Consider the following 72,089-nt stretch of genomic DNA (forward strand, 5'->3'; position numbering starts at 1 on the left):
GAGAGCCAAAGAGGTTTTGGGGTCTCACTTTGTCCTTTTTGTTCATTCATAGATGAGGGGTTATTAAAAGTGGTTTACAAGAAATGGAGAATTTGTCAGCCTCACCATTACTGGAATGACCGAACGTCCAGGCACAAATTTGGAACCATTGTGAAAGAATATTTTGTGCTCTCCACAAATACTGGAGATCCCCTTTTTCTGGACAGGTAAGAAGCCTCTTCAGCGTATTTTTCATGTCGTAGTAACAACCAACAGTGTAAGACCAGATCTTACTTTGATGGTTTTCAAGAAGGATCTGCTCACCCTGTGCAGGGGAGCAGGATGCCCTGATAGACTGGGTAAGATTGTCCATGTCTGAAACAAAGGTACTTACCAACTCAGAGGTCTCAGGGTCAACCATAAGGTCTCTGATCTCACCTATCCTAGGAGTTGAACAAGATGATGTAGTGCCAGAACAACATGATGTACAACCCCTGAATCTTTTAACGATCTCCCAGATCGATTCAGTGGCCTTGGTCTGAAACTCCTAGTGTTTAGTCTGTCCATACTTTGTGTTGACAGGACTAGGTGGCACCTTTGATATTGTGGTTGCTTTTTCCTTGTTTTAGCATCTCCTCAGGACTTTTACAAGCTTCAAGCATCTTCATATGGTCAGCAACAACACAAAGCAGTTCCCTCTTGGGAACTTCATTTTCTCCTTTTTGCTGAAGTTCAAAACAGTGCCACTGAGGGCTGTCATGACCTGTCCTCTTAAATGTGTCATGTCCACCTCAACACCATCCTCTCTGAGACCAACACTCTGCTCAACACTCTTCCCATTAATGACTCTCCTTCAATACATCTGAAGTATGTTGGATACACCAGACACCATCTCCTCAACCACCTTGACCTTCTTTGACACTTCTCCAACAATAACCCGGGATAGACTTTGAGTGTCTACCTGGCCCTCTCTTTGGATACAGAGGACATTGTTTGTGACTCTTTGAAGGAATCCTGGACACCAGTGAGGAGACTGTCCTCAGTGATCCCAAAAAAGTCACTGAGAGGCTTAGATATATCGACTCACCATCTCCCTGAGTATTTGGCAACACTGTCTGAGACCTTTGAGAAAACAAAGCAAACAATACAGCATTCCATATTCAATAGTAGACACTGTAGTCACATTAATGCATAATTCAATAATCAGTTAAACTGGTCATTAAGAGTAAACTGTTACACAGATAAACAAAACATATTTTCACAAAATGGGTTATGAATAGTTAGGTGAAACCGGTTTCTTTAGGAATGACTGAACATACCCATTATGAGAGGAGCTTGATTTGGCCGTGCAAGACCTTGAGAATTTGCTGCTGCCTCTCTTGCGAACCTTCAGGTTTGTGCTAGAGGATCTCTCTGATTCTGTCAGAGTTTTGCCGGATACTGGAGACACATGGCTGTATATCCGTACAAAACGGAAAATTGCAGGGAATGACCTCCAAGATGGCCTCAGATACAAACCGCACAATGGAGAGCACATCTCTGCAAGCAATGCCCTCATCACCTGTAGGACCGAAACAGATTAGGTAGATTATTAGCCAGGCTCTGAAACCAAGCTCCTGAAGCCATTCTAACAATCTCACATATGTTTGAGAATTTTGAAAGTGGCATTCCATTGGAAAGCATTTTGCTTTAGGTGTTTTGGATCGAAATATATTATGTTTATTCTTCATTTATTCGGTCAGTCCAGGGTTTGACAGGTTCCATGTGGTGTTTTTTGTCTTGGGGTTTTGTGGGATGTTGGCGTTAGTCCATGGCTGCCCAGGCGGTTCTTAATCTGAAGAAAAGGGGCCCAAACCATGATGCTGCCACCACCAGAGTCAGGTGATTATCGTTGTCTCTGATTGGGAACCATATTTAGGCAGCCAAATTCTTTGTGTGTTTCGTGGGTGATTGTCCTTAGTGTCTTTGTTCCTGTCGCTGTGTTAGTTTTCACTAGTATAGGCTGTTTCGGTTTTTCATTACGTTCAAAAAGTTCTTTGTTTTGTATTGACCACGTGTTTACGTTTGTTGATTAAACATGGATCGCAATCTACAGGTGGCATTTTGGTCAAACTCTCCTTCAAAAAAACCGTTATAGTAGGCTACTAAAAAGCTCTTTGAATGTAACTGTTTGTGATAATGTGGATGATACTGTAGATAGATAATCGAGAATCTGTGGAAAGAACTGAGAACTGCTGTTCTTCAAATGCTCTCCATCCAACCTCACTGAGCTCAGAGCTGTTTTGCAAGGAGGAATGTGATTAAAAGGTTCAGTCTCTCATGTGCAAAACTGATAGAGACATCAGAGATCTTACAGCTGAATCGCAGCAAAGTTGCGCACAAAGTATTAACTTAAGGGGGCTGAATAATTTTGCACGCCCAATTTTTCAGTTTTTGATTTGTTAAAAAAGTTTGAAATATCCAATAAATGTCGTTCCACTTCATGATTGTGTCCCACTTGTTGTTGATTCTTCACAAAAAATACAGTTTATATCTTTATGTTTGAAGCGTGAAATGTGGCAAAAGGTCACAAAGTTCAAGGGGGCCGAATACTTTCGCAAGGCACTGTATCTATGAATAATGTTCAAGGTTAAGGGACTTACAGGGTCCATCCTGCCAATGCTTAACCTGTTGATGCTCTGGGGGCGCAATTTCATTTTTGGATGAAAAACGTTCCCGTTTTAAACAAGATATTTTGTCACAAAAAGATGCTCGACTATGCATATAATTGCTACCGTTCGAAAGAAAACACTCTGACGTGTCCAGAACTGCCAAGATATTTTCTGTGCGTGCCCTAGAACGTGAGCTTCAGGCAAAACCAAGATGAGACGGCATCCAGCCTGGAGACGCAAACCAGATGGGATGGCGTATCACTGCAGAATACTATGGTAGCCATGCTGGTTAAGTGTGCCTTGAATTCTAAATAAATCACAGACAGTGTCACCAACAAAGCACCCCCACATTATCACACCTCCTCCATGCTTCATGGTGGGAACCACACATGCGGAGATCATGTGTACACCTACTCTCACAAAGACATTGTTGGAATTTGGACTTATCAGACCAAAGGACAGATTTCCACCGGTCTAATGTCCATTGCTCGTGTTTCTTGGCCCAAGCAAGTCTCTTCTTCTTATTGGTGTCCTTTAGTAGTGTTTTCATCACAGCAATTTGACCATGAAGGCCTGATTCACGCAGTCTCTTCTGAACAGTTGATGTTGAGATGTGTCTGTGACTTGAACTCTGTGAAGCATTTATTTGGGCTGCAATGTGAGGTGCAGTTAACTCTAATGAACTTATCCTCTGCAGCCAAGTTAACTCTGTCTTCCTTTCCTGTGGCGGTCCTCATGAGAGCCAGTTTCATCATAGCGTTTGATGGTTTTTGGACTTGATGGTTTTTGCACTTGATGAAAAGTTCAAAGTTCTTGAAATTTTCTGTATTGACTGACCTTCATGTCTTAAAGTAATGACGGACTGTTGTTTATCTTTGCTTATTTGACCTGTTCTTGCCATAATATGGACTTGGTTTTTTACCAAATAGGGCTATCTTCTGTATACCAGCCCTACCTTGTCACAACACAACTGATTGGCTCAAATGCATTAAGAAGGAAAGAAATTCCTTTACTTAATTTTTAACAAGGCACACATGTTAATTTATGAAATGCATTCCAGGTGACTACCTCATGAAGCTGGTTGAGAGAATGCCAAGAGTGTGCAAAGCTGTCATCAAGGCAAAAGGTGACTACTTTGAAGAACCCTTTTGACTGGTAATATATATATGGATGATTTACAAAGCCAGGCACATTTAACAATTAGGCTATTGAATATAGACCTAATTTAGTTGGGTTTTGTCAGGATTTGGCCAGGGTTGTTCCGGGTTTTGGTCAGTAGATGCCCCCATTGTGCTTTTTGTCCCTATGTTTTTCCCTTGATCTCCATTATTATTTGCACCTGTGTCTCGTTTCCCCTGATTGTATTTAAACCCTTTGTTTCCCTCAGTTCTGTGCTCTGTGTTTGTATGTTAGCACCCTGCCCTAGTGTTCTGTGTGCTCTTGTCGATTCCGGGTGACGTTCTTGTGGTATTCTGTTTTTTGTTTTTGTTTATTTTTGGTGAGTTTCTTTTGAGGTCTTTTTGTGTTTTTTCCTACCACCTTTTGGATTTGCCATTTTTTGTATTTTAGGATTTTTTCTTTATTAAATACACCGTCTTAAGTACTGCTGTGTCTGCCTCATCTTCTGGGTTCTGCTGTCTATTCGTGGCTCAGTTGGTTAAGTGACTGTTTCTCACTCCGGAGACCCAGGTTCGAAACCGGGTCCTGACAGAAACACAGAGCCAAAAATGAACCCAGAGGCAGCCAGTTCCCAGGACCTTTTTGCCACGCTGTCCCACCACCAGGAGACTGTCCAACGCCACGAAGCCGCCCTGGTTCAGCAAGAGGCCTTAATGGCTAGACATTCTCATCTTCTGTCGGAGATGCTGACTTCCATTAAGCAAATATCTGATCGACTTACCCCGGCAACAGTTCCCGTCCCAGTACCTCAGGTTCACGTACCCATGGCAGTTAACCCCCTGGCTGAACCTCGTCTTCCACCTCCCCAACGGTTCTCAGGTGATCCAAGTGCTTGTAAAGGCTTTCTCACTCAATGTTCTCTCTCCTTTGAGCTGCAACCCTCGTCGTTTCCCACCGACCGGTCTAAGATCGCATATATCATCACCCTGCTGTCGGAAAAAGCCCTGGCCTGGGCTACTGCTGTGTGGGATGCCCATAGTTCCTGCTGTGCCAGCTACTCTGCCTTTGCTGAGGAATTCAAACGAGTGTTTCAAGGCCCAAGCAGTGGTTCTGACTCAGCCAAACAGCTCCTGACTCTCCATCAAGGTTGGCGCAGCGTGACGGACTATGCCATCCAGTTCCGCACGGTGGCAGCAGCGAGTGGCTGGAACAACGAGGCGCTCACGGTGTGCTTTCTGAAAGGCCTTTCCGACACTATCCAAGATGAACTGGCCACTCGGGAACCACCGGACAATCTCGAGTCCCTGATCAAGTTGGCCTCACGCATTGACCAGCGTCTGAGAGAGAGAGAACTCAACCGTAGACCTCTAGCCCCTATCAGTCCCAGCTCCGAGTCCCCACCTTTATCATCGCTGGCTCCACCGGAACCCATGCAGATTGGACGCATCTCCCAGGCTGAGAGAGACCGCCGGATGAGGGAGCGACGCTGTCTATATTGCGGCAAACCGGGCCATTTCCGTTCCACGTGTCCCGGGCTCCAGGGAAACGCTCTGTCCCGTACAGACCGGGGGAACTGTAACGGGAAACATAACCTCCTCCCATCCGTCCAACTCCCGTCTGCTCATTCCAGTCACCCTCTCCTGGGACAACCACAAGCTTCACCTTCAAGCCTTGGTAGACTCTGGAGCCGCAGGTAACTTCATGGATGGTGTCTGGGCGAAGGAGAATGGCGTTCCCTCTGAACCTCTAAGTGACCCCATGAGGGTTACTACATTGGATGGAAGCCCTTTGGGATCTGGACTTGTCACTCATGTCACTACCTCCTTGAGACTTTCAGTTTCACAACACCAGGAATTGATGAACTTTCATTTGATCTCCTGTTCTGAGTTCCCTCTCGTCCTTGGATACCCCTGGCTTCACAGCCATAACCCTCACATCGACTGGTCTGTGGGCACTATCAAGCAGTGGGGTCCTACGTGCCAAGCTACTTGTATTTTCCAGAATTCCCGAGTTCTACTCCCGAGTCTTTAGAATCCATCGACCTGACCCGAGTTCCCGAGTGTTACCATGACCTCAAACTGGTGTTTAGCAAACAGAGGGCCACCATGCTACCACCCCATAGACCTTACGATTGCCCCATCGACCTGTTTCCGGGCACTTGCCCCCAGGGGTCGGATATTTTCCCTATCTCCACCCGAACGAGCTGCTATGGATACCTACATCAAGGACGCTCTGGAAGCAGGCCTCATGCGTCCATCCACCTCCCCGGCGGGAGCAGGGTTTTTCTTTGTGGCCAAGAAAGACGGTGGATTACGTCCTTGCATCGACTACCGGGGACTCAATGACATAACCGTCCGTAACCGTTACCCACTACCCCTTATGGCCACAGCCTTCGAGCTGCTCCAGGAAGCAGTTGTTTTCACTAAGCTTGACCTGCGGAACGCATACCATCTTGTGCGGATCAGACCTGGTGACGAGTGGAAGACCGCTTTCAACACGCCTACTGGTCACTATGAATACTTGGTGATGCCCTTCGGCCTGACCAACGCCCCCAGCGGTGTTCCAAGCGCTCATAAACGATGTGCTTAGGGATATGCTTAACATATTTGTGTTCGTTTACTTGGATGACATCCTCATCTTTTCGAGCTCCCTTCAAGAACACACTAAGCATGTCAGACAAGTACTCAAACGCCTCCTGGACAGCCATCTGTACGTTAAGCCGGAAAAATGTGAATTCCATTCATCCCGAGTACAATTCCTGGGATTTGTAGTGGAACCCGGTCGAGTCCAAATGGACCCTAGGAAGGTAGGGGCGGTAGCGGATTGGCCCACCCCCAAATCCGTTAAGGATGTTCAGCGTTTCCTGGGCTTCACAAACTTTTACCGCAAGTTCATCAAGAACTTCAGTTTGGTGGCAGCTCCTCTCTCAGCTTTAACCAAAGGTGGCAATGCAAGGTTTTTGTGGGGAAGAGAAGCTGAGACGGCCTTTCAAGGACTCAAGCAGCGCGTCCTCTCTGCTCCCATCCTGATACTACCGACTACGGATGAACCATTTGTGGTGGAGGTAGACGCATCAGAGGTTGGTGTTGGAGCTGTCCTGTCTCAGAGGGGTGAAGACAAGAAGCTTCATCCGTGCGCTTTCTTCTCACACCGGCTTACCCCGACTGAGAGGAACTACGATGTGGGGGATCGTGAACTCCTAGCGGTTAAGATGGCATTGAAGGAATGGAGACACTGGCTCGAGGGGGCTTCTCACCCGTTTCAAGTGCTTACGGACCACAAAAATCTGGAGTATATCCAGCAGGCGAAGCGATTGAACTCTAGACAAGCTAGATGGTCTCTTTTCTTCAATCGATTCCAGTTTATCCTCACCTATCGGCCCGGGTCGAAGAATCTCAAACCGGAAGCCCTGTCCCGAGTCCACGCTCCTGCCATTCGAGATGACACGGACATGCCTGTCCTTCCTGCTGCTAAGATTGTGGCTCCGATCTCGTGGCAAGTTGAGGATACCGTGAGACGTGCTCAAGCTAGCAAACCGGACCCTAAAGGAGGCCCTGCCAATCGGTTGTTTGTCCCCAAGGCAGTGAGGACTCAGGTCCTTCTGTGGGGGCACTCCTCTCACCTCACCTGTCATCCGGGCGTAGGTCGCACCTTGGAGTTCATCCAGCGTAAGTTCTGGTGGCCTACCATAAGAGAAGACGTTGCCACTTTCGTCAATGCCTGCCCCGTGTGCTGCCAGGGCAAATCTTCTCACCTCCGCCCTCAAGGACTCCTTCACCCTTTACCTGTTCCCCACAGACCCTGGTCCCATATCTCATTGGACTTTATTACTGGACTTCCTCCATCCCATGGCAATACTACTATCCTAGTCATAATCGACAGGTTTTCAAAGGCGGCCAGGTTCGTCCCTCTGACTAAGTTACCTTCTGCCAAGGAAACGGCTGAGTTGGTAATTAATCATGTGTTCCGAGTCTTCGGCATTCCTCAAGATGTGGTTTCTGACAGAGGTCCCCAGTTCGCCTCAAGGTTTTGGAAGGCCTTCTGCCAACTCATGGGGGCTTCTGCCAGTCTATCTTCAGGGTACCATCCGGAGTCCAACGGCCAAACAGAGAGGATGAATCAAGAGCTGGAAACCACCCTCCGATGTATGACTCGTGACAACCCGTCCACATGGTCATCCTTTATTGTTTGGGCCGAATACGCGCACAACACCTTGCGCTCCTCCTCCACTGGTATGTCCCCGCACGAGTGTCAGTTTGGCTATGCTCCTCCATTGTTCCCGGACCAGGAGGCAGAAGTCAGAGTGCCTTCAGCCTTGAGGTTCGTCAGACGCTGTCGGCTTATGTGGAGGAAGACCCGTCTTAATCTGATGCGTTCCTCACAGAGGTATCAACAACAAGCCAACAGACGTCGCCGTCCCGGGCCTACCCTGCGCCCCGGCCAGAGAGTCTGGCTTTCCACAAGAGACTTACCTCTACGGGTGGAGTCTCGCAAGCTGTCCCAAAAATACATCGGTCCCTTCAAGGTTGCCAGGAGAGTTAACCCAGTTTCTTATCGCCTACACTTACCCAGATCCCTTAAGATTAATCCCACATTTCATGTGTCATTGTTAAAACCTGTTGTTTTTTCTCCCCTTGTCCCGGCAGACAGACCTCCCCCTCCGCCTCGTGTCATTGGAGGCCAGCCGGCTTATACCGTCCACCGGATACTGGATTCCCGCCGGGTGCAGCGGTCCTGGCAGTATCTGGTGGACTGGGAAGGCTACGGTCCTGAGGAGCGCTCCTGGGTTCCTGCCAAAGACATCCTGGACCCTGACCTCATTCGTCAGTTCAGGGTCCTCCACCCTGAGAGAGCTGGTAGGAACGTCAGGAGCCGTTCCTAGGGGGGATTCTGTCAGGATTTGGCCAGGGTTGTTCCGGGTTTTGGTCAGTAGATGCCCCCATTGTGCTTTTTGTCCCTATGTTTTTCCCTTGATCCCCATTATTATTTGCACCTGTGTCTCGTTTCCCCTGATTGTATTTAAACCCTTTGTTTCCCTCAGTTCTGTGCTCTGTGTTTGTATGTTAGCACCCTGCCCTAGTGTTCTGTGTGCTCTTGTCGATTCCGGGTGACGTTCTTGTGGTATTCTGTTTTTTGTTTTTGTTTATTTTTGGTGAGTTTCTTTTGAGGTCTTTTTGTGTTTTTTCCTACCACCTTTTGGATTTGCCATTTTTTGTATTTTAGGATTTTTTCTTTATTAAATACACCGTCTTAAGGACTGCTGTGTCTGCCTCATTTTCTGGGTTCTGCTGTCTATTCGTGGCTCAGTTGGTTAAGTGACTGTTTCTCACTCCGGAGACCCAGGTTCAAAACCGGGTCCTGACAGGTTTTCCTCTCTCCTCAAATTTATTAGACAATTAGGCTAAGGAAAGGGCTGTTTCCCCGTTTCTGCTGCTGCTGCTGCCTCTGCAGCATTGTTCTCAATCCCAATATGCTGGTTAACTTTGTTATTATGCACATAGCAACATAGGAAAGGGCGGCAATTCTACGGAGCACTGAAGATTATGTTTCAGAACCACGGACAGCGACCGTATCCAATGCAGGAGATAGCGCATTTGTTATAAAATAATATTTGATTTATTAGTGTTGCACCATTATTTTAACATAAGATAACCATATACAATTTCAGTATCACGGATGGACTGTGCCATCCCTGTGGCCTCGGCAATGGATTAGTCAACTGAGACAGGCGCGAATCAGACAGTGTCCATGTGGACAATGAAGAAAAAAAACTTTTGCGACTGCTCGACTTAAGAAATCCCAGTCAACCAACAGCCTATCGACCAAACTGTCGACCAAATGGGGTCAGCCCTAGATTTACTATTAGGAGATAAAAGGGTATTGCATGGGCAATTTACCTTCCTCGGAAAAACATGCTGTAGGGGCAGGTTATAGATATGAAAGATATCACAAATATCCACATCTCTGCTCAATCTATTCCCTTACCTTGACTTTATTTCTCTTCACGGCATCCTGCTCCATCTGAGGCAGAGGATCCTTCTTCACCTCATCCTCTTCTTCATCATTCTGATTATCAACAAAATCTCTCTCAGCTGCATCAGTATCAGTGCTCTGTTCAACTGTGGACCTGTTGGCACTGGTCTTCCTCTTGGTCTAAAAAGACAATACAGTCAATGACATACTGTATGTTGCCGTTGGTATACAGGCCTTTGAGAAGAGCTACAGTAAACAATTGGTGATTGAATATTAAAAGATGGAAGTCTGTTGTAAGGACAATTTATCCTCCAACCTCACAACAACATGTTATATGGCGTATTGGACAGGTTTAAAGTGTGGACAGGTAAGACCCCAGATTTCCCTTTCTCTCCTCAGTCTAGTCTCCCACCTTAACTTTTCTCCTTGTCACAGCCTTGAGCTCGATCTGAGGCAGGGGATCCTTCACTTCACTATCTTCTGGATAGTTTAAACCCAGGATATCATTCTTCATTTTCTGGACTTGACCTTCCAAACTTTGATGATCATGTGGATCATATTCGTTTAAACTCTGGAAGAAATTAGACCATTCTTTAAATGCTCATGGATATGGACAATATACCACAGCTAAGAGCTGTTCTTACACATGACACAACGCACAGTTATTATAAACTGGTTACCAACTTAATTAGAAAAGTAAAAATAAATGATTTGTCATACCCGTGGTATACGCTCTGATATACCATAGCTTTCAGCCAATCAGCATTCAAGGCTCAAAACACCCAGTTTATAATGGCCAATTATATACATTTTTTTACAGAACAGGTTTTCACTATAAATACACATAGATCCTATTGCCTGATATCAAGATTCGTAATTAATGCGTTATGGAGTCACCTATTATTATTATAGTTTAGGTATAATTATGATAAATAGCCTACTGCTCTTATCTTTGCAAGGATCATATTTAAAATCAAATTAATTTATATATCCCTTCGTACATCAGCTGATATCTCAAAGTGATGTACAGAAACCCAGCCTAAAACCCCAAACAGCAAGCAATGCAGGTGTAGAAGCACGGTTTGATGTATAACAAGTCCCATAGGTTATTATAATGCATACATTTTTTTACAATATTAAAAATGATAATATTAGCGCCACATTAACGTTAGCCCACACCTCCACCCAGCTGCCACTACTTGCGGCTCCCCTATCGGCATGGACTGTGTACCCTGTGGTTCCTGCCGCAACATAAAAAAAGACGGTGCAGCGGTTCCTGCACCACTGCATGGGGCTTCTCTGTTTGCAATTCATAGGCTTACCTTATTATCATCCATGGTTAAAGTCTATGGTTGGAGCCTATGTTCCCATCATGTAAAACTTTACCAAGTGATTACCAAAGAGATAAACTATCGCATTTTATAGGTAACTCAGCCAACGTCATAATGTGAATGTACTTTGACGTAATAAAACAACTTCAGGGATGATCAGCGACACAATACTGGATCCCCATACCACTAAAAAGACCACTCGAAACAATAAATACTGGTGTATTAGCTCTGATTCCGTTTTTTTGTACAATAATGTGATGAGACAACAAATAAATAAGCAAACAACAGCCGACACCAATGATGAGCAATACATAACATTGTAAATAAGAATGTATTCTTAACCGACTTGCCTATTTAAATAGGGTTAAATCATTTTTTTTAAATCACCCCAAAATAAATCTAATGCAGTAATTTGAGAAGAACGCTTGAGGGCGACTACGAACCATTTTTTAATAAACGAGGACAGAAACTTGCCATGTGTTGTTGGGTCAGAGGCAAAGATTCATAGTTGAAATGAGAAAAGATGGTGGCGCACGCAAAAATACACGTGGTTCACGGTAGTGGCAGCAAAATAAACTTCAGAGAGACAGTTATTACAAATGACATGAGCTAAACCTGAATTAACTGTATGACACAAGTATGTCATGGATGCAAACTGTAGCCCTGGCTTGCTACTGTGTCTAGCACGTTAGCTAATGTGTTACTGTATAGCTACAACAAGTATTCTAATCTTGAGAGAAACGTAACGTTGGCTCTTGTTGTCTGTAGTCCTGTAGCTCAGTTGGTACAGCAAGGCGCTTGCAACGCAATAATTGTGGGTTTGATTCCCGGGAGCACCCATATGTAATATGTGTACGTGCATGGCCATTGCTTCGTCCCACAACGAACTATTGTTTATACAGACGACTCGTTGCAGAAGCTTCCATACGTATTCTTGCGTCCTTTATCAAACAACTCAAACGAAAATAAAGTTTCCACTGAACAGCGGCATATTCAGTATCTCTAGGAACAATACTTTGCGGGACGAAGCAAGCATGATCGTAGCTAAGTCACTTTGGGTAAAAGTTATTACTAAATCGCTTATACACAGAACCAGTGCAGTGGTGGAAAAAGTATCCAATTGTCATACATGACTGAGTCATTTTCTATTAAGGTATCATTACTTTTACTCAAGTTAAAGTCACCCAGTAAAATACTAGAGTAATAGTCTAAAAGTATTTGGTTATAAAATACTTAAGTATCAATAAGTATCAAAAATGTACTTGAATGAAATATACTTATAAACCTATAAATAATTTCAAATTCCTTATATTAATAAGCAAACCAGACGGCATCATATTCTTGTTTTTTTTCCATTTATGGATAGCCAGGGGCTCCAACACTGACATCATTTACAAATTAAGCAGATATAGATTAGAATGTTAGATTAGAACATTGTGCAAGGTTATTGTCCATTGTGCCAATGAAGCTGTTATGCTACACCCTTGGGAGTGTGGTGTCAGGAAAATAACCTCACGTTCAACGTCAACAAAACAAAGGAGATGATCGTGGACTTCAGGAAACAGCAGAGGGAGAACCCCCCCTCCCCCGTCCCCGTCCCCCATCCACATCAACAGGACAGTAGTGGAGAAGTGGAAAGTTTTAAGTTCCTCGGAATACACATCACGGACAAATTGAAATCAAATCAAATTTATATAACCCTTCATACATCAGCTGATATCTCAAAGTGCTGTACAGAAACCCAGCCTAAAACCCCAAACAGCAAGCAATGCAGGTGTTAAGCACGTTGGCTAGGAAAAACTCCCTAGAATGGCCCAAACCTCAGAAGAAACATAGAGAGGAACCAGGCTATGAGGGGTGGCCTCCTCTTCTGGCTGTGCCGGGTGGAGATTATAACAGAACATGGCCAAGATGTTCAAATGTTCATAAATGACCAGCATGGTCAAATAATAGGTCTGGGACAGGTAGCACGTCCAGTGAACAGGTCAGGATTCCATAGCCGCAGGCAGAACAGTTGAAACTGGAGCAGCAGCACAGCCAGGTGGACTGGGGACAGCAAGGAGTCATCATGCCAGGTAGTCCTGAGGCCTGGTCCTCCGAGAGAGAGAAAGAAAGAGAGAATTAGAGAGAGCATACTTAAATTCACACAGGACACCGGATAAGACAGGAGAAGTACTCCAGATATAACAAACTGCCCCTAGCCCCCCGACACAAACTACTGCAGCATAAATACTAGAGGCTGAGACAGGAGGGGTCAGGAGACACTGTGGCCCCATCCGATGATACCCCCGGACAGGGCCAAACAGGAAGGAAATGGTCCACCCACACAGACCGCATGGTGAAGAAGGCACAACAGAGACTCTTCAACCTCAGGAGGATGAAGAAATTTGGCTTGTCACCAAAAACGGTCACAAACTTTTACAGATGCACAATCGAGAGCATCCTGTCAGGATGAATCACCGCCTGGTACAGCAACTGCACAACGCATCACTGGGGGAAAACGACCTGCCCTCCAGGACATCACCCGATGTCACAGGAAGGCAAATAAGACCATCAAGGACAACAACCACCCAAGCCACTACATACTACATACTACATTACTCATCTCATATGTATATACTGTACTCTATACCATCTACTGCATCTTGCCTATGACGTTTGGCCATCGCTCATCCATATATTTATGTCACGTAGAGTAGGCCAGAAGGCTAAACTGGATAACCTAACCTCTATCAAAATAAAAAAGATGGCGGAACCGCAAAAGTTCTTCTGTGCAAAGGTGTTTATTTACAAGTGATTCCAGAACAAAAAACAACAGTACTGCCATCAACGTCTACCTTATGGGACAGCTTAAAAACAATGCTACCCCATCCACAACTCAATCCAAACTGCCTCTTCATGACTGAAAGAGAGGCTCCTTTTGTAGGGCTAGCCCCTCCCCTCAGAACAATTAACCCTAATTAATCAATCAATTTACAATACAAACCTACATTTTCCATGAACTAAACATACTAAAGGATATACATTGCAACACGGTTTTAAACAATATCACAACATAACATTTACAACATTACATCACTACTGACAATATCTTTCAATATGCCCATATGCATTAATGAGCCATTTGGGACAGGCACTATAAAGCCAACCCAATTCCCTTAGCTCGGGTCCTTTTCCAGCATACCCGGAAGCTACAGAGAAGGAGAGAGAGGAACAGAACAAACAAACAATGCGCTCATCCACAACATTGATAAGTATAATAATTATTGTATCTCTCAAATATGAACATTGACAAGTGTGAAATGCATGCACCAAGACAGAAGTTAATTTGTGTGTCGACCCACATTGTTATCTTACCCACAACTTATCTTATAATGGCGCAGGGAGGAGTGATGAATATGTGTGTGCGTTAAAGAACCAAATGCTGCCCGCGGCCAGTGACGGACTTCTACGTCACAATTTATATGTACATATTCCTATTAATTCCTTTACACTTGTGTGTATAAGTTAGTTGTTGTGAATTTGTTAAATTAATTGTTAGATATTACTGCAAGGTCAGAACTAGAAGCACAAGCATTTCGCTACACTGGCATTAACATCTGCTAACCATGTGTATGTGGATTGAATGTTTTCCCCATAAAACCTACCACTGCTTTGATTTCTAATTTGATCAGTATTGGTTTATGCTGTGTTAAAATTTGTGTTTAAGCAATAAACAAATGTAAAAAATAAAATCTCTGGTTGTAAACTGACTGCAGTAGCTATGTTTTTGGTATCGCTCATGTCATACTGCGTGTCATTCCTCAACTGTCTGGATTTTACATTCATTTTGGACCTACACCAAACTGACACAACAAACTGTTTTTGTACATATTCAAGTAGCGATTCATAACATACAAATGCAATCAGTACATGGCTTTCCATTGGAAATTAAATGGAATTCAACTATACTATAATCCCACTGAATCATGAATAAGCCTCATTCAGATGATTTTATATGGTCCTTTACACACCAGCTCCGTGGGAAAATTGGATCCTGGCGAAAGGCACAAGTTCATTCAAAGAGTGTGAGACATCTAAGATGAGTTTTTGACAATATTAATGTCAACTACCATATGTTGATGTCCAACTGGTTTCCTCCTATTTTCAAAGTACAATAAAATGAAAGCTAAAGGGCATATGCAGTAGGGTTGATAAGGGTCAAGATAAGTTTGACTGGGACTAGTGTAAGTGTAGGATGTTTGGTAACATTTGGCATCCTAAACTTGTTTACATGGGACAAAGTAGGCTACAGGACCATATAGTGCTTCTACCCAAGTGGTGGCCCATCATGTCTTTAGGAGCTACAGTCTATTTCATTTTGTTCAACCAGGCATTAACCAAGACATATAGCTAGAATGTTATGGAGTGATATTAGTGCCAACATAAACTGAATTTCAAATTCAACATCATATCACTCCATAGACTCTAGTGTGCCTGGTTTGGCCAAAGATTACTCCACATTGTGGCCCTCCAGGAAAAATAGGTCTGACTTCCTGAGGGGTCCCCGTGTTGAGGGTCAGCATGGCGGATATGATATGGCCCACCCTCATTAGGAAATGACAGGATCCAGACGCAACTGGTTTCAAGTGGCCAAGAGAACTCATGTGATCTCCTACTGCTAACTAGTGGACGAACTGGGAATCAGACAGGGGAATATTTACATCAATGGATAGCTAGACTTCAGCTTTCTTCTCATGTGTATGTAAAATTAAAAACGAGCCCGTATCTCGGGCTCTGTAATAGTCACATTGTTTCTGACGCTTATCAGAATCCCACAGTTCTTAGCTTTCTAACAGCACTTAACTGGCGTTCTGCCCCTGAGCAAGGGAGTTAACCCACTGTTCCCCGGGCCCCGATGACGTGAATGTCGATTAAGGCAGACCACGCCCCGCACATCTCTGATTCAGAGGGGTTGGGTTAAATGCGTAAGACACATTTTAGTTGAATGCATTCAGTTGTACAACTGACTAGGTATTCCTCTTTCCCTAAGCATGTTTCTGTAAGGACCTAAATGTACTTTATGAGGGCAGTATACAATATTATGCATCGTTTATAAAATGTCACCAGAGGGTGTCAGAGTTGAACAGGTTAAGAACAGCTATGGCTACAGACAAACAGGTATTCATTGGTAATAGTACTTTAAGGAATGCGCAGCAAGAGAGCATGATTTCAACAAGCACTTCACCTGTCATTGCAATACAATTCTAATCAGGCCTCTACACAGACAGCAGTAGAGCTAAGTATTGCTTTTCCCCCCAAAAAAACACCCAGTGTTTTTAATCCAAACCATGAAATAGTGTCTTTACTATGATGAGAAAACAACCTTTTGAGTCGAAGACACCAAAACCAGTATGACTTAGGGTAATATATTAACATTACAGTTTGATCCGGTTAAGATCTGAAGAGTTTGAATGTTAAGTGCGATGATGTACATTCTCAATAAGTTAACACTGTAGGCTGCTGGTGTGTATAGCATATTAGATTAGGAGGGCTATAGTTGTTTTCTCCAAGGCACAGGTATGGAACAAAACATGCAAGGAGGAGGACTAAAATGAACTTTTAAAAAATCAAGGAAGTGGGATTCAAACACATGCAAAAATATGCATGCCAGGGGGACCATTTGAAACAAAATAGTAAAATAATTTCCTTGTGGGAAGCATTACATACATTTTTGTGTGAAATCATAAATATCTGCCATTTCAATTAAAATACAGTACTGCATTCAAAAACCCATATTGTAGAATTTTATTGGGGTTATTAGTCACAATTTTCAGGAGAGTAGAAAGGTTCATGTTCCCTTAAAGAGTTCAAGTAAGCCCCATAACTTCCTCCAGTAGCCTCTAACATCAACCTAACTCCAAACTGCAGTAGTGAGTGAAACTCATCTATAGTTGATGCGTGATAGTCGTGCTGGTTTGCAGCCTATGCATTCTCCATATTGTGTCAACATGAGACAGACTGTAGAAAACCCACGTAGCAGCAGAGAAGAAAAAAAGAGATCAAATTACAGTACAAATAAATAGGATCGATTGAGCACGTCACACCTGAAGAAAGGACTCTCACGATGGCCGTCTTCGCCACTCTGCCAGCTGACATCCAAGAAGGTGAGTAACACTTAGAGAGCACACTGACAGGTGCCATTTGTCATGACATCTTAGCAGAACCTTTCAACTGGCCAGTGTTAAGACGCTACGGTTTGCATTTGTTTACATTCTGTTCCTCTTTTTTCCCTTTCCAGAGGATGTTGCTGTGTTCATCCCGGATGTCACCCCATACGTCACCAAGGACGTGACACTGGATGTTCCATGCAGAGCTAGGAAAGGGGCAGTCCGGCGATAATTTTGCAGGCTTCGGAGGGCAGTGTGCTGCTGCGCCTGCCACAAGGAAGAGGAGGAACAATATGAATTATTCATCGGACCTTCAGAAATGGGACTGAACCATTGACCATTCAATTATTGGCATTATAATTGGACTCAATTCTGCTTTTCTTCTGTTTTCTACTTAAGTTCAGAACTTTTCTATAAACTTTCACTTTGCAAGAGTGGAGTAGGTTGTGTAAATAAGTGGGAAACATCCCAATTTTAATGCTTTGAATTATTTACTTTGTACATTCAAAAAAAGGAGGGCGCGCAACCCAAAATTTTATCATCATCATAGAAAAGGAAAAAGCGCAACTCTTGCTCACTATAAAAAATGCATTGTTTATTCAGGCAAGGTTAAAACATTAACGTTTTGGCCTAGTCTATGATGATATGCAAGTTGTGTTTGCCCAGTAAAAGGGTGACCCAGACTCACCCTGGTTCTTGAAGGTTGAAGACAGTGAAAAATGATCATTAAGTAAACCTCTTGAAACTCCCCATCCCGGATCCGGGATCGTGAATAAAGCCTCAGGCTCATTAGCATAACGCAACTTTAACGATTTCTGAAAATCGCAAATAAAATGAAAATAATGCGCCTACCCTCAAGCTTAGCCTTTTCTTAACAACACTGTCATCTCAGATTTTCAAAATATGCTTTTGAACCATAGCAATTCACTAATTTGTGTAAGAGTATGCTAAGCTAGCTTAACATTTTGAGTAGCATTTAGCACGCAACATTTTCACAAAAACCAGATAACCAAATAAATAAAATCATTTACCTTTGAAGAGCTTCGGATGTTTTCAATGAGGAGACTCTCAGTTACATAGCAAATGTCCAGTTTTTCCTGAAAGCATCTTTGTGTAGGAGAAATCGCTCCGTTTTGTACATCACATTTGGCTACCGAAACTAACCGAAAATTCAGTCACCAACAACGTCAAACTTTTTCCGAATTAACTCCATAATATCGACCGAAACATGGCAAACGTTGTTTAGAATCAATCCTCAAGTTGTTTTTTCACATATCTCTTCATTGATATATCATTCGTGGAAGCATGCTTTCTTCTCTGAATTCCATGGAAAAATACTTGCAGCTGAGTTTTGCGCACCAATTTCGCCGAGGACACCGGGCGGACACCTGGTAACTGTGGTCTCTTATGGTCAATCTTCCAATGATATGCCTACAAATACGTCACAATGCTGCAGACACCTTGGGGAAACGACAGAAAGAGCAGACTCATTCCTCTCGCATTCACAGCCATATAAGGAGACAATGGAAAACGGAGCCTCAAAAATCCTGCTCATTTCCTGGATGCCGTCTCATCTTGGTTTTGCCTGTAGCTCACGTTCTAGGGCACGCACAGAGAATATCTTTGCAGTTCTGGACACGTCAGAGTGTTTTCTTTCCAAAGCTACCAATTATATGCATAGTCGAGCATCTTTTTGTGACAAAATATTGTGCTTAAAACGGGCACGTCTTTTTATCCAAAAATGATATAGCGCCCCTAGAGTTTCAAGAGGTTAAGTAAATGGGACTTTTCAATTCTTGAATAAATATATTTAATGAACATTAATTTAAACACAATTGACTTGAGGATCACTTCCTGTTTGGAAAGTGAGACAGGTGTTGGTGATTAAGTCGTGAGTGAATGTTTGTTTGCATTTGAACAAGTTTAAGTTTGGTTCGTTTTTTTCCCCCTTTGCAGTTTTGCTGCTTGGGGGAGAGTTTTTGGGTCTAATTTTTGTTTACTATGACGGACAACATGGCAATGACTAACGGAATGGACAAGGACAAAGAAACATGGAGATGAAGGAGGACTGAAAAATGGCAAAGAATTTACGGTGGCAGTGGAGTTGATGGGAGAAGATAAAGTTACAAAGATGGAGATACTACGTTCGATTAAAGAGGTGTGTGGGGAGGTGGTGGGATGTAGAATGAAAGGAGAAAGCAAGTACGAAATTACAATGAGAAATGGAAAAGGAAAGGATCGGTTAATGGATGGTTTAATAATTACAGATTCAAGGATCATGGCGAGAGATATGATTGCCAATGAGCTAGTTGTATCTTTCATGAATCTTCCGTTATACATCGAAGACAAAGTTATACTGGATAAGCTGAGTAGCTGGGGTGTAACTGCTGACTCAGAAATAAGGAGGAGAGTTTGGCCAGGTACAGGGATCGTGGACGGGACGATATTCTGTAAAGTAAAATTCACTGAAACAGTGCAATCGTTGCCATATTCAACAAAATTTGAGACACTGGAGGGAGGAGAGTATTTTAGAGTAATACATGATAAGCAGGTCAGGGTTTGTCGACTGTGTATCCAGTCTGGGCACATCGTCAAGGACTGCCCTGAGTTTCAATGTTTCAAGTGTGGTTAACAGGGTCATTATGTGAGGGAATGTGTTGGAGGGAAGGCAAGGTCTTTTTGTGGTGGATGCCGAAAGAGTCTAGATGAGTGCAACTGTGGAGAGGTATTGGCTGAAGTGGGGAGTCAGGAACTTTTTGAGGAAGCAATTGTATCACCACAAGAAGGAGAAGAAGATGGAGGAAAGGACGTGGTGGAGGGTGGAGAGACGGAGAAAGCAAGATGGGAGAAGATGGAACAGAAGACAAATGAAATAGGGAGCAGTATGGATTCAGAAATAAGAAGAGGGAGTTTTCAGGAGGAGGGGGAGTGAGCTGGGTGGAGGCACTGGGGACTCACAGACTTTGGGGGGGACCTTGAGCGATGTGGGTGCCTCGGAAGGAGGTGAAGTGGAGGGGAGTGGGATGCTGACAACGATACAGGATACAGAAATGGATTCAGGAAGCACAACAGGCACAGAAAAGAAGATTTTGAGTTGGTTGGATGAGATGGATTTAGAGTCAATTTCAGATTCAGATGACATGGAAAATATTGATAGAACAAGGGGAGGCTACAGGAAAAGGAAAGCGGCGGTGGAGGTGAAAAAGGACAGAAAAGGATGAAAACATGACAACAGGTAGAGGATAATGAGAAAATATAGATATTTTTAATTTATTGGAATGGTTAATTTTATGTCAATCAATGTGAATGGTTTAAGAACAATGGAACAATTCCAAAGAATAGTAAAAAGGAAGAAATCTGATATTTTATGCCTTCAAGAAACACATTGGGACAATGTATGTATTTTAGAAGTTAAAAAATATGGAGAGATTTTATTTTTGTTAACAATGGCAGGGGGAATTCAAGTGGTGTTGCTATTTTATTGAGGATGTGTGTCACGCCCTGGTCATATTATATTGTGTTTGTCTTCATTTATTTGGTCAGGCCAGGGTGTGACATAGGTTTATTGTGGTGATCAGGTGATTATCGTTGTCTCTGATTGGGAACCATATTTTGGCAGCCATATTCGTTGAGTATTTCGTGGGTGATTGTTCCTGTCTCTGTGTTTGTAGTCACCAGATAGGCTGTATTGGTTTTCACGTTCCGTTTGTTGTTTTGTATGTTTAAGTTATTTCATGTCTCGTTCATTTTTCATTAAAGAACATGAGTAACCACCAAGCTGCATTTTGGTCCGCTTCTCCTTCAACAGACGAACGCCGTTACAATGTGGTAGAGAATGTGAAACATTTTTAATGATAATAATGGGAGAATTTTAATTTTAGATTTTGAATATATGAATATGGTTTTTAGAATTATAAATATTTACACGCCTAATACTGAAATAGAGCGCAAAGATTTATTTTTAGAATTCGGAAAATGGTGTGAGGGAAACTGTATTGTAGTTGGGGATTTTAATGTTAAAATGGATAGACTGGATATGACAAGAGGAGCTATTTTTTTTTAGAAGTGATGAATCTGGGGGGTTTTAAAGAAGATGTTAGAAAAAGGAATGATTGATATGTGGAGAGGAAAATCCAGACAAAAGAGAATTTTCTGGAAGGCAGGTGGTTTTAGGGGATTTGAAACAAACAAGGATAGATCTGGTTTTAGTAAAAGAAGGTTGAAGGAATTTTATGAAGGATATTATGTATGTTTTTGCAACTTTTAGTGATCATGCAGGTTTAACATTTTCAGTGGGGAAAGAACAGGGGGTGGAATATGATGTATGAATGCAGGGTATTTAGAAGATGAGGAATATGGGAAACAACTTAAATCTTTGATAGCATGTGAAATGGAGGACAAGCAGAAAGAGAATGATAAGTGTTTATGGTGGGACAAGGTTAAGGAAAAAATAAACGTTTTTAGTATAAGATATGCAAGGAAAAAGAGGGGTAGGATGAAAAGAAAAGAAAATTAGTTGAGAGCTAAATTGGAAGAAGAAGTGGGGATGTGTGACAGTGAACCTAATTATAATATATAAACGTTTTTAGAGTTGAAAGAAAAATTGAGTAAATATGAAATAGATAAGTGTAAGGGGGCTATTATAAGAAGTAAAGCAAAGTATTTTTGAGGGGGAGAAATGCACTTTGTTTTTTCTTGGATTAGAGAAGAATAAACAGAGGAGAACATACACTGCTCAAAAAAAATAAAGGGAACACTTAAACAACACAATGTAACTCCAAGTCAATCACACTTCTGTGAAATCAACCTGTGAACTTAGGAAGCAACACTGATTGACAATAAATGTCACATGCTGTTGTGCAAATGGAATAGACAACAGGTGGAAATTATAGGCAATTAGCAAGACACCCCCAATAAAGGAGTGGTTCTGCAGGTGGTGACCACAGACCACTTCTCAGTTCCTATGCTTCCTGGCTGATGTTTTGGTCACTTTTGAATGCTGGCGGTGCTTGCACTCTAGTGGTAGCATGAGACGGAGTCTCCAACCCACACAAGTGGCTCAGGTAGTGCAGCTCATCCAGGATGGCACATCAATGCGAGATGTGGCAAGAAGGTTTGCTGTGTCTGTCAGCGTAGTGTCCATAGCATGGAGGCGCTACCAGGAGACAGGCTAGTACAGGCTAGTACATTACGCTACACTCGCATTATTACTGCATTGTCAGAACTAGAAGCACAAGCATTTCGTTACACTCGCACTAACATCTGCTAACCATGTGTATGTGACAAATAAAATTTGATTTGATTTGATTACATCAGGAGACGTGGAGGAGGCCGTAGGAGGGCAACAACCCAGCAGCAGGACCGCTACCTCCACCTTTGTGCAAGGAGGAGCAGGAGGAGCACTGCCAGAGCCCTGCAAAATGACCTCCAGCAGGCCACAAATGTGCATGTGTCTGCTCAAACGGTCAGAAACAGACTCCATGAGGGTGGTATGAAGGCCCGACATCCACAGGTGGGGGTTGTGCTTACAGCCCAACACCGTGCAGGACGTTTGGCATTTGCCAGAGAACACCAAGATTGGCAAATTCGCCACTGGCGCCCTGTGCTCTTCACAGATGAAAGCAGGTTCACACTGAGCACGTGACAGATGTGACAGAGTCTGGAGACGCCGTGGAGAACGTTCTGCTGCCTGCAACATCCTCCAGCATGACCGGTTTGGCAGTGGGTCAGACATGGTGTGGAGTGGCATTTCTTTGGGGGGCCACACAGACCTCCATGTGCTCGCCAGAGGTAGCCTGACTGCCATTAGGTACTGAGATGAGATCCTCAGACCCCTTGTGAGACCATATGCTGGTGTGGTTGGCCCTGGGTTCCTCCTAATGCAAGACAATGCTAGACCTCATGTAGCTGGAGTGTGTCAGCAGTTCCTGCAAGAGGAAGGCATTGATGCTATGGACTGGCCTGCCCGTTCCCCAGACCTGAATCCAATTGAGCACATCTGGGACATCATGTCTCGCTCCATCCACCAAAGCCACGTTGCACCACAGACTGTCCAGGAGTCGGTGGATGCTTTAGTCCAGGTCTGGGAGAAGATCCCTCAGGAGACCATCCGCCATCTCATCAGGAGCATGCCCAGGCGTTGTAGGAAGGTCATGGTTTTCCACTTTAATTTTGAGTGAGACTCCAAATCCAGACCTCCATGGGTTGATACATTTGATTTCCATTGATAATGTGTGTGATTTTGTTGTCAGCACATTCAACTGTGTAAAGAAAAAAGTATTTAATAACAATATTTCATTCATTCAGATCTAGGATGTGTTATTTTAATGTTCCCTTTATTTTTTTTAGCAGTGTATATTAGAAAGATTGAAAATGTAAAGGGTGAAGTTGTCAATGTTTATGTAGAGATATTAGAAACAGTGCAGAATTTTTATAAGGATTTATTTAAGAAAGGGGAGGTGGCTGAGGGGTGTGTAAAGGAGATATTGGATAGTGTGAATGTGCAAATTGATGTAGAGGATAAACAAATGTGTGATGGGAAGATAACAGTGACTGAAGTTAAAGATGCGATTAAGGGTTTACAAGTAAATAAGAGTCCTGGAGTAGATGGGATAATTGCAGAGTTTTATAAAATATATGAACATTTTTTAGCACCTATTTTATTGTAAGTTTATCAATATATGGAGGATAATAGTGGTTCAGAATCTATGGTGACAGGGCTGATTTTATATAAAAATAAGGGGAGCAAATTGAAACTGGAGAATTATAGGCCAATTAGTTTATTAAATTCGGATTATAAGGTATTAGCTAAGATACTGGCAAATAGAATGAAGAATGTTTTAAATTATATTATAGCACCTACACATAATTATAGTGTGCCTGGTAGAGATATTGCTGATACAATTAATACAATTAGAGATGTGATAAATAAAAAAGTTGTAAGCATAGATTTAAATAAAGCTTTTGATAGGGTGGAACATGATTTTGTTTAGGGTAATAGATAAATATGGTTTTGGTAATAGAATAATAGGATGGATAAAATTATTATATAAGAAGGCAAAAAGTAGGGTGAAGTGTAATGGGGTTTTAACTGATTATTTTTTTCTTGAGAGATCTGTGAGACAAGGGTACCCTTTATCAGCTTTATTATTTGTTTTATCGGTAGAACCTTTAGCAGCATTTCTTAAAAAATATAATCTTATAAATTGTGTAAAGACTCCTCAAGGACGTTTTAGTTTGATTCATCAATATGCAGATGATACCACTATAACAGTTAGAGATGAGGGAAGTGTAAAAAGGGTGATGGAGTGTTTTAAAGTATATGGACAGGCATCGAGTGCAAAGGTTAACATGGAGAAGTCAGTAGTAATAAGTAAGATTAATGAGGGGAATTTTCCTTTTAAGGTAGTAAAATATTATTTTAAGGTGTTAGGAGTGTTTTTAAGTGTGAACGAAATGGAAGCTAGGGATTTGACATGGAGTGGTGTAATAAATAAAGTTAGGAAGGTGGTAAATATGTGGAGGGGGAGGTCTTTGAAATTAAAAGGGAAAGTAATTGTAATAAATGTATCGTTGTCAATTTTTATTTATGTATTGAATGTTTTGGATATGCCAAAATGGGTTTTATCTGAAATGAATAAGATTTTAGTTGATTTTTTTATGGGATGGGAAGGGGGTGAAAATAGCTTTAAAACTTTGATTGCAGGTTATGAGGAGGGGGGTTTGAAGTTGGTAGAGAGTAATAATAGAGAGTAATAATGGTATGGAAATATTTATTTGGTAAGTTGGATTATGGGTGGAAAATGTTTTTTTAAGAGTATTTGCAGGAGGTTGGGAGGATTGGGGACAATGGTTTATTGAGGAGTATGAAGAAGGAAATGTTACGTAATATACCTTTGTTTTATAGAGAAGTGTTTGTGGCTTGGGGACAGTTTTTACCAAATATTTATTATGAACGTACCATTTTAGAAAATATTTTAAATCAGACGATATTTTTACATCCAAAGATAGTGTAATAATATGTTGTTTTGTAAATATTTTATGAGGGATGGGATGAGGCAGATATGTTATGTCACCTGAGGTAATTCCTGGGTTCCTTCCATTTCAGGCAATATATGATAATGTGGTTGAAGTAGATGAAGAGATAAGTAAAACTACTGTGGAGAATATGTACAAGAAAATATTAGGATGTATTCCTGGGGAGTGGGTGATTTTGTGGAAATGGCGCCACACCAAACTGGAAGTCTTCCGTCTAGCTTGGAAAGACAGTACCGTGCAGTACCGAAGAGCCCTTACTGCTGCTCGATCATCCTATTTTTCTAACTTAATTGAGGACAATAAGAACAATCCAAAATTCCTTTTTGATACGGTCGCAAAGCTAACTAAAAAGCAGCATTCCCCAAGAGAGGATGACTTTCACTTTAGCAGTGATAAATTCATGAACTTCTTTGAGGAAAAAAATATGATTATTAGAAAGCAAATTACAGACTCCTCTTTAATTCTTGAAACTCCCCAACCCGGATCCGGGTTTGTGACTAAAGCCTCAGGCTCATTAGCATAACGCAACGTTAACGATTTCTGAAAATCGCAAATAAAATTTAAATAATGCGTTTGCTCTCAAGCTTAGCCTTTTCTTAACAACACTGTCATCTCAGATTTTCAAAATATGCTTTTGAACCATAGAAATTGACTAATTTGTGTAAGAGTATGCAAAGCTAGCATAGCATTTTGTGTAGCATGTAGCACGCAACATTTTCACAAAAACCAGATAACCAAATAAATAAAATCATTTACCTTTGAAGAGCTTCTGATGTTTTCAATGAGGAGAGTCTCAGTCACATACCAAATGCGCAGTGTTTCCTGAAAGTGTCTGTGTGTAGGAGAAATCGTTCCGTTTTCTACATTGCGTCTGGCTACCGAAACTAACCGAAAATGCAGTCACCTACAACGTGAAACTTTTTCCGGATTAACTACATAATATCGACCGAAACATGGCAAACGTTGTTTGGAATCAATCCTCAAGGTGTTTTTTCACATATCTCTTCATTGACATGCAGTTCGTGGAAGCTTGCTTTCCTCTCTGTGTCCCATGGAAAAATACTGGCAGGTGACTTTTGCGCACCAATTTCGGCGCAGGACACCGGGCGGACACGTGGTAAATGTGGTCTGTTATGGTCAATCTTCCAATGATCTGCCCACAAATACGTCACAATGCTGCAGACACCTTGGGGAAACGACAGAAAGGGCAGGCTCGTTCCTCTTGCGTTCACAGCCATATAAGGAGATCATGAAAAACAGAGCCTCAAAAATCCTTGTCATTTCCTGGATGCCATCTCATCTTGGTTTTGCCTGAAGCTCACGTTTTAGGGCACGCACAGAGAAGATCTTTGTATTTCTGGACACGTCAGAGTGTTTTCTTTCGAACGGTAGCAATTATATGCATAGTCGAGCATCTTTTTGTGACAAAATATCTTGTTTAAAACGGGAACGTTTTTCATCCAAAAATGAAATTGCGCCCCCAGAGCATCAACAGGTTAAATCTGCGTATTCCTTCAAAGCTCAGTTGTCCTGAGTCTGCACAACTCTGCGTGGACCTAGGATCAAGAGAGACGCTCAAGTGTTTTAGTACTATATCTCTTGACACAATGATGAAAATAATCATGGCCTCTAAACCTTCAAGCTGCTTACTGGACCCTATTCCAACTAAACTACTGAAAGAGCTGCTTCCTGTGCTTGGCCCTCCTATGTTGAACATAATAAACGGCTCTCTATCCACCGGATGTGTACCAAACTCACTAAAAGTGGCAGTAATAAAGCCTCTCTTGAAAAAGCCAAACCTTGACCCAGAAAATATAAAAAACTATCGGCCTATATCGAATCTTCCATTCCTCTCAAAAATCTTAGAAAAGGCTGTTGCTCAGCAACTCACTGCCTTCCTGAAGACAAACAATGTATATGAAATGCTTCAGTCTGGCTTTAGACCCCATCATAGCACTGAGACGGCACTTGTGAAGGTGGTAAATGACATTTTAATGGCATCGGACCGAGGCTCTGCATCTGTCCTCGTGCTCCTAGACCTTAGTGCTGCTTTTGATACCATCGATCACCACATTCTTTTGGAGAGATTGGAAACCCAAATTGGTCTACACGGACAAGTTCTGGCCTGGTTTAGATCTTATCTGTCGGAAAGATATCAGTTTGTCTCTGTGAATGGTTTGTCCTCTGACAAATCAACTGTAAATTTCGGTGTTCCTCAAGGTTCCGTTTTAGGACGGCTGTTGTTTTCACTATATATTTTACCTCTTGGGGATGTTATTCGAAAACATAATGTTAACTTTGACACACAGCTGTACATTTCAATGAAACATGGTGAAGCCCCAAAATTGCCCTCGCTAGAAGCATGTGTTTCAGACATAAGGAAGTGGATGGCAGCAAACTTTCTACTTTTAAACTCGGACAAAACAGAGATGCTTGTTCTAGGTCCCAAGAAACAAAGAGATCTTCTGTTGAATCTGACAATTAATCTTAATGGTTGTGCAGTCATCTCAAATAAAACTGTGAAGGACCTCGGCGTTACTCTGGACCCTGATCTCTCTTTTGAAGAACATATCAAGACCATTTCAAGGACAGCTTTTTTCCATCTACGTAACATTGCAAAAATCAGAAACTTTCTGTCCAAAAATGATGCAGAAAAATTAATCCATGCTTTTGTCACTTCTAGGTTAGACTACTGCAATGCTCTACTTTCCGGCTACCCGGATAAAGCACTAAATAAACTTCAGTTAGTGCTAAATACGGCTGCTAGAATCCTGACTAGAACCAAAAAATTTGATCATATTACTCCAGTGCTAGCCTCCCTACACTGGCTTCCTGTCAAAGCAAGGGCTGATTTCAAGGTTTTACTGCTAACCTACAAAGCATTACATGGGCTTGCTCCTACCTATCTCTCTGATTTGGTCCTGCCGTACATACCTACATGTACGCTACGGTCACAAGACGCAGGCCTCCTAATTGTCCCTAGAATTTCTAAGCAAACAGCTGGAGGCAGGGCTTTCTCCTATAGAGCTCCATTTTTATGGAACGGTCTGCCTACCCATGTCAGAGACGCAAACTCGGTCTCAACCTTTAAGTCTTTACTGAAGACTCATCTCTTCAGTGGGTCATATGATTGAGTGTAGTCTGGCCCAGGAGTGGGAAGGTGAACGGAAAGGCTCTGGAGCAACGAACCGCCCTTGCTGTCTCTGCCTGGCCGGTTCCCCTCTTTCCACTGGGATTCTCTGCCTCTAACCCTATTACAGGGGCTGAGTCACTGGCTTACTGGGGCTCTCTCATGCCGTCCCTGGAGGGGGTGCGTCACCTGAGTGGGTTGATTCACTGATGTGGTCATCCTGTCTGGGTTGGCGCCCCCCTTGGGTTGTGCCATGGCGGAGATCTTTGCGGGCTATACTCAGCTTTGTCTCAGGATGGTAAGTTGGTGGTTGAAGATATCCCTCTAGTGGTGTGGGGGCTGTGCTTTGGCAAAGTGGGTGGGGTTATATCCTTCCTGTTTGGCCCTGTCCGGGGGTGTCCTCGGGTGGGGCCACAGTGTCTCCTGACCCCTCCTGTCTCAGCCTCCAGTATTTATGCTGCAGTAGTTTATGTGTCGGGGGGCTGGGGTCAGTTTGTTATATCTGGAGTACTTCTCCTGTCCAATTCGGTGTCCTGTGTGAATCTAAGTGTGCGTTCTCTAATTCTCTCCTTCTCTCTCTCGGAGGACCTGAGCCCTAGGACCATGCCCCAGGACTACCTGACATGATGACTCCTTGCTGTCCCCAGTCCACCTGGCCGTGCTGCTGCTCCAGTTTCAACTGTTCTGCCTTATTATTATTCGACCATGCTGGTCATTTATGAACATTTGAACATCTTGGCCATGTTCTGTTATAATCTCCACCCGGCACAGCCGGAAGAGGACTGGCCACCCCACATATGCTCTCTCTAATTCTCTTTCTTTCTCTCTCTCGGAGGACCTGAGCCCTAGGACCATGCCCCAGGACTACTTGACATGATGACTCCTTGCTGTCCCCAGTCCACCTGGCCGTGCTGCTGCTCCAGTTTCAACTGTTCTGCCTTATTATTATTCGACCATGCTGGTCATTTATGAACATTTGAACATCTTGGCCATATTCTGTTATAATCTCTACCCGGCACAGCCAGAAGAGGACTGGCCACCCCACATAGCCTGGTTCCTCTCTAGGTTTCTTCCTAGGTTTTGGCCTTTCTAGGGAGTTTTTCCTAACCACCGTGCATCTACACCTGCATTGCTTGCTGTTTGGGGTTTTAGGCTGGGTTTCTGTACAGCACTTTGAGATATCAGCTGATGTACGAAGGGCTATATAAATACATTTTATTTTATTTGATTTTAATAAATAAAGAGGTGGTCAAAAGATTGCGGGGTTTACCTGTTTTATATTCTGAAAGTAATGGGGAGAAACATGATTTAAATCAGGTTTAAAACTTAAAATGGTTTGTTGAAAATTTATTTTAAAAGAGAAGTCACTGGTTCGGGAAAAGTGTGGTCTAGGGTGTTTGCAAACATGTATGTGAAGTCAATATGGAAGAATGTAAATGTAAAATATAAATCTATAGAATATGAAGACAATGATTTTAAATTGAAACATTATAGGCTTTTTACAAATGTGGTTTTACGTCAAATTTATAGGGACATTAAAAGAGAATGTGATATTTGTGTTACGGAGGCGGAAAATTTTATGCACTTTTTTGTTGAATGTAGTAGGTTAAAAGATTTTCACGAGTTTTTAAAGGGGCTTTAAAACATTGGGGAGAAGAGATTTTTACTGGAGTGGAGGAGGTTGTTTCTTTTTGGTTTAAATGGGAAAAGTAAAGTTTTACATTTTAATTTGGTGAATTTTGTACTGAGTCATGCGATAAGATTAAGGAATTTAGGTGATTATGAAGGGAAAATTGTGTGTGGAGTTTTTTTGGGAGTATTTCAGAGAAAGATAGATAATATATAGATATGGTGGAGGAAACTGTGTGGGTGAGTACTTTAATTGAAATTCTATCAAATGGAAAACTTGTAATTCATTATTAATTGGTATTAGTGGATAATTGTGTTAATTGTTTTACTTTTTCGTTAAAGGGTGAATTGTTCATCTTTTATTAGCTGAATGTTGTAAACATTGTTTTTTATATAATAAAATATATTTTTTTAAATGTGCCCGATCTCGGAAGCTAAGCAGGGTCGGGCCTGGTTAGCACTTGGATGGGAGACCGCCTGGGAATACCAGGTGCTGTAAGCGTTTTGCTCCAGCAGAGGGTTCGTGTCATGCGTGGAGCAACTGCCTTTTATTTATCACCCTCATGTGTCTTTTTATTGGACTAAAGGCAGTTTGTTAGTGCTTCCCTGCCATGCCCTGATCAAATCCAATAATGGACAGTGCGTTTCCCTCAAAATCTAGGCAGTGCATTCAGCATGTTTTTAGGCTAGGAGACTGTCAATGTCTGTAGTCCATTAGGGCTCAGTAAAATCCGTTCATTGTTTTGCCTGATCCCCCCCAAAAAACAATTCCCCCTAATCTCCATTCATTTCCCCGTTGACCGTTTGTCCCTGCATCTGTAGGTTTTCGCGCTCAAAAGTACACCTTTTTAATAGAAATATAACATGATTGGATGTTCTATGTCCACGACAACGTTTAAAACCCGAGCAGGATACCACTTTTGAGGTCTGGGAAAAATGGAAGACAAATCGATTTTTCAATAAAGCGTTTCACATTCTCCACTGGTTGAAATACTATCCTGTGTCCTCAGATTAATGGAGTTAGATATGCATAGGTTTTTTCCTGCATATATGAATTACAAATCAATAATGTTTAGTCTATTGTATAGTTGTGTAATCATTGATATCCCTTTAGCAGTAAACACTTTTGAAGTGTACAATTGTAATACATACATGCAGACAATGCATCGTTTGATATGACGGAAAGTGTCATACCTGAACCGCACCTTTATTTGCCAGGGAAGTGTACATGGTCGGTGAATATATTCAATGTACAGGCTACAATATGGGAATCGCATACGTGGTAATAACTAAAATACATGTGTATATAGGTCTTGCATCCTTGGCACAATGAAAGGTATATTCTACTCTAGGCTTCATTAATGGCATTCAGACTTGAGGTTCATTGATTGGTATGAATATTAGTTCAGAACTACGTTGTAGGGTCCATACCCAGAGCGGCAGTTATTTTTAATACGACTCAAGCAAGTAAATAGCTAGCCATGTTACTTCAGCTGCATTGCAAGGCAAGCTTACAATTGTGCAGTCAATGCTTTAGCCAGCTCGATTCTTTACATCCACTGTTTCACAAGACAACTGCCTGGTTTGTTGGTTCTCAGGAGTCCCTGAAAGACGATTTACAAATTCATTCTCCTAACACTAGCTAGTCTGGTAACTTGCTAAATAGAGATTTGTAATTTAACTCTACATTATCACATTCCTCTCAAATTGTACATTTGCTTGACTCATTAAGGCAACTTCCATCTGTTTTGTCAGCAATCTTCGTTGAGCACCACAAAGCAAGGGTGGCTCGTGTCAAAATGAGTCTTTGGTCATTATGCATTTGGGTCCCAAGGCTTTAATGATTGCGCAAACTCCCCCTTGTGGTGGTCTGGAGCAATGAAGCCGTTCCGCGGTGCAAGCTCGCAACTTTTTAAAGGAGTGTGTCTTCAGTCCCCCCCGCACGGTGTGTGTTGAAATCTTATCCTGATGCGGAATAGATTGCAACGTAATCATGGCTTTACCTTCGTAGTTCGGACTTGGAGATTGAAGCGATGCCTTGTGGGGAATGCATGGGTGTCCGAGCTGTGTGCTAGTAGTTTTAAAAAAGAGACAGCTCGGTACATTCAGCTTGTCAACACTTCTTACACAAACAAGTAGCGATGAAGTCAAGCTCTTCCCATTTGAGCCATGAGAGATTGACATGCATATCATTAAAAGAAGAAATGTCCATATTTGGATGGAAACCAAGCTAGTGAGAGGTATCAAGGAAAGTTTTAATTTCAGTTGAAAATTACCAACACTGCACCCAACCACAGCCCTGCTGGTGTCACTTAGGCAAACCACTATAACATTGAGTCAGTTCATCCTACTGGACATTGGAAAGCTTTTGTTTTGACACCCATTGTTTGTCCTAGACGGGAAATTGGTGTGCAACACTTATCTCCCTCCGGTGGATGGTTCAGAGTTCCATGCTTACAAAAGGGTTGATTGATACATGTCAGATGACAAGCCTACTACATGCGCCTTGGTGTTAAATGCAAATCAGATACAATTAAGGTAGCTCCAACGGTTAGGATTGTTTTATATAGAACACTTTATTTGACATGTTAGAACAAGACATTACATCCAAAGAATGTATCCAGAAGAAACATATAAATGACGCTCCTCAGAGAGGTCTTTGACATGTCGTTGACCTGTTGAGAGAGAGAGAAACTATTAGTTCAGTTATGGTCTGCCAGGGTCTGAAAAGCATAAAACAAGACCTACCTCTTTTCGGGTTGTCCTGATTCACACATTTGGCCCCTGTAGTGGACAGAGGGACTACTGGCATCACAGATGACCACATCACAATGGACAAAGACCTTGGAATCAAAGATTTGATGGTGTCAGATTTTTTTTTTTAAAGGTATGATTGCCACACAAAATTAACCAATAAAGATTGTTGGGTCAACTTTGTTACCTGGCCACTCGGCTCAACCGCATCCTCAGCGAAGGAAAACATATAGACCTCAAAGCGTTTGACGTGAGGGGGGAAGTGGACCCTGGCATCAGCTACTACCGGGTGGAAGACCACACTGTATGGATCCTCGGGGTTCTCACAGCTGCCAGTGTAGAGAGAGGGACTAAGTTAGGAACAAGAAAAACGCTGCAAACCCCAACCGCCTTGTGTACAAAGTCTTGTGGTGGTGTCATGACTGTCCTGTGAGGATCAGATAAATTTACAGCAGAAGTGGGTTCTTTTTCCCCTCCAGTATAAACTAAAGAAATGTTTTTGCTAACAGGCTTTTCCCAACCAAAAAATAATAAATCACCTTTGTCTTGAAAAAACATTTCATATACAATATAAAGGCTCGAGACTTCCTACCTGTAGAGTGAGGACGTTTCTAGTAAAAATTAAAATGACTACATTTATTTTCTAAAGCTAATCTCTGACCAGTCTTATGTTAGAAATATTGTTCCAGTATTCACTTTGAACGTGTTAGAGAAACTCCCCTAGAAAATGTGCATAGTAAGTAGCCATGCCACGAGGGACACCAGAGAGCGGGTCAGACTGACAGAACCGTCCCCGGCGGCCAGAGCGCATAAAAGGAATGGTAACAGAAATTAACATTAGACCAGAAAACCGTGAGGCAAGCTACACGTTTGGAACTTTTCCTAAACTCACAAGTACCTAGAAAAATGAACTTAAGTGGGATCATTCTGCCTCTATATCCAAACCATCCTACTCATCACCCACTGAGGAACTGGGTTGATTAGCCTATCTTCCAGAACGAGTGAAAGGAAAACCCATCCTGTAGTTCTGTTCAAGACTAGTCATTGGAGCCACGGACAACCAACGACTGTGATCTCATGTAGCCAATCAGAGAGAAGACACCACCTACCTTTCCATGGCGGCATCCCACATAAATACATTCATGCTTTTACTCCAAGCTGTTGCCGGTTCGTGTTTTAAAAAAAACCTTATCAAATAAGCCGAATCATATTGTGTCAGCTGTGTGTTTAGTCTGTGTTGTTATTTAGTTAGCTAGTAATTCAATTAAACCAACTAGTATAGTACTGAATCATAAGGCTGGGGTTTTTGCAGCTGCAAGGAGGATACGATGTAATGTTAATAAGTTGACTATCAATTTAATAGATTTCTACCGTCTAGAGTTTAAGTCGGGAGATGGTAACTCTTTAAAACCACTTCCTCGGCACCCCAAATCCTAACATGATTCATTTAGTCAGCTAACAATTAAACAGTCCTCAGATAATTCAAGGTCACGACAGTGGTTTGTTGGTTTTAATTTCTGATATTTTGGCCCATCAGACCTGGATGAATCTGATTAAGTAAGATTTTATTTTAAAGAACAGAAATTGGGCTTTCCGTCAACAATATTTATTTTGGTCTACTGCAATGGCTTGTTAAATGACGGCTGTCAAACATGTATATTCAATTCCATTGACATGAGGTGAGATGTCCCTCTAAATGGTTCTTAAAATTCTAAATGATCCAGAATGGTCAGAGTACAGGCGACCTGAATATTGATCAATTGACCGTGGTTTAACCAAAGTTGCCGAATAGACAGTCGGTATCATCAACAAGGCAATCATATTTTTCAAAATAAGACCTTCATTTTAAACAAGAATTTCATGCAATGCGCCAGAGCAATTCTTCCGCTGTTGGAAAAATTGGTCACACAAAATAAATTCTACACCCACGGCATCGGATTCACATGTGGAGGACTTCTGTGAAGGGCGCAGCTCTACTATACAAGTAACCTACGCATTGACAGTTTAGGCCTACTTTTTTTAATTTGCATCTTTGGGAGGTTTATCCTTCACTGTTTAACTGCCAGATATTAGCAAAACGGAATTTGTGAAATCTGAAGACGTTACATGAAGAGACAAACACCCACACCAGTACAAATCCACTTGAGCTGACAGACGATGGTCAGGATTTTGCACAACGATATAGTTGCAGCTGAAGTGACAAATCTGAACTGCCCATTTTGTGCACAGCCATGTGAATGTTGTGTCTTTTCCTATGATATACAAAACATTTCAGCCTGTTTTTTTTAAACTGCTATGACATTGCTAATTTAATAAACAGCTGCAAAGTTACGCCGTGTCCACATGGCCAAATTTAGGTTTTTGATACCATTTCATAAAATGGTAAAAGTGCGTGATTTGATAGCATTTTGCAAACCCCATCCCCCAAATTAATGGTTGACCAATAAAGTTGCTTCACTACACTGCTTGGTGTAACATGCATCCAGATACTGAAAAGGCACCCGCAAAATAAAGTGTCATTTGCAGCGTGCATAATCATGGGCAAAGTCATTGTAGCCCATTACAATGTAGGAAAAAGTCATCTTCCAATAGTTAACCAATTTAAATTCTTGAGATAAAAATTAGGCCAGCGTGTCCATCTGTGGCAAAGTGCTCACCCAAATCAAAAATGTAGTAACATTTTCTCAAATATGAACATTAGGTAGCCTAAATAAGGTTAGCAAGATGCTGCTACACTTGACCGTGGTATTTGTTCATGTTTAGCAACTCCCAATTAGCGCATTCCTCTAGGACAGGAAATTCCATTGAAAGTGGCATCAACTTCTGGGGATCCTGTCAACTGATCCTATTCAGTTTCAAACATCCATGCTGCACAGGCGTGTGAACCATCCTTTATGTTTAGTGCAATAACTGTTTTAAACACAACAGATCACTTGTGCCTGAATTCAACCCAAAACCAACAACTATTCAGTCAGTGTTAAGAGCAGTTGTTTGAAACCAATCGGAAAGGCAAGCCAAGCTTGCCAGCCGCTCTGGATTTCCATTTGACTGACCAGTTTGGCACAACACTGAACTCTAGCCAACCAAAAGGATAACATTGAGTAAAAAGGTGTAGGTAATGCCAACATTAACCTTTTCACACACGAGTTCCAAATATCAACAGTGGCCCCAGTGGGAGTTGATTTTATGCGCGTGATGTCAGAATGCACTCACCGTTCCAACATGTGGACATTTGACCCGCGCTGACCTCAGACCAAGGCACACTACCTGCTAATTTTCTATGGCTGTTTTAACTTCTAATTTTGCCTCATTCACAAAAGTAGCCCATTTACTGTTGCAGACCATTTCTATTTGAGAATTTAATGAGCCGGACAAACTTTCCTTCAAAAGAAAGCCCAAGCACTTCCCCAGATCAAGTATACAGTCCTTGCACATTTATTGCCTTCCTTACAAATAACTGTAGACATGCGTGCATTCCTATCAAAGTGACTTATTTTCTGTGTAACGTGTTGTCGTTTCTACTGTAGCGTACCGTAAGTATAACGTACTTAGCGTTTTATTCATGCTTTCTGATTCTTGCCTAGATTGTCATGGACACGTGTGTAAAACACTAAGGTGGTACTGAATATGAGCTAACATCATACAATGCAGTCAGGTTATCACGTACGCGTCTGTCAGACTAATGGTGATCTCAACTGGAGTACCCCCATTGTCTTGAATGCACTGAAGTCGTTAGTTGATTTGAACACGGCATCAGAGTGTAAACTATGGTACCTCAGGGTTGCCAGATCAGACCCCCCTTTCCAGGGGTATATAGCTTAGAGAAACTGTCTTCCCCACCATTTATTGTTGATAAATTCCCAGATCTTAGTAATATTTCCTGCATCATCCTCTTCACAATACCTTCAAGGACTTAACCCCCAATAATGGATTGTGCTATATCTTGCAACTCTGTTTAGCTTTCGTGCTAAGGTTGTATTTGGGGCGGTGACAACAATTGGCTTTTTGTATAGTTACCTGTAAACTACTAACAAGTACAAAGATTGTCACATGCTGAAGTGGCCAAACTAAGTTAAGACAAAGATGGTCATTCATGCTGACAAACATGGTGCCATACTTTCAAACTAAGTTCATACTGTAAAACAAGTCAACCTGTTATTTAGACTAGATGATACCGTTAACATTTATATATTTTACAAGCAAAGCTGGAATAAAGTTGTGAAGAACTTTATTTCTCATCAGTACTAAACATTGTTTAGATGCTTTTCAGACAACGCGGTTTAGAGTCGTTTGATGCAGCATACGTTCCGTTCCAATGATACGCTGCAGGGACCACTCAGTGATAACAAACATGTGATCATATGCGCCAGAATCTCCCATAAGTGTTAAATTGGGTGGAGATCTGGTGACAGACCCCACATGGCTCACATCGTTTTTAAGCGTTTTGACCACTCAACCTATGGATGGGGGCATAGCCACGGTAGCCAAAGTAAATGGCCTGCCAAGCATGATAGGTTGCTAATTACTCAGGAAACACACCTGTGGAATAACACTTGTTTAGGCCCAAAAACAACATGTTACCCATTAATGATGAGATTCCACCGGGGTCGGGAGTCACGGTCCTCGTTGAGGGTGGCCCAGCAGTGGTCAAGCACCAGCGCTACCTTGGGATCAGAGGTCGTGGTCAGCTCCACCTCAAATTGCAGAGGCTGTCTCAGGTACCTCACCACTGGATAGTCCTCCTCCTGGTGGAACGTGTTATACGAGGCGTCTGGAACACAGAACAAGACAACCGGGGGTCGTGTTCAGTGTCACCATCTGAACTTGTCCATTAAGAAATGCTCTTTTATCATATCCTATTGTGCCCAAATGAACACAAGCCATTTATAGCCAACACTACCCACCCCCCACCAGAGGCTTCTGACAAATTCCCAAATCAGCTCCTCACCGTTACTCCATAGTCACACCTGTAGATCTCAGAAAGCAAGAGTAATATATCATAAGGCTTAGATGTTTGGGAATGGTTTTGTAAAGGAGACCTTCCAAGATACTTTTAGAGGCTAGGGGTCAAGTTAAAATTCGGAATTTGTGCACGCTTACCCTGAGCGAGTCTCATTCTGACCATTAGTCGACCCTTCCCAGTCTCGGCAAAAGGCTCGTTGTCACGCGGCCGGGTCAGGAAGGCCAATGTGCGAGTGATGTTGGCCACATAGTAGCAGGAAACCTTTAACCTAAAAAGAGGGATGTAAGCAACTTCAAAAGGGGAAACTTCAAGCAGTGGAGTGGACACTGGTAGTAGAGGCACATTTTCCCTGTATACAAAGTATTGAGCAATTGGTGAAGAAAAAAAAAATACCTATGAAAGCTAATCGCTACAATTGTGATGCGTAATGCACTTACTGATATTCCTCCTCTGAAGACGTTGTGGCATTCAGCTTCACCTCAAGTTCATCTGGCAAGGAGATTTCGTTCTCATACAGCATGACATTGTTGATAAACTATGTAGTAGAGGGGAATTGCTTATTACAACCTGCAGAAGCAAACAGTCCGTAAATACACAGTACCCATCACCTCAGGGTAATAGTCATTTTACCTTCCTGGTGGTGCCACAGGAGTTCACAGTGAAGTGGAAGTAGGCGAAGCGATCGTCACTGTAGGTGGGACCACAGGCGGGGTCGCTCAGGGTCAGCTGACCGGGGTTCAGACCGGGAACAGAATCCACCTTCACCGCCAGCGCAGTCATCGTTCCGTTAGAGAAACACTCTTGGAGGTGGGGGAGCAAAAGACAGGTAGCCATCAGACCTGGGTTCTGTATTTGTTCCACTTATTGAGCTTGAACCAATGGAATATCACCAAAAGTGCAAACCATACATCTGGCACAACTATAAGACTCACAGTATTTGCAAGGAACCCAGGTTTGGTAACCATGTTAAATGACTATTTATCAAAAGTAATTGTTTGAGAACCAACCAGTCAGCGTTTTGAGGAAGCTGCAAGCCAGGGAAAAGTATTTGATGGTCATGTTGTTGTAAGGATTCAACAGAGCCACATCCAGTCTGCTCCTGACAGAGGACGAGTGAACCGACTGGGAACCAATGGGAGAGTTCATTAGTCCAATATTGTATGCATGTATACAGGGTAAGGAAAGCGAGGCTAGCTGCAGCAATTTAGGTTAACATGTTTTGGGAGAGCGTCGTACCTCAAACACTGTGTCCGGCGAAGAGAAGGGCAACGTGATGGTGAAGTCTGTGTCACCCTCTGTTAAATACTGTTGAGCAAACTCATGGTTAAGCAGCCGCTTGCCAACCAAGACTACAAAAAAGGGCTCTTGGTTCCTGTAATCCACAGTGATGTGGAAGTTCTCCTGATCACAGTTGCCAGTGACTGAGGGTGGCACTACAAGGACAAACAGGGTTGTGTTCATTAATTAAGCACAAAAAACAGGAAGGTACTACTTGAACTTGTCCAAGAAGAAACCTTGTTTTGATTGCAAAATGTTTTGCTTCAGTGGGACTGAATAAACATGAACCTGGCAAATCAGGAACAGGACAACTGGGTCCAAATACTCTAAAGCTTAACATTCTTTGAGGAGAGACCGCATAGGAAAACCCAACAGTATGTCTAGTTGGGCTTTCACTGCCAATTTCCTTTCAGGGCAATTATCAACGAGAGGAAACCATTCAACAGTAGTTTGGCGTAGTCCAGAGACATACCAATGTCCAGCAGTACAGCGTCCACAACGGCAGAGTGAGAGAAAGGAGCGTACTCTGGAAAGATGACCAGGCTGTAGATCATCTGAAGAGTGAAGGTTGTGACCCCTTGTTCCGCCCTTCTCTGTAGTGAAGTTAAAAGCATTGGTCAATTGGTCAGCATTATTGTTGTAACAGAACTCTATTCAACATCAAGTGACAACTAAGTACATATGGGGACTATTAAAACAAACTATATACTTAAAGTAATGCTGCCCTTATTCCTCTAAATCAAATGCATACAACAGCCAAAATAATGGAAACACTTGAGTAAATGAGGGATAAAGTACATTTGTGCCATTATTTATATTTTGTTGGTGGCCCACTTAGTAGGGCATGTACAAATCAATGCGTGTGGCTTTGCATTTAACAGAAACACACCTCCTTAAAGACCACCGGGTCTGAGAAGGGCACCTCCATCCTGAAGGTCTTCAAGGTGTTGTCCGGGGATCTCTGCTCCTGAACATTGAAGCCCCTGGCGTTGCACTCTGCAACAGTTAGCACCATGGTGGGAAAGGTGATGTTCAGCAGCTCCACATCAAGGTTGAAGGTCCCCAACTCAAGCACAAACACTGCCTGCTCAGGAACTGTGTCTAAGGGCGTGTCTGTTCATTGGCAAACAAAGGAAAACATTTTGAAATGCGGTACAATGGAAGTTGAAAATTGACATTTGTTATTGGGTAAGTCCAGGTATTGCCTCCCCGTTTCAGTACATTTTCTTCTGTTTTGTGCCTAATGAACAACCCAGGCATCCCAAATTACCATAGGCACTATTTAACTAAACCAGACTCAGTTGCGAACTTGTGGAGGCCTGGCCATTGGAGGTGTTGTGATAGGGAAGAGGACTTTATAGCTGGTGTCCTCGTGTGCGATCTCCTCGATCCACAGCAACTCAAGCATGGGCTCAATGGTGTAAGTGACAAAGTACTGGTCATTCTGAATATGGCTCAGTAAGGGAGACGAGTGATGTAATACACAATTGGAGTGCAAAAACAGATAAATTTTCCTTATAAGCCAGAAGGTTAAATACAATTATTCTACCGCTTGTCTTTTTGCCACTCGTAATTTAAGACAAAATATCCAAAGGAAAGTATTGGTTACCAGACTTTAGAGAGGTGGTAGGTGTATGGTTGTCAACATGCATTTCCCGTAGTGTGCATTTTCAAAGCAACTGACAAGCAAAGTAAACACTTGCACAATATGTAAACAGCAGCCGAGTGTTGCTTGCATTCAGTTGACAGTGGCAAAGCTACCGGCTACCTAAAAAGTCAGGTAAACAATCCTTTAGTGTGGATATTTGGTCTCAAATTTCAAGCGGCTAAAGGACAAACTGCAAAGACAAGCGGTAGAGTATGTTTAAATGTAATTTTATGCAAAATTCACACAATTTTGTATATTAACCTGATTAAGCAGACAATTGCTCAATAAAAAACAATTTACACAAGACAACGTTTTTAGGAGTTTACCCATGAGAGAAAGCAAAGGGTTACTGCAAAGCACTGACAACTGCTGTAGTAAAAAGGGCTCTACAAATTAGATTTAGAAATTAAACAGGAACATTTTACTCATCCAATGCTGACCTTGAAATAGCCGCCAAGCCCCCACCGGAATTTCAACAATAATATGAGCCTCTGACTAAAACAGAGTAGTTTCTGGCAGCCATTTCCTCAGTGTTCAGCCTCAATTCCCATGTACACCTCCAACATGGTGAAGGCATCAGAGGATAAAAGTGGGTCTATGTGCTTGGGCATGTACCAGGTGATCACTTCTGGAGTAAAGGCAACTGCCCCTGCAGTGAAACAAGAAGCCAAGTGCACATCAAAACAGAACATTTTGCAACTGAAAACTGCCATTATTTGGAAAAAGTTCACCCCAAAACATTTTCCCAACTGAACACAACATGAAAGTCTTGTCTGGAGCCAATTAAGAACTGGGCTTATAGGATCTTAAATTATTTCACACTCAACCTGGTGTTGGACAAACAGCCGTGGCATCTACTCGAGTAACCAGCCACTTCTGCTCAAAGAAGGTTGAGGTTGAGAGCACCCGCATCGGAACCCCAGCTACCTGTTCAGGGGGCAACCACACCAGGGCCGTGTTCAGTAGGGCACACCGTATTAACAATATGTTGCAGAGTTCAGGTAGGGCCACCGTTTCCAAATGTTTGCTCTACTGAACATGACCCAGTTCATGGAGGTCAGCTTACATTCTGAAGGTATGTCTCCTCTGCATTATGAGGGCTTCTTAACACCAGCCGTGTGGGAGTGTTGGCTATTGCATAGCCCTTTCTTTGGACCTCATCCACATTCATGACATTCTTGCTAGAACTAAAGACGACTGCTGTCATTTTGTATCCTGAAGCAACAGCCGGTCTCAGGAAATGGAAACATGAATTAAACAAAATTGTCAAACGCACATTGTTTAGCGCCATCCTGTCATTTTGTAGTGAAATTACAGAAACATGGCTACCTCAGCTCCTCTCCGGAAGTTGCCGCTCCTTGCTGTCGGGCCCCCAGTAGGCTGTTCGGGGATGGTTTGGATGTCTGGAAGAGTCCTTCTGACAGACACCTAGAGAAGAAAGGCCATTATTCCCTATGCATTTTCTCCCTCCCATACAATAGGAAATCAAGGGCCAGTTCTCAATCTGTCCACTCACCTCCTTAAATGCATTGAGAATAGGCCAAAATTCCTCACCTCTAAAGTTCTCCTATGTGCATTTTGAAGAGGCGAGTGGAATTGAGAGAGTCAAGACCTCTACGTTGTGTCACAGAAGAAATGAAACACTGGACAGTTGTAGCTCTAGACAGATCTATACAGGCAGTACGACAAGCGCGGCTGTAAACATGTCCATTGGGGCATGCTCTGCTCACTTGCCTCCATGTGGTTGCGGTCGCACAGAATCTCTCGGGAGGTCCAGGGGGTGTAGCTACAGGTTTTGCCCACTCTATACACAGGGTCTTCAGTCATGTGGTTTCCTGGCAGCCTGAACTGCATGACCAAGCTGAACATCTTATCATCCTAAAATGAAGAGGGAAGGGAAAAAAGCCTTCATTATATAGCAAAAACAAAATTCAGGTGACATTCATGCAAGTTATAGACTGTGGCAAAATTGCCTATATGAATGCAGCTGCCACTGTATTGAAGCCACACTACAGGAGTAGAGCTCAATAGTTCACATCACTGCAGTCTGTATCAGAAAGTTGGCTGGCCCTCTGAAAGCCCTCCATAAACTTCTGCTGTACCTTACGTCATCGTTAACTTAGAGGTAAGAGATACCAGACCCAGGGGTGGCTAACAATGGAGATCCTTTTGATATCCACAGAGTTAAGTAAAACTGCTTCAATGTTTCTGGAACCGGACTTCTAATAACCTCCATGCGCTAAATTGTATGTATTAGCACCTCTACGGCAACTCAGGCTTATTGAGGACCTTTTTACTGAAGAATGGGTTCTCAATTATTTCATTTCTCCATCTAGTGATGCAAATATTGACTTGTATCTTTGTGTATACAGGGCTCATCTGTAAAAGAGCCTGGTCTCAGCATGACTCCATGTCAAAGGTAAATAAAATGACATTGCTACAGTATGAGTTACAAATGCTGTGACACTGAAAGGCAAACTGTCCATTTGAAGTACAAGCAAACACTACAGTTCTTAGGGTTACCATGTTTTGGGAAAAGCAGTTTTGAAGAGAAGCAAAAAACATGGCATTCCCCATGGGGTCAAATTTAAAGCTGAATCCACACTGAGTTGCAAGGCCAGGCGTCAGGTTTATGATTTGTGTGTCATCTGGAAGGGATGGAGATGGTGTGAACACAATAGTTGACAAGCAATATCAAGCCATGAATTATGAAAGGGGAGAAAGAGAATAAAGAGGCAAACTCACTGAAGACAGCATCAACCTCTTCAAAAAGAGCGACACTCAAACGAATAACATTACCAAGGCATTCAGCGTTGAGGTCATCTGGAATAGGAAAGGTTAGTTAAAAAAAAAACTTTCAAAAAAAATTTGATAAACGCTTAGTGCTTAAATTTGCAAGGTGCAAAATGTATACTTATAGAAGGTGTCTTGTGCTTGTATGTCCACAGCTGCCATCAATAGGCAAAACAACCTGTAAGGCATTTGACAAATTATTATGATTGATTAAAAGCCAACTCAAATGTTTGCATCGCATAAGACTCTCCTAGGCCTGCTACTACTTACCCTGAGCTAAGGAAAATAATCATTGTAGAACAGATTTGTTCTGATAAAATACACAGCTACAGAACCTGATATTTGACCCAAAGTGTGCAGCCTACAGCCCAGGGGTATGCAACTTTTACCCTATGACAAAGGCTTCCCACACTCAGTCACCTGAACCCCAAAAGGCTGCACATTTTCTTTTTATTCCCCTAGCCCTACAAAGCTGATTCAAATAATCATCCAGCTTTGTTAATCTGAATCAGCTGTGTAGTGTTAGGACAAAAACCTAAATGTAAGGCTACTGTTCAATTTTAGAAGGGTGCTCCGCCCTCAAAGCTTTTATCCATTCGTGTCAGGGGCCATGGACCGGTGCACCTCGGCTCAGGTTAATAGAACTCCCTCATTACCAGCACAACAGCCTTTCACAGATGAAAAGCATAATTACCCAACCGTCTACAATTGTAGCCCAGACAGAGAGAAAAATATTGGCCTCTAATGGCCAAAATGCTGCATTTGCAAGCACTCAACTGGGTGGGACTACCAACTTCATTGGCTGAGCCCTACTGGTGACCCTGTTGAAGTCATGTCTAAATCGGGTCATCAGAAGGGCTCAGACAATTGTGAAGAAGAAATGTTACTACTTTAATATGAAGATAGCCTCAATGGCGCTGCCCATGCTGTCACAGACACTATATTGGCACAGATACATAGATGAGTCTTTTATCTTCTTATGGCTTCTTATTATCTTCTTGTCCAGAGGTGCCCAGAGTAAACTGCCTGCTACTCAGTCCCAGAAGCTGAGATATGCATATATTTAGTATATGTGGATAGAACACACTCCGAAGTTTCTAAAACCGTTTGAATGATGTCTGTGAGTATAACAGAACACATATGGCAGGCAAAAACCTGAGAAAAAATCCTACCAGGAAGTGGGAAATCTGAGGTTGGTCGTTTTTCAACTCATTCCCTATTGAAGACACAGTGGGATATTGGTCATGTTGCACTTTCTAGATGTCAACAGGCTTCCACTGGATGCCAACAGTCTTTAGAACCTGTTTGATGCTTCTACTGTGAGGTGAGGGCGAATGAGAGGGGAATGAGTCAGAGGTCTGGCAGAATGCCTTGAGCTCGTGACGCTCGTTCACATGAGGGCGAGCTCTGTTCCATCGCAATTCTACAGACAAAGGAATTCTCCAGTTGGAATTTATTTAAGATTTATTTTAACAACATCCTAAAGATTGATTCTATACATCGTTTGACATGTTGCTACGGACTGTAATGGAACTTTTTGACATTTCGTCTGCTCCTAGTGAACACGCTTCATGAGATTGGATTTGTTTACAAAACTCGCTAACAAAAGTAGCTATTTGGACATAAATGATGGACATTATCGAACAAAACAAACATTTATTGTGGAACTGGGATTCCTGGGAGTGCATCCTGATGAAGATCATCAAAGGTAAGTGAATATTTATAATGTCTTTTCTGACTTCTGTTGACTGCACAATATGGCGGATATCTTTTTGGCTTGTTTGGGCTCTGAGCGCCGTACGTATTATTGCATGGTTTGCTTTTTCCGTAAAGGTTTTTTGAAATCTGGCACAGCGGTTGCATTAAGCAGAAATATATCTTTAATTCTGTGCTTAACAATTTTATTTTCATCAACATTTATTATGAGTATTTCTGTAAATTGATGTGGCTCTCTGCAAAATCACCGGATGTTTTTGGAACTACTGAACATAACGCTCCAACGTGTACTGAGATTCTTTATAAATATGAACTTTACCGAACAAAACATACATGTATTGTGTAACATGAAGTCCTATGACTGTCATCTGATGAAGATCATCAAAGGTTAGTGATTCATTTGATCTCTATTTCAGATTTTTGTGACTCCTCTTTGGCTGGAAAAATGACTGTGTTTTTCTGTGACTTGGCTCTGACCTAACAATTGTTTGTGTTGCTTTCGCCTTAAAGCCTATTTGAAATCGGGCACTGTGGTGGGATTAACAATAAGTGTATCTTTAAAATGGCGTGAAATACTTGTATGTCTGAGGAATTTTAATTATGAGATTTCTGTTCTTTTGAATTTGGCGCCCTGCACTTTCACTGGCTGTTATATTAATCAGCCCAGAGAAGATGTATCTATCTCTATGAGGCAAGACAATTGTCATTCAGGATTAAAAGGTGACTGCACTTCCTGATTTGGCCTTAGCTGTGTTTGAATACTCGCACTAACTGTACTGTTTGTGACATGAATTGAGTATTTAGTATGCTTATTGGTCATAGTATACCTGTATAAATATATCATAGTATACCAGTATACCTCTGGCCCTTCTTTGGACACTGTGTTAACTAATCTCCAGATGAGCTTCAATGCCATACAACTCTACTTCCATGGCCTCCAACTGCTCTTAAATGCAAGTAAAACTAAATGCATGCTCTTCAACCGATAGCTGCCAGCACCTGTCCACCCGATCAGCATCACTACTCTGGACGGTTCTGACTTAGAATATGTGGACTACAAATACTTAGGTGTCAGGATAGACTGTAAACTCTCCTTCCAGACTCACATTAAGCATCTCCAATCCAAAAGCCCCATTTACTACCCACCACTGCAACCTATATGCTCTCGTTGGCTGGCCCTCGCTTCATACTCGTCGCCAAACCCACTGGCTCCAGGTCATCTACAAGTCTCTGCTAGGTAAAGCCCCGCCTTATCTCAGCTCACTCACTGGTCACCATATCAGCACCCACCCATAGCACATGCTCCAACAGGAGAATCTCACTGGTCACCCCCAAAGCCAATTTTTCCTTTGGCCGCCTTTACCTTCCAGTTCTCTGCTGCCAATGACTGGAACAAACTGCAAAAATCACTGAAGCTGGAGACTCAGATCTCCCTCACTAAGCTTTAAGCACCAGCTGTCAGAGCAGCTCACAGATCACTGCACCTGTACATAGCCCATCCAACTACCTCATCCCCTTGCTGTATTTATTTATTTATCTTGCTCCTTTGCACCCCAGTATCTCTACTTGCACATTCATCTTCTGCGCATCTACAATATAGCAATTAAACACTGGAATGGTAATTACTTCGCCACCATGGCCTATTTATTGCCTTACCTCCCTTATCCTTTCCTTATTTGCACACACTGTATATAGACTTTTTCTACTGTATTATTGACTGTATGTTTGTTTATTCCATCTGTAACTCTGTGTTGTTGTATGTGTCGAACTGCTTTGCTTTATCTTGGCCAGGTTGCAGTTGTAAATGATAGCTTGTTCTCAACTAGCCTAACTGGTTAAATGAAGGTGAAATAAAATAGAAATAAAAAAATACTATGGATACATTTAGTATGCCAAATGTTCCAGGATGTCGTACTAAATTCGGCAAATATGAGGAATACACGAAGAGGACACTATTTCCGTACTTTAGGGCCAATAATGCAAATCTTCAGGAAATCTACCCAATGTTTGACGTGATTATTCCGGTCATTCAGAGCTTAGCATTGTGCGTTCTCAATGGACATTCGGGTGCTTTCGTAAATTCGCTCTGGCTGTCTACTCTGCTCTGAATTCACAAACAGACAATGTGACAACGCTCTGAATTCATGAGCGCATTCTGGAACTCCTGATTGAATTTAAGAACACACCCAAAGTCGTATAATGTCTAACCAGTAATTTGTTATGCTAGATAGCTAGCAAGAGGTTGCATAGCAACAGCATCAACTTCCAGTAGACAGGTGAAAAACAAGTGCTCGCAATTGAAAGCCTACTGTTCGTTTACAGGTTGGAACAACCTATTTCTTATGTTTTTGCGGTCCTTTTTTGGAAAATATGGCAGCCATGTTTGTCAAGCAAGAGCTCCCTAATCCCAGAATGCCGTTCACTGTGCCCATTTCCTGAGGTCTTAACTTAGTTTGGCCACTTCAGCATGTGACAAATCTTTGTACTTGTTACGGCATACACATGACAAGTAGTTTACAGTTAACTAATCAAAAAGCCAATACAACCTTAGCACGAAAGCTAAACAGAGTTGCAAGATATAGCTCAATCCATTTTGGGAGGTGAAGTCCTTGGGGGAAGGTATTATGGAGAGGATGATGCAGGAAATATTAATAAGATGGGGGATTTATCAACAATAAATGGCGGGGCAGACAGTTTTTCTAAGCTAAATATCCCTGGAAAGGGGGTCTGATCTGGCAACCCTGAGGTACCATAGTTTACACTCTGATGCCGTGTTCAAATCAACTAACGACTTCAGTGCATTCAAGACAATGGGGGTACTCCAGTTGAGATCACCATTAGTCTGACAGACGCGTACGTGATAACCTGACTGCATTGTATGGCGTTAGCGTTTTATTCATGCTTTCTGATTCTTGCCTAGATTGTAATGGACACGTGTGTAAAACACTTTTGAAGGTGGTACTGAATATGAGCTAATGCTAAGTACATTATACTTATGGTACGCTACAGTAGAAACGACAACACGTTACACAGAAAATAAGTCACTTTGATCGGAATGCACGCATGTCCACAGTTATTTGTAAGGAAGGCAATAAATATGCAAAGGACTGTATACTTGATCTGGGAAGTGCTTGGGCTTTCTTTTGAAGGAAAGTTTACCTGGCTCATTAAATTCTCAAATAGAAATGGTCTGCAACAGTTAAATGGGCTACTTTTGTGAATGAATGAGGCAAAATTAGAAGTTGAAACAGCCTATAGAAAATTAGCAGGTAGTGTGCCTTGGTCTGAGGTCAGCACGGGTTAAATGTCCACATGTTGGAACGGTGAGTGCATTCTGACAACACGCGCGTAAAATCAACTCCCACTGGGGCGACTGTTGAAGATATTTGGAACTCGCGTGTGAAAAGGTTAACCTGTTAACTCTGGGGGCGCTATTTAATTTTTGGATAAAAAGACGTGCCCGTTTTAAGCGCAATATTTTGTCACAAAAAGATGCTCGACTATGCATATAATTGATAGCTTTGGAAAGAAAACACTCTGACGTTTCCAGAACTGCAAAGATATTCTCTGTGCGTGCCGTAGAACGTGAGCTACAGGCAAAACCAAGATGAAACGGCATCCAGGAAATGAGCAGGATTTTTGAGGCTCCGTTTTCCATTGTCTCCTTATATGGCTGTGAATGCGAGAGGAATGAGCCTGCCCTTTCTGTCGTTTCCCCAAGGTGTCTGCAGCATTGTGACGTATTTGTAGGCATTTCATTGGAAGATTGACCATAAGAGACCACATTTACCAGGTGTCCGCCCGGTGTCCTGTGCCGAAATTGGTGCGCAAACCTCAGCTGCAAGTATTTTTCCATGGAATTCAGAGAAGAAAGCAGGCTTCCACGAACGATATATCAAAGAAGAGATATGTGAAAAAACACCTTGAGGATTGATTCCAAACGTTTGCCATGTTTCGGTCGATATTATGGAGTTAATTCGGAAAAAGTTTAACTTTGTTGGTGACTGAATTTTCGGTTCGTTTCGGTAGCCAAATGTGATGTACAAAACGGAGCGATTTCTCCTACACAAAGATTCTTTCAGGAAAAACTGAACATTTGCTATGTAACTGAGAGTCTCTTCATTGAAAACATCCGAAGCTCTTCAAAGGTAAATGATTTTATTTATTTGGTTATCTGGTTTTTGTGTAAATGTTGCGTGCTAAATGCTACTCAAAATGCTAAGCTAGCTTAGCATACTCTTACACAAATTAGTGAATTGCTATGGTTCAAAAGCATATTTTGAAAATCTGAGATGACAGTGTTGTTAAGAAAAGGCTAAGCTTGAGAGCAGGCGCATTATTTTCATTTTATTTGCGATTTTCAGAAATCGTTAACGTTGCGTTATGCTAATGAGCCTGAGGCTTTATTCACGATCCCGGATACGGGATGGGGAGTATCAACAATGTTGGCGTCACCTACACCTTTTTACTCAATGTTATCCTTTTGGTTGGCTAGAGTTCAGTGTTGTGTCAAACTGATGGTCAGTCAAATGGAAATCAAGAGCGGCTGGCAAGCTTGGCTTGCCTTTCCGATTGGTTTCAAACAACTGCTCTTAACACTGACTGAATAGTTGTTGGTTTTGGGTTGAATTTAGGCACAAGTGATCTGTTGTGTTTAAAACAGTTATTGCACTAAACATAAAGGATGGTTCACACGCCTGTGCAGCATGGATGTTTGAAACTGAATAGGATCAGTTGACAGGATCCCCAGAAGTTGATGCCACTTTCAATGGAATTTCCTGTCCTAGAGGAATGCGCTAATTGGGAGTTGCTAAACATGAACAAATACCACGGTCAAGTGTAGCAGCATCTTGCTAACCTTATTTAGCTACCTAATGTTCATGTAAAATCCCTTTTGCCAAACCCCCCCCAGAAAAAATCCCCCTATTCTACGTTAACATTTCCCCGTTGACCGTTTGTCTCTGCTTCTACAGGTTTTCGCTCTCAAAAGTACACATTTTTAATAGAAATATAACACGATTGGATGTTCTATAACCAAGACAATGTTTAAAACCCGAGCAGGGAACCACTTTTGAGGTCTGGGAAAAACGGAAGACATGTCGATTTTGGGGTGTTGTTACCCTTTATAAAGGCAAGTGTGCGCCAGGAAGAGACCTTTGTTTGGTTAAGCGGCGTTGCTGTAGCGCTCATGTGATTGCGGAGTTTGCAAAAAAAATGGCCACTGAATTGATGCAAATAATCATGATATAATTCTGCCAGGCTGGCATAGGCTACTTTGCGCTCCGCACGCATGCGCACAGATACTGGGCAGTCCTGTGCAGTTTCGGAAAGTTGCGTGGAAATACGAATCACTGATGCATTTTGTTCGTGTCTTATGATTCACTTGGGCAAATGAATGGATTTTCTAACAAGTTGAAGGGATTGAGTTGATTTCCTCCTTAGTTCAAAGCATTTTTGAATATTGTTGAATTTCGGTTTAATGTCTGTATTTCGTGATTCCGTGTGGGTGCGCTGTATTTTATAGGGCCCTAGTCCATGAAGTTGTCATCATAAGTATGAACCAAGGATATGCCCTCTTCCCCCCCCCCACAAGAGTGAAATATATGGTCTGGAAATGAAAGCAAGTTTTGAGCTTTTCAGTGTGTCACAAGGTGGACATTTCTCTGTCCCCCGAAGTGTAAGCGACACGGTGACTTTATATAGTGTACCAAGAGATTGAGCTTGTCCGATCTCAGAAGCTAAGCAGGGTAGGGTCTGGTTAGTACTTGGATGGGAGACCGCTTGGGAATACCAGGTGCTGTAAGCTTTTTGTCACTGCCTTGTGGAATTTCAACTCTGTCTGTTTTTTCCCACAAGGCTGAAATATGTGCCCTCGCTTTGAAATAAGTAAGCAAGGTTAGTTTGTATTTCATCCAACAATATGTGCTACAAATTATGGCCATAGTATATGCAATTTCTTCCACTTTTTTAGTGACACAAAGATGCTTATCGAAATGGTGAAAATGCAACAGCTGTTAATCAGACTCACTTTGACTTTATATAGTGTACCAAGAGATGGTTTCTTGCTTACGACCACACCGGCCTGAGTACGCCTGATCTCGTCTGATCTCGGAAGCTTAGCAGGGTCGGGCCTGGTTTGTACTTGGATGGAGACCGCCTGGGAATACTAGGTCCTGTAAGCATTTTGTCCACTAGGGGGTGCTCTTGCATCATTTCAACAGCATCACTGCCTTGTGGAATTTCAACTCTTTGTCCGTTTTTTCCCACAAAGCTGAAATATGTGCCCTCGCTTTGAAATAAGTAAGCAAGGTTAGTTTGTATTTCAACCAAGGATCTGTGCTACAAATTATGGCTACAGTATATGCAATTTCTTCCACTTTTTGAGTGACACAAAGATGCTTATCTAAATGGTGAAAAAGCTCACTAACTTGTAGTATGTCTCTAACTCTCATTCTCTTATCAGCCGAGCGAGGTCGTTTCCCTCCTCCGGGGTTTCCTTCTACACCCTTCAAATAAAACACAGAGCAATTCACCTTTCCTGGCTTCTGATTCTTCTGTTGTTTATTTTACCCACACCTCCTGGAGTGCTGCTGGCATGGAATGGCAGTGAAGGTGAGTGCTGATGTGGTACTCACCTCTCCCTAAGGGATGTTTTGCCCTGAGACACCAGCCAGTTGCTCATGTGCTCCGTGGTGACATGGGGCGGGACCTGGCCTTGACTCTGGAGCAGCAGATAGTGGACCATGAGCTTCTTTTGCAAGATGAAGTAAGGTATGAGACCGTGCCACGAAATACCATATCGTGTGCTTTCAGAAGGGCCTTTCGCAACATTTCACAACTGCTCATGCCTCACAATTTGCAATTGATATGAAGAACTCTTATGACCACCTTCTCTAAACTGTCTTGAAATACAACTCTCTTTCTGTTGTTTATGTTTTTGTGGGCTGAATCTTACCTGTTTATTGTAATAAACAAACAAAGTTTTATCCTGTTATTGATAAGTGATACCATTATGGGTATCAAAAGGGGGAGACAAAAGCATATATCACTTGTTTATTTATTTTTCAATTTGTTGGTTGATTTTTCTTTTCTGTTTTTCTATAAAAAAAAAGTTTTATTAATAATAAACTTTTTATTATTTTCATGAAATGCTATTAACATATTACTATATTGGGACCGCTGAAATAAAGGATAATGAGTGACACCCTTGTGGGTGTCAAAAGGGGGAATCAAAAACTCCAGTTTATATATATGTTAATCAACAAAGGGACGTGCATCACTTCATACATTCACATAATAAAGGTTTAAAGTTCCTGGGTTCATCAGCAACCTAGTATATCGGATGGTGTGGTTACACCCCTTGGGGGTGTAAAAAGGGGGATTATGAGGATTCTGTGTTATGCACTATAGCCCGTTACCATATATGTGATTGAATATTATCTGCTGTTGGCTTATGTGGATGTATGTATGTGTCATGCAACACAGCTGACTTGAAACATTGTTAACAGTTTCAGGGCCATGGGCCTTTCTCATGATGGAAAAATACAGAATAACATGAAGACAGGAACTGTGCAATGAGTTGGGGGGGCACATTCAGAATGTAGTGTTGCAAGAACAAACGGTATTTTGTTAGAAAACAGGAGCCAGGTGCGAGATAACGGTATCGAGCATGAACGCAGAGATATTCTTCACAGCAACAGTTACATCTATCAACTGAAGCGCTTAGGGGGCTGGGCCAACAATCAACGATAGGCTGGGTGAGTCTAAACCACGCCCAGTCTCTACTCTGACAGGCCTGCTCGGAAGCAGGAACTATTTCTGTCAGAGTATATTTATAATATCTTTGTCAAGAACAAGTCAGTTTTCTGTTTTCCCTGCGAGGTGGGATAGAGAGCCCGTATATACAAAAATTGCATTTACCACTTATTGCTAAGCTAATAAAAAATACATATTATACAATCGGTGACTCAGTATCATACTTATCCTGATACCAGATTCGAATTAACGCAACTCTAACAAAATATAAGTCTCCAGCTTCAGCAATTTTTGCAATGACCAGTGAGATACACCTGCTGGATCACGTTCTATGGGTAGGTGTCCAGTGAGCTGAGATAAGGCGGAGCTTTACCTAGCATAGACTTACAGATGACCTGGAGCCAATGGTTCTGGCGACTAATGTGTAGCAAGGGCCAGCCGACTAGAGCATACAGGTCGCAGTGGCCATATCAATACAATTGACCTTTTCTTTACACTGTTGTAATGAAAGTACATTTCCATAATATCAGCTATCTACCATAAACGTTGAACAGGGATTGAACCCATGTGCTTCAGTTAACAAAAACAGATGACTTTGCACATCTATTTCATTCTTAGAATGTCAACATTGAGGAAAGTGGGAGTTGTGCAAAAGCTAATTTAACAAGTGAATACTCTCAAAAGAGAAGTTGGGGAATCCTGTAGGACCGCAAATACGTAAAGTGGCTGTATCGTAGAGATACTTCCCCTTGTAGCTCAGTGGTAGAGCGTATGCTTTGCATGTATGAGGTCTTGGTTTCAATCCCCAGCACCTACATGTTTTTTTTGCAAAGACCCAAAGACCCAACTTCTACAGAATGTTGAAATTTTAAGCAGGAAACAGAGATGTGCTAAATCATTTGGTCTTGTAATCTGAAGAACATGCGTTCAATCCCTGTTAGTACATTTATAGAACAGAAGTGGCATGGTTGCCAACTTTTATGGCATCATTTTCAAAAACTGAAGTTCATGTTTTCGATCCCTGTCCGTACCTGTTTTAAGAATTGCTGCTATCATTTAATTGTCGTTTCAATGGAGTGGTGTATATAAAAAGTACATTGTATTAATATTGCGTTTTATCTGCAAATTAAATGGGATGGAAGCTCAGAGGGGGAGTGCATGCTGTATATGTACGAGGTCCTTTCTCCACTGAGTTTGTGTGCCAAATTCACATTTGCACAACTGCTACTTTCAGAATGTTGATAAATATATACATATATATATATTGCATTATTATAGAGAGGCATGGTGGCCAAGTGGTAAGGCGTCGGTCTCGTAAACTGAAAATCATGGGTTCAAATCCCATCCGTGCCTTTATAGAAAAGACTTCTGATTCCATTTACATTCATTGGAGGACTTTGTAGAAAAATCATGTTGTATCAATATTTGAACACTACCCTACCAAAACTGCTTCTTGAATTGAGGAGTAAAGGAGTAAATCAAATTTTACAGATATTCATTGCATAAAGTCAAATTTGGATGGAGTGACAAAGTGCGGAGTGACAAAGTGCGGTGCTTAAAGACACAGAGAGCAGGCAATGGAATTACCATAATCCCTAGGCCGTGCCGAGTTCAACGAGATATCCCGCTTGACCGTAGCTCGCTCGGTCTAAGCGCAGCGACCATTAGAAAAGTAGGCCCAAAATGAAGCCTGCACCACAATGTCATTTGCTTTTGGGTGACAGTGAGAGAACCGTTAGGGGGAGAAACACAATTCGACCTCAGGTACGTTCCTAAGGTCCCCCCGATCCGTGCAAGCCTAACCTTGACCGTGTGGCATTAACCCTTCACAGTTAAAATAAGGTGTTTACATCAAACAGTTTGCATTGACTTCTCTCCCCATAGGAATACATTGCCTGCACCCTAAATTCAACCTGAAGCCTATATGGGTTATGAATGCCGTATGACCCTGTCTTCGGTAACAGTCCATCAGGCCAGTATGAGGTCTACCTGTGTTGATTCTAAGCTTCCTGGACCAATCGGAAGTGGTTAAAATCGCCCTAAAAGTGTATATCCATACCCTGCCTGCAGTTTGATAGACATAGTGGATTAAACCATGTGTAAATCAGTCAATTCCTAACATAAAGACTTAAAACTCAGGATTCCGTAAAAGCACACCCCAATGAGGATATGTGTTGACTTATAGCTTCCTGTGCCAACCGGAAGTGCCATAACTGGTGTCTCAGGGGCTGTATCGAAGGGTTAAAAAAATCAGATCTGTCCAAAACTTCATATGTGTGATTAGGCAACCCCCATGAACTGTAAATCAGTCATTTTTTCCATAAAAATTCAAAGGAAAACTAAATCACACAGATACACAACTTGGAAGGAGGGACGTATTGGGGTGCGTAGAGACAGACAGTGCCTCCAATAGTTAGCTTTGTTCGAGCTAAAAAACAACCGTCAGACCTAGAGTTCCGAAACTTTAGAATCCTGTTCTAGACCTCGGGTCGATAGTGCGTGGTGAGTTAGGTGGCTCTAGAAGGTTCTCGGACTGAGAAACAGCCTTGTACATTTGCAATGACTTCAATTCATTTTGACCATTACGAAAATGGCGACATTTAGAAAAGTCTCAGGACACAAGACTAGGTGCTTTGAAACCGGCTCGGCCCATAGACACGGACCCCAACGTTTCTGTCCGATAGCTCATTCAAAGACCCCATAGCAAGGCATGGAAAAAGTGGATTTTCAGCACCAATTAGGGTTTTACTCGGGCACCAAAGGACCTATCGAGCCGAAACTCGGGATTCGGGGTCGCCTCACATAGGACTACACATAATGTCCGAACTGGACCCGTAGCTAGAACGTAACTATGTGTTTTACATCTTTATTATATTTTAAACTAAAGGCGCTGTGAATTATGGGCCTGCTCTGACATATGTGATAGTTGGCTTCTAAATGAGTTGGAAAAAGTGGGTTTGGTGTCAATTGATATCAGTTTGGTGTCAGAATGACATCTAATTGACTGATGGACACTGACTTGCTAGTTGACTTTTGTGCATTTGCAATATGTTTAAACGGAGAGGGACCATCACCAAAATGGCATACTGAAATCAACACAAAAAATGGCATCACCATAGTCCCCAGACTGTGCCGAGTTCAACGAGACGCCCGCTTGACCATAGCTCGCTCTGAGTGCAGTGACCTTGAAAAAGAAGGCCCAAAATGAAGCCTGGCCCTCAATGTCATTTGCTTTTGGGTGACAGTGAGAGAACCGTTAAGGTGAGAAGCAAAATTCGACCTCAGGTACGTACCTGAGGTCTTCCCGATCCGTGCAAGCCTAACCTTGACCGTGTGGCATTAACCCTTAACAGTTAAAAGAAGGTGTTTACATCAAACAGTTTGCATTGACTTCTCTCCCCATAGGAATACATTGGCTTCACCTCTAAATTCAACCTGAAGCCTATGTGGGTTATGAATGCCTTATGAACCTGTCTTCTGTGACAGTCCATCAGACCACTATGAGGTCTACCTGTGTCAATTATAAGCTTCCTGAAGCAACCGGAAGTGGTGAAAATCACCCTAAAAGTGTTTTGAAACACATCACCCGTCATGATGAAAATCACTCTATTCAAACCTGTGTGGATCAGTCAATTCTTAACGTAAAAAATTAAAACTCAGGATTCTGAAAGAGGCTACCTCAGTCAAGACATGTGTTTACCTATAGCTTCCTGTGCCAACCGGAAGTGCCTTTAATTGGGTCACACTGTCTGTTTTGAAGGGTTAAAAAAGTCACATCTTTTTAAAACTTAAAATGTGTGACTAGGTAACCCTCCTGAACTGTAAATCAGTCATTTCTCCTAGCAGATGTAAAAAAAAGCTCTCTCACACACACACAGCAAGGATGGAGTAAAAAACTGCGGTGCCTAAAGACACAGAGAGCGGGCAATGGCATAAACTTAATCTCTAGGCCGTGCCGAGTTCAACGAGATATCCCGCTTGACCGTAGCTCGCTCGGTCTAAGCGCAGCGACCATGAGAAAAGTAAGCCCAAAATGAAGCCTGCACCACAACGGCATTTGCTTTTGGGTGACAGCGGCGGAACCGTTAGGTTTAGAAGGACAATTCAACCATAGGAATGTTCCTAAGGTCCTTCCGATCCGTGCAAGCCTAACTTTGACCGTGTGGCATTAACCCTTAACAGTAAAACAGGGTTTTTTGATCTCATAGAATACAATGATATCTCTCCCCATAGGAATACATTGCCTGCTCCCCTAAATTCAACCTGGAGCTTATATGGGTTATGAATGCCGTATGAACCTGTCTTCGGTACCAGTCCATCAGGCCACTATAAGGTCAACCTGTGTCGATTCTAAGCTTCCTGGACCAACCGGAAGTGGTTAAAATCGCCCTAAAAGTGTATATCCATAACCTGCCTGCAGTTTGATAGTGCATTCAACCCTGAGTAAATCAGTCAGTTTTTATGGTAAAGACTTAAAACTCAGGATTCTGTAATAGAATATCCCAATGAGGATGTGTGTTGTTATAGCTTCCTGTGCCAACCGGAAGTGCCATAATTGGTGTCTCATGGGCTGTTTCGAGGGGTTAAAAAAATCTGATCTTTCCAAAACTTCATATGTGTGATTAGGCAAACCCCATGAACTGTAAATCAGTCATTTTTCCCATAAAATTTCAATGGAAAACTAAAATCACACACACACACAGCTTGGAAGGAGGGACCCGTTGGGGTGTGTAGAGACATACATTCCCTGCATTAGTTAACCTTGTTGGAACTTTTAAAGAACCGTCAGACCTAGAGTTCCGAAACTTTAGAATCGTGTTCTAGACCTCAGGTCGATAGTGCTTGGTGAGTTACGTCGCTCTAGAAGGTTCTCGGACTGAGAAAGAGCCTCGTACATTTGCAATGACTTCAATTCATTTTTGCATCACGAAAATGTCGACATTTAGAAATGTCCCAGAGTCACAAGACTAGGTGCATTGTGACCGTCTCGGCCCATAGAGACAGAACCCAACGTTTCTGTCCGATAGCTCATTCAAGGACCCTGTAGCAAGTCATGGAAAAAAGTGGATTTTCAGCACCAATTATGGTTTTGCTCGGACACCAAATGACCTATCGAGCCGAAACTTGGGATTCGGGGTCGCCTCAGCTAGGCCTACACATAACATAAGAAATGGACCTGCAGCTAGAATGTAACTACGTGTATTATGTTTTTTTTTATGGTTTGAACCGAAGGCGTTGTGATAGTTGGCTACTAAACGAGTTGGGAAAAGTGGGTTTGGTGTCAGTTTGTATCAGTTTGGTGTCAGAATGATATCTAATTGACTGATGGACGGTGACTTGCTGGTGACTCTTGTCCATTTGCAATATGTTTAAACAATGAGGTACCATCACCAAAAGTGACATTCTGAAATCAACCCTAACGAGCGATGGAGAGGTACCAGAATCACTGCCCAGCCATCCCGAGTTCATCAGGCCAGTCAATTTGGCATTTCTGCAGGATTTTTGAGCACGACAAATTTGTGATGGTAAATGCCCATTGAACCGTATTGCAAATGCACGTGCATTTGGAATCAACACAACGAGTGATGGAAAGGAACAACTATCACTGCCCGACCATCCCGAGTTCATCGGGCCATTCAATGTTGCATTCCTGCAGGATTTTTGAGCATGCCAAATTCGTGATGGTAAATGCCCATTGAAACGTATTGCAAATGCACGTGCACATGCAATATGATTCTATAGTGAAAAAAACATCACCAAATGGACATGATGAAATCAACATAACGAGTGATGGAAAGGAACAACTATCACTGCCCAACCATTCTGTGTTCATCAGGCCAGTCAATTTAGCATTTCTGCAGTATTTTTGAGCATGTCAAATTTCTTATGGCATTTGGCCCCAAAAAGAGTGACTTTTGACTTTGACTTCCTATGAAATCATATTGTAAATGGACAAAACATCAGGTATGTTGATACAGTTCTTATACGTGTGTAATTGACACAAAATTCAAAAGAATTTGACAAACGGTCCAGAAAGCACTTTTTTAAGGGTGTGTGAAGTTTTTTTTATAAAATTTAGCTTGCTAGCAGAAGAAGAGAAGGAAAGAAACATTCAAACTGAAAAAAGGGGCGAAGCGCCCTTCAATGGGGTCCCCCGTTTCCCGCCATTTAAAAAAGAAATTGGGCCAGAATAGTGTGTGTGTGTGTGTGTGTGTTTGTCTCTCTCTCGCTCTCTCTCGTCGGAGTGCACGCTGGGAGTGAGTCGTCAAGCAGGAGTTATTGTGAGAGCAAATGGAATTTCTTTTCACTCTATTGGGTTTTGGTATGTATATATATATATATATATTGATTAGTTTAGTTGTTTTAAGGGTATCTTGTTTAACTATCACTAAGCACGTATAGGGGTGGTGGGATCTTTGAGGTTGGTTTTTCGCGAGGGCACAACCAGCGGGTGGGGCTGGTTTCAATGGCCAATCGCGGAAGTGTAGAGTTTGAAAAACTTAGTCGGAGGCATGGAGTAAAGATTCCTGCTGCGGCCGGGTGTTCAGTGGAAGAATGTAGCTTGGCTGTGGGTGCTATCATTGGGTATGATAGCATCAAATCAGCCTCAAGGATGAATAGCACTGTAGTGATATTCTTAGATTCAATTGAAAAGGTGAATAAGATAGTTGAGAGGGGTGTTGTGTTGCGGGAGACACAGACGCCGGTATTTCCGCTTATGAATCCGGCGAAGAAAGTTATACTTTCTAACGTGCCACCATTTGTTAGAGATGAAGTGTTGGAGTGAGAGTTATCTCGACATGGTCAAATCGTATCTACAATAAAGAAGGTTCTTTTTGGATGCAAATCTCCGTTGTTGAAACATGTCGTGTCTCATAGGAGACAAGTGCATATGATTTTAAAGAAGGACGGAGATGAACTGAATTTAGCGTTCAGTTTGAAGATTGATGGATTTGATTATGTCTTCTATGCATCTACTGAATCAATTAAATGCTTTGGCTGTGGAAGAGAGGGGCATTTGGTGCGTAGTTGTCCCGAGAATGAGCGCGCTGAGCTTGGTAGTAGCTCTAGTGCTGGTGCAACTAACGCACCACTGCGAAGGGATGAACATGCTAAGGGTGCAGGGGAAGGGAGAAGGTGGGCAGATGTGGTTGGAAAAGTAGGAGAGGAAGGCATTGTGGATATGGGGGCAATTGTGGTAGATCAGAACAAAGAGGGAGGGGAAACAGTAGGTAAGATTGCGACTGCCGTCGCTGAGGTGTTGCTGGAAAATGAAATAGGAGGTCAAGGAGATTGAAATAACGGAAAAGGAAGCGGATGTTTTCAAAATACCGAGGAGTAAAAGGAAGAATTTAAAGGGTGGTGAAGGGTCTAATTCTAAGAGAAAGGTAGAGATTGATAAATCAGTTGAAGATGAACAAGTTGTAGAGATGGTGGAGTTTTCTTCTGGGGAGGATAGCGAGAGTGAGTCATCTGACCCGTCACAACAATATAGTGAGATAAATGGGGTGGAAGGGAGGTATGGGATCGAGAAGATACGTCAATTTCTGAAGTTGACAAAAGGGAAGAAATATATGCAGGATTACAATGTAACTGATTTCTTCCCTGAACGTGAATTGTTTATTGAATCAGCAAAGTTTCTGATGTCAAAAATTACAGGGGGAAGTTTGAAAAGCCCTGAAATTGCTAGACTCAAGAAAGTGGTCACGAGAGTGATAAGTGATGTAAATTCTAAAGAAAATGAAAGAGTTCAGTTGCAGTTTTAACTCTGTAAAGAGATGTGGTGGCTGTATCTTCCTCTGTATATTTTTTTCATCCATGAGCAGTTTTAAGATTTCTTCTTTAAACGTAAATGGGGCAAGAGATGGTAAAAAAAAGAGCCATGGTGTATGAGTTAATTAGGGGAAAGGGAAGTGACATAGATTTTCTACAAGAAACGCATAGTAATTTGGAAAATGAAGTTGTGGCAACAGGAGTGGGGGGGACAGTGGTGTGTAGTCATAAAAACTCAAAAAGTGGGGGTGTGGCTATCTTGTTCTCAAAAGGGTTTTTGCCTTTGTCATATGAGGTTGAAGAGGTAGTTTAGGGGAGGTTATTAAAAGTTAGAGCAAGGTATGAAAACATCACTATGTGTCTGATAAATGTATATGCCCCAGTGGTGACAGTTGAGAGGGTATGTTTTTTAGAGACATTATCAAATACCATTGAGAAATGTAACAAAGAAGATTATGTATTTATTGCTGGGGATTTTAAATGCACAGTTGGCGATTTAGATAGAAATCACCAAGAACCTCATATAACCTCAAGGAATTTTTTAAAACGCCTCATTGTAACACATGAACTGTGTGATATTTGGCGGAGTCAACATGGAGGAACAAGGCAGTACACGAGGGCGCATGTGAGAGAGAACATCATCTCTATGGCCAGGTTAGATAGGTTTTATGTTTTTGAGCATCAATCTCAGGTCTGTAAATCAAGTGTGATAACCCCAGTGGGATTTTCTGATCATTGTTTAATAACAGAGGTGGTGTTCATTAACGATGTAAAACCCAAAAGCGCATACTGGCATTTTAATATAACTTTATTGAGTGATGCTCACTTCAGGAACTGTTTCAGTTTTTTTCTGGGAGAGGTGGAGGTCTCAAAAGGCCAGTTTTGTATCCCTTCAACAGTGGTGGGATATAGGGAAAATCCAGATTCAACAATTTTGTAATCAATACACGAGGAATGTCACCAAGGATATCACCAGATCAATGAAAGCCCTAGAGTTTGAAATAGTGGAACTCATGACATTGGTTGAGACCACAGGAGATTGAGGCCATACTCAGGCCCTCAAGAGGAGAAAAGCTGCATTGGCAGACCTGCTGGGTGTCAGAGCACAGGGGGCATTGGTGAGAAGTAAGTTTCAGGGAATATCTGAAATGGATGCCTCATCCAAATCTTTCTTTGGTTTAGAGAAAAAGAATGGACAAAGAAAAATTATTCATTGTCTCAAATCAGCTGTTGGACAAGAGCTCACTAGCCCTAGTGAAATTAGAAAGAGGGCAGTAGAGTTCTATGCTGAGCTCTACAAGTGTGAGTACAAAGAGGATAAAACAGTGACACAGCAGTTCTTTGATGGGCTCCCAAAGGTGGCTGCAGAAGCTCAGGTTGAGCTTGAGCAACCATTGTCTTTGCAGTATTTATACACTGCATTAAAAGGCATGGAAAATGGAAGGGCACCAGGCATTGATGGGCTTCCCGTTGACTTTTTTAAGTCTTTTTGGGCTATGTTGGGAGAGGATTGGTTAGAAGTAGTTAATGATAGTTTAACCGGAGGGTTACTACCAATAAGCTGCAGAAGGGCTGTCCTCACCCTACTGCCCAAAAAGGGTGACCCGAGGGAGGTGAAGAACTGGAGGCCGGTGGCTTTATTGTGCACTGATTATAAGATATTGTCAAAGGCTTTGTCCAACAGGCTGAGGGAGGTGATGGGGCAAATCATACATACGGATCAGTCCTACTGTGTTCCTGGCAGGCAGATAGGGGATAACATTTCTCTGATTTGTGATTTTTTTGGACGTCTCTAGGGCTATTGTGTTGGATGCTGGTCTAATTTCAATTGATCAGGAAAAGGCATTTGACCGAGTTGAACATCAATATTTATGGCACACGTTTGAGGCGTTTGGGTTCAGCTCTGGTTTTATTGCCATGATAAAGGTGATATATGGTGACATTGAAAGTGTATTGAAAGTTAACGGTGGTTTGAGTGCTCCTTTTAAAGTGTGTAGAGGTATTAGGCAGGGATGTTCTTTGTCAGGAATGTTATATGCCATTGCTATAGAGCCACTACTAAATAGCATTAGAAGTTGCATTGCAGGGGTGTACTTTTCAGAGGATATTCCTCCTATTCGTCTCTCAGCCTATGCTGATGATGTAGTTGTGTTAGTGAAAAATCAAGCGGAGGTGGATAGTTTGAGTCTAACGGTTGATCTTTTTAGGGGAATATCCTCTGCAAAGGTAAATTGGGAAAAGAGTTGTGCTTTACAGATTGGAGAATGGTCTGGAGGGATCATGGCTTTGCCAGGGGGGCTAGAATGGTGTAAGGGAGGTTTTAAGTATCTTGGAGTGTACCTAGGAGATGAGGGGACTATGGAAAAAAATTGGAGTGGGGTGGTTGAAATGGTGGAAGGGAGGATGAGGAGATGGCGTTGGTTACTATCTCGTATGTCATATAGGGGGCGCACTATTATAGTTAACAATGTGATTGCCTCTGCACTGTGGCATTGGTTGTCAGTTGGCCTTCTGGCTAAGATACAGGCATTTTTTGTGGATTTCTTTTGGGATAAATATCACTGGGTTCCACAAAGTGTTTTGTATTTGTCAAAAGAGGAGGGGGGACAAGGTCTTGTACATCTTGCTAGTAGGGCTGCTGCTTTCCATTTTTTTATTCAAAGGTTGCTTTATGGACCGGAAAATGTGGTGTGGAGAGGGGTGGCAGGTCTTGTATTACAGCGGGTTGGAGGATTAGGTTTAAAGAAGGCTTTATTTCTGGTTGATAGTAGCCAGATTTCTAGGGAGGGAGTACCTCCGTTTTACAGAGGCCTTCTCAGAGTGTGGAGCACAATGAAGGTGTCCAGACGAACTTCAGCGGAGTCAGTGCATTGGCTGTTGGAGGAACCTCTGGTGTATGGGGCAAGACTGGATTGTACAACAGCAGTTGTTCCACATTTCTCCAAGATTCTCCAAAATCATCACCTTAAAACAGTTAATGGCCATGGCTGGGCCCGCCTTAATGGATGGAAGACGGGTGGCTTGTCGACAAAGGATTGTCGGACAAATGCTGGGGAGCTGCAGGAAGGCTCTGTCAGCGGAAGAATGGGGTATGCTTAGTAGCCACAAGAAGAAGGTACAAAATGAAGACGTCTCATTTCCAAGACTAGGGATTACACCAAATATCCCAGAGTCAGAAAGAAAGGTGTTATTGCTGGATTTGAGAGGGTTGGAGGAGGTGGGTTTGGATGAGGTGAATGGGAAGGACATGTATAGGGGGTGTGTCAAGGTGTTGAATAAAGATAAATTGAAAAATAGAAAAGACACTCCATGGAGGGTAAAATTGGGCATTGATGACAAGGTAAAGCTAGCATGGAGAGCACTATACAAGCCACCGTTACAAAAGGGTACTGGTGATAAAAGGGTCTCTGCCTCTAACCCTATTACAGGGGCTGAGTCACTGGCTTACTGGGGCTCTCTCATGCCGTCCGTGGAAGGGGTGCGTCACCTGAGTGGGTTGATTCACTGATGTGGTCATCCTGTCTGGGTTGGCGCCCCCCCTTGGGTTGTGCCATGGCGGAGATCTTTGCGGGCTATACTCAGCTTTGTCTCAGGATGGTAAGTTGGTGGTTGAAGATATCCCTCTAGTGGTGTGGGGGCTGTGCTTTGGCAAAGTGGGTGGGGTTATATCCTTCCTGTTTGGCCCTGTCCGGGGGTGTCCTTGGATGGGGCCACAGTGTCTCCTGACCCCTCCTGTCTCAGCCTCCAGTATTTATGCTGCAGTAGTTTATGTGTCGGGGGGCTGGGGTCAGTTTGTTATATCTGGAGTATTTCTCCTGTCCAATTCGGTGTCCTGTGTGAATCTAAGTGTGCGTTCTCTAATTCTCTCCTCTCTCTTGGAGGACCTGAGCTCTAAGACCATGCCCCAGGACTACCTGACATGATGACTCCTTGCTGTCCCCAGTCCACCTGGCCGTGCTGCTGCTCCAGTTTCAACTGTTCTGCCTTATTATTATTCGACCATGCTGGTCATTTATGAACATTTGAACATCTTGGCCATGTTCTGTTATAATCTCCACCCGGCACAGCCGGAAGAGGACTGGCCACCCCACATATGCTCTCTCTAATTCTCTTTCTTTCTCTCTCTCTGAGGACCTGAGCCCTAGGACCATGTCCCAGGACTACCTGACATGATGACTCCTTGCTGTCCCCAGTCCACCTGGCCGTGCTGCTGCTCCAGTTTCAACTGTTCTGCCTTATTATTATTCGACCATGCTGGTCATTTATGAACATTTAAACATCTTGGCCATGTTCTGTTATAATCTCTACCCGGCACAGCCAGAAGAGGACTGGCCACCCCACATAGCCTGGTACCTCTCTAGGTTTCTTCCTAGGTTTTGGCCTTTCTAGGGAGTTTTTCCTAACCACCGTGCTTCTACACCTGCATTGCTTGCAGTTTGGGGTTTTAGGCTGGGTTTCTGTACAGCACTTTGAGATATCAGCTGATGTACGAAGGGCTATATAAATACATTTGATTTGATTTGATTTGATATGCAATGGAGGGTTTTACATGGCATCATTGCAGTTAATGCTTTTGTATCTGTTATTAACTCAGATGTTAGAGATGGATGTCCTTTTTGTAATAGAAGAGAAACCATTTTTCACTGTTTTATGGAGTGTGAGAGGATAAAACTTCTATTGGAAATGCTGGAATCTTTGTTTAAATCTGTAGGGGAGTTTTTCAATAACACTGTTTTAATTTTGGGGTTTCAATATAGTAAACAACAGAAAAGAAAATGTTAAATTTTATTTTGGGACAAGCTAAGATGTCAATTTTTCTGAGTAGGAAACATAAGATAGAAACGGGATATGGGCAGGATGTAAGATGTGTTTTTAAAGGATTAGTGAAAGCAAGAATAAAAGTAGATTGAGTTCTTTTCAGCTGTAAAAGATCTCCTATTATTTGAGGAGAAGTGGGCCTACGAAGGAGCGCTTTGTTTTGTAGAGGGGGGGAAATTATTTTTTGCTGATGAAATAAGTTGAATGTATATGTTATGTATTTATTTTTGTTTAGGAATTTCATTTGTTGTTTCATATCTGAAAAGGCAGTGTGTCATTATTTATGTAAGGGGATTAAGGGATATGGGGAAGAAAGGGGTGTTTCAGTACCTTTCCTGTGTCTCCTTCCATGTTCTCTTTTTACAAGAGGTTTATTTAACCTCTCTAGGCTATGTTAGCGTCCCGCATAGGCTAACATCCAGGGAAATAGCATATCGCAAATAAACTAAATGCACAATTCGTAATATTAAACATTCTTGTAAATACATGTATCTAACATAATTTAAAAGCTTAATATCTTCCTCTTAATTAATCCAACCGCAGTGTCAGATTTTAAAAATGCTTTTCGAAAGCAATCCTTACGATAATCTGACGACAGCGCGCCACACACACATATTACTCTCATTTTCCAACCAAGCATTAGCGACACAAAAGTCAGAAATACCAATAAAATAATCAATTACCTTTGAAGATCTTCTTCTTTTGGCAATACAAAAGGTCCAATCTTCACAATAAATGGATGTTTTGTTCGATTAAATCCATTTTTATAGCGTAACACGACATTTTGTAAACGGCTTGAGTCATGAATTCCGTATCCTTCACCTTTCAACGAAACATTCGATGCAATTACTCACACGTGGTTTCATTGTAATCCTCTGTTTGTAAGTAACACAACCATACATGATGGTTCTTTTTACGGGGCGTATTGACCGAAGGGAACTGATTTGAACACACCAAACAATGACCTCCTGCGTGCCCATGATATCACCAGTGCTTCTTTGAATGACTGTATTTCTGCCCAATCACCACTGATCGTCTTGAAATCTCGCTTGGTAGATCGCCAATGGGCTGAGGTAAATGTCAATATCTAAGGTTTATATCCGGGAAGACCAGCTCTTGAACGAAAGTCGAGCGTAACACAGCCATTCGCCATGGAAATTTCTACCCGAAGGAGACACTTTGTTTGCGCAAAGCAGTATTGAGTCGAGATCATTTTCTGCTATTTTATTGAAAGAATTATAGCGAGTAAATCTGGAAAATCAAAGGCAAAGTCCAGATATACAGATCTACATAATATTATTGATGAGATTGATAGAGAAAGTGACACAGAGTTATAAGAAGATGTATCAGATTGTGAGACAAGTTTGGACTCCCAATTTCAGGAGATTTATTATTTTACCTTTATTTAACTAGGCAAATCAGTTAAGAACAAATTCTTATTTTCAATGACGGCCTAGGAACAGTGGGTTAACTGCCTGTTCAGGGGCAGAACGACAGATTCTCACCTAAGTTATTTAAAGTTATTTAAACCTCACCTTAGTTATTTATGTTCCCTACTCTGTATATAATCTGTGTTTCTGTATATATTAGATATTTTTTACATGTATTTTATCTGACATATATATATATTCAGTAATGAAATGTTTGAAGTGGCTCCACATGGCTCTACATTGTGGGTGTGTGTGTCTAAATAGATGTATTTTATCTAAACATGGAACGGAACAGAACCTCACCTTAGTGATTTACGTTCCCTACTCTGTATTTAATCTGTGTTTGTGTCTTTATTTCACAGTCCCTTTGATTCTGATTGGGAGCCCCCACTGCCAAGGTGCCCATCCCCCACAGTAGGAACCCTGCTGTGTCCAGCTCCAAACCTACGCCCTTCCTGCCAGGTGTGAAGTCTTTGACAAAGAAGCGGAGGTGGGGAAGAGCTAAACCTGCAATCAGAGAGGAGAAGGGTCATTGGCACTCTGTGCTGGAGGAGGATGTGTTGCCTACACCTCCAGTATTCAGACCGAAAAGGCCATCGGGACCTCAGCTGGATATAACCTCCAAGTACAGTCCCATGCAACTTTTTCAGCTGTTTTTCACCTCAGCAGTTGTTGATTCCCTGGTGTCGAACACAAATAAGTGTGGTGCTAAGAAGCAGGCAGGCAAGAAAGAGGGATGGAAGCCCATTTCCATGTCAGATGTTTCTTGTTTCATGTCAATGGTCATTTACATGGATCTTGTGAAGCTAAAAACCCTGATAGACTACTGGAAAACTGCTCCCCTCTATCAACTGCCTTTTCCCTTCACTGTCATATCATGCAAAAGGTTTCTGACAATCTCATGGGCGCTTCATATCAGTGACCGAGAAGAAGAGAGGCACAGCAAGGTTTGATAGGCTCTGCAAAATAAAACCTCTCTACCCCATGTTGGGGAATAATCAGAATTAGTTGGTAACATAAGTAAGATTTTTTATATTCATCATTTGTTCATAAGTTACTTCTCATCAGAATGTTTATATTTGTATAATACTGTGGCTGGGTTTGCAGTTATCTGTTAACAACACTGTCATCTCAGATTTTCAAAATATGCTTTTCAACCATAGCTAAACAAGCATTTGTGTAAGAGTATTGACAGCTAGCATAGCTATAAGCCTAGAATTCAGCCAGCAACATTTTCACAAAAACAAGAAAATCATTCAAATAAAATCATTTACCTTTGAAGAACTTCAGATGTTTTCAATGAGGAGACTCTCAGATAGCAAATGTTCAGTTTTTCAAAAAATATTATTTGTGTAGGACGAAGGTGCTTTTGTTGTTTTTGTGAAAATGTTGCCTGCTGAATGCTAGGCTTAATGCTATGCTAGCTATCAATACTCTTACACAAATGCTTGTGTAGCTATGGTTGAAAAGCATATTTTGAAAATCTGAGATGACAGTGTTGTTAACAAAAGGCTAAGCTTGTGAGCCAATATATTTATTTCATTTCATTTGCGATTTTCATGAACAAGTTAACGTTGCGTTATGCTAATGAGCTTGAGGCTATGACTACGCCCCCGGATACGGGATTGCTCGACGCTAGAGGTTAAGGGACATGGGGATGTTTCTGTTTCTTCAAGGGGGTGGACGAAGGGAGAGTCCAGATGGGGGTTGGGAGGGTGCACTCTTCTGGGGTGGGGATTTTGTTTGGTGGGTTCTTTTTCTGTCATACAGGGGAGTGTTTTAGTGGTTGATGCAGACTGGAGTGGGCACTGTTTGGTTTCTGTGGTTACATTTTTTTTCTTTTAGGGACTATTTCAGAGTCAGTGACCCCAATGGGAGGAGGGTATGACATGGGAAATCTCAAGGGGTTCCCGTAGTCTTATAGATTGGATTATTTTTTTAACTGTATCTGTGCCAGTCTCGCAAGTCACTGTTTCTCCAGCCCAGGTAGTGTTCTCGGTAGAATTGCCAATTTTTGGCAGAGGTTTTTGGAAATTCAACTCCCACATTTTGGTAGATCTTTCTTTTAGGGAGGCTTTTAAATCCCATTATGAGATATTGGGTGACCTCAAGAAATTTTTTGGTTCCCTAGTCGAATGGTGGGGGTGTGTAAAGCGCAATGTGCGCACCCTGGCCATTTGGCATTGTGTCGCTACGGCCCGTACAGATAGGGAGGTGTTTCAACGGCTTCAGGGGGAGCTGATTGCCTTGGTGTCAGCTGAGAACAAGGGTGAGGGGAGGGATGTGGAGAGGATGGAGGTTTTAAAAAGTAAGTTGGGGCTGTTTTTTCAGGGGAAGGCTAGGGACTTTCTGTCAAAGAGACAAGTTCGAGTTTAGGGAGGCTCACAGCTCATATTTTTTAAAACAGGTCAAAGCTAACCATGCCAAAGCAGGTATTGCTCAGCTGCAAACAGTAGGGGGGGAATGGTTTCTGATCCCAAGGGCATGGTGGAAGCAGCGTCCTCCTACCAGTAATCTTTTAGGGAGAAGGACATAGATAAGACATGTTCTGTTGAACTATAAGGGTTTTTGAGGGAAAAGGTTCCCCCAGAGGCAGCCTCTCATCTTGACCACCCTTTCGAGCTTGCAGAGGTTGAGGCTGCTTTGTGGGTTTTGCCAACCGACAAGGTTCCAGATTACAATAGGCATCCTCGGGAGTTTTATGTTACCTTTTGGGACATTTTGGGCAGAGATTTTCGTTTCATGAAAAAAAGGAGTGTATGATTCAGGGCTTCTGGGGTCTTGACACTGCTTTTCAAGAAAGGGGAAAGGAATAACCTAGGGAACTACAGGCCCATTACGCTGTTGTGCGCAGACTACAAGGTGGCAGCCCATGTCCTAGCGGGCCGCCTAAGGAAGGGACGGTGCTCCCCTGGGTTATAATTTTGGGGTTTCGTTTGTTTTGTCTTTTAAATGCCTTGTTTTGAGTATTTGTGGTGGTTTGTTTTATTATGCTTATGTTTGTTTTGCTGAGAGTTTAATAAAACCTTTTAATCATCTGATGTCTTTGATTTTAACCGTGAAATTAAAGGAAATGGCATTTTTAGCAAAACAGAAAAGTAGGGTTATTTTAAGAAGTAAGGAGAGGGAATTAGTAGGGGAGAAGTGTACGAGGCACTTTAAGAAAATAGTTAGAAAGGGTAGGACAATGACAGGATTAAAAACAAAGATGGGTTTTAAAAACAGATAGAGGGAATAAAAGAAGTAGTCGGGGATGTTTATGGGGAACTGTTTGGAGTAAAATATTTGTGTGAGGAAACCATGGGAAACATTTTAACATACATTGACAGGACCTTACTCAACACAGACAACCTGACAAAAGACCTGACAATGACAGAAATTGATAAAGGACTGAAACATTTTAAGAGGGGTAAGTCACCAGGGGAGGACAGCCTCCCCTTGGAGTTTTATCTGAACTTTTGGGATGTCTTAGCAGACAAACTTCTGTTGTTACTGACATTGAACAACTTGACAAACTACCTGACAGTTTTAGAGTAGGGATTGAGACTCTTTTACACAAGACAAACTGGAGACCGAATACCATTTAAATTTTTTGACTGGAAACCTTTTACTAAGGTTCTAACACTTCTGTTTTAGGGGAGGTGATCCACCCGGACCAAACCTGAGCCATTCCCAAAAGGAAGATCACGGACAGCCTGGTACTGATCAGAGATGCCATCTGTTATGCGAAAGACAGAAACACACAGCTTGTAGTCCTAAATTTAGATTTTGATCGAGCCTCGCACCAGTACCTCTTCAAGGTACTGCAAAAAATGGGCTTCCCGGAAAGGTTCTTAGCTTGGGTGAGACTGCTGTACGGGGATATCACCAGCAATATCCTTGTAAATGGGCTTTACCAAAAGCAGTGGGAGTACACTGCGGCGTCTATCAGGGCTGTCCGTTATCTCCTCTTCTGTTTGTGGCCTGCATCGAACCACTGGCACAGGTCTTGAGAAGGGACCGACGGATCAGTGGGGTGGGTATCCCGGGAAGTGGGGAGGATGACCGCCCAGTGCGTTTTTTACATGGACGTCGTCAACCTTTTATCTGTCGACAGGACCCTGGACAGAACAGACTGGTACGGACGAGCCTCTGGGGCGAGACTGTACAGAGACAAAACAGAAGCCCATTTTTTGAACCATGGGCAGACCCAGACTTAACCAGACTACCACTGATTGTTAAAATGACCTACATAAGGGTACTGGGGGAAAGTTTGACAGGGAGGGAGGGAGGAGGAAGCCGCAAATGGAGTGGGATCATTGGGACAGTAAGACAGAAACTCGATTTTTAACCTCTTACATCTATGGGGGCGCTATTTCATTTTTGGATGAAAAACGTTCCCGTTTTAAACAAGATATTTTGTCACAAAAATATGCTCGACTATGCATATAATTGATAGTTTTCGAAAGAAAACACTGACGTGTCCAGAACTACCAAGATATTTTCTGTGCGTGCCCTAGAACGTGAGCTTCAGGCAAAACCAAGATGAGACGGCATCCAGGAAATGAGCAGGATTTTTGAGGCTCTGTTTTCCATTGTCTCCTTATATGGCTGTGAATGCGAGAGGAATGAGCCTGTTTCCCCAAGGTGTCCTTTCTGTCGATCATTGGAAGATTCCCCAAGGTGTCTGCAGCATTGTGTCACGTATTTGTAGGCAGATCATTGGAAGATTGACCATAAGAGACCACATTTACCAGGTGTCCGGAAAAAGTTTTACCCAGATTGGAGGTGTCATTTATTCGTTTCTATTGTTTTTAACATAGACTAACAATTTGTGTAATATTCAAATGCTGTTTTTATGTGTATAAATGTTGCACAAATATAAATGAGCTGTTTTAAAGGGAAATGTCACGACACTTAAATAATAGTAATATTAATAATCTGTTCTGTGTATTTTCTATGACAGTTGCTGCATTTGATCAGAGAGGCGATCATAGTCCGGAGTTATTTTGTTAAGTGTATTATTGTTGTTCTGTTTCACAATTATTTTATCATGGGTAAGGAGGTGGTCTCGGTGGTAGACTACAGGCCCGCTGCTCCTTTTCCTTTCTTTCTTTCTTAATTTATATTTTGTTTTTCTTTTTTGCTTGTTCTGTTTTGCATTTCCAGTCTCCTGTATCTCAT

At 42.2% G+C, this 72,089-nt stretch overlaps 1 protein-coding gene, 1 long non-coding RNA gene, 1 other non-coding gene and 1 pseudogene across 3 annotated transcripts; 2 read left to right on the forward strand and 2 right to left on the reverse strand.

The window, feature by feature from the left end:
• Window positions 1-32,778: 32,778 nt before the first annotated feature.
• LOC135552056 (zona pellucida sperm-binding protein 4-like) lies at window positions 32,779-42,065 on the reverse strand (the record flags this gene model as incomplete). The annotated part of the gene is made up of 14 exons (XM_064983435.1): window positions 41,708-42,065; window positions 41,469-41,568; window positions 41,172-41,290; window positions 40,299-40,437; window positions 39,883-40,106; window positions 39,466-39,586; window positions 38,952-39,148; window positions 38,723-38,837; window positions 38,346-38,515; window positions 38,153-38,250; window positions 37,853-37,983; window positions 37,334-37,523; window positions 32,940-33,081; window positions 32,779-32,841 (listed from the first exon to the last, which is right to left on the reverse strand). Coding segments are annotated over exons 1-14 (2,034 nt in total), but the record flags the coding sequence as incomplete, so codon positions are not given.
• A 315-nt stretch (window positions 42,066-42,380) lies between these two features.
• LOC135554270 (uncharacterized) lies at window positions 42,381-43,464 on the reverse strand. Its single transcript, XR_010457669.1, has 3 exons — window positions 43,387-43,464; window positions 43,165-43,289; window positions 42,381-42,519 (listed from the first exon to the last, which is right to left on the reverse strand). It is a non-coding gene; the product is annotated as an uncharacterized LOC135554270 (long non-coding RNA).
• Window positions 43,465-51,214: 7,750 nt separating this feature from the next.
• LOC135506357 (5S ribosomal RNA) lies at window positions 51,215-51,332 on the forward strand (annotated as a pseudogene).
• A 2,854-nt stretch (window positions 51,333-54,186) lies between these two features.
• trnat-cgu (transfer RNA threonine (anticodon CGU)) lies at window positions 54,187-54,258 on the forward strand. The gene has a single exon. It is a non-coding gene; the product is annotated as a tRNA-Thr (tRNA).
• The last annotated feature ends 17,831 nt before the right edge of the window (window positions 54,259-72,089 follow it).

This window comes from Oncorhynchus masou, chromosome 2 (genome assembly GCF_036934945.1).
Source record: "Oncorhynchus masou masou isolate Uvic2021 chromosome 2, UVic_Omas_1.1, whole genome shotgun sequence".
Lineage (NCBI taxonomy): Eukaryota > Metazoa > Chordata > Actinopteri > Salmoniformes > Salmonidae > Oncorhynchus > Oncorhynchus masou.